We start from the raw sequence: 62,085 nt of genomic DNA, 5'->3' as shown, positions 1-62,085 counted from the left end.
GGCTCATTTTGGTTGATACTTCAAGAGTTGAATACAAAGGTGGGAATGGTGCTCAAATAGATGGGTCTAGGAGGATTGTTGGGCACTTCATAGAGGATTCTTCTTGTTCACCACCCGGATGGACTAATAATGATGATCAACCTCAAGAAGGGTGTGAAAACAAAGTGTGGGATCCCGGATTACAAGAAGATGATCAACTTTGGGAGCCCCAAGCTTGTGAAGAACTCCATCAACACTTGGCTCAACCCATAGGAAATCTTGGGGCACAATGGAGATTCAAGCATTGGTGAAAGTTCCAAGATGAGTACAAGCACAAGCCACCTTGAGAGGAGCTCCCCATAAGTCCAACTTAAGGACAATAAACAAAAGTGCTAGGTGGGAGACACCCCACCATGGTAAAATCCTTTCATTTTCTCTTTTGTACATATTGGTAGAATTAGTTTAATTTCTTGTTTTGATTGTTTTAATGAGTCTAATTGGTAGTTTAGTATGTTAAATAAGGTTTTAAGGTGTTTTGGTAGCTGTTTGGAGGTTTGGAATGCTTGGATTGGTGCAAAAACATAGCAAAAATTTTTGAAAAAACAGAGCACCATCCACGCGAGCGCGCCATGCACGCATACGCGTGGATTGAGAAGTTCCACCTTCCATACCTTGACCCGAGAGTTAGGCCTGCACTGTGCGGAAATTGGGCCTGAGGCACAAACCTATTTGCGCACTCGCGCACATGACGCGTACGTGCCACTCTCGAAATAAGCCATCGACGCACGCGCGTCATGCGTGCGTGCGCGTGGATGCCCTTTCTTCCATCCATTTCTTTTCTTCTCCTCTTTCCATTTCTTTTCCTTCTCTTTTCTTCTTCCCTCCTCCAATCCCTCATCCAACACTTCCAAACACCATGGATAACCATTTATTTTAGTTAGTTAATTAGTTAGTTAGTTAGTTTGTTAGATAGCTTTAGTTTAGTTTTCATTTTATTTTCTCTCTTTTCATCATAAGTGTTGGATTATTGACTTTGTTTACTACACATTGTTGCCTCTTATTGGCTAAATGCTATTTTAGCATGAATGTTTTTAGATAATCTTTGTTGGATTCTATGATTGAGGTTATATTTTGCTACTTGGTTTTTAGTTTTTCATGCTTACCTTTTAAGAATACCAAGTGATGAGAATTGCCTTCGAACTTGTAACTCTTTTTGAATTGCATGATTTGGCCACCATGTGATTTGAGCCTTATTTTGTAATTATGCATTTACCTTAATGCATTGTATTTCATGATCATACGCATCCATATGTGTTTGACTTGAATGCTTTCATGCTTCTTTAATGCTTGTTTTACATTACAAGTTCACTTAAAGCATCTCAAGCACACTAGGATAAGTAAAGTGCATGCTTCTTTTGTGACATAACTTTTAGGCTAATGTGTGTTCTAAACCGCGCAATTTAGAATTCACACACTTAATTGTCATTAATGTCACACTAATTCACTCGCTCATTTCTAGTGATTAGTACCTCATTCCAACAATGTATGCTTCCGTACTTTTATATCTTCTCCTCGTATGGTGTTATATTTTTGTTTTTTTATGATGAATGCACCACAAGCAAACATGGAAGCGGAAGGAAGAACATGCAGCAATCTGGAGATTCGCCGTACCCCCTTACTCATCTTTGAGTGCACCGAGGACGGTGCAAACTTTTAAGTGTGGGGAGGTCGTCCGACCGGTCGGCGATTTTGGGTGACAAGTTTCTAATTCCAACACTTTTGCATTTCATTCTAGGATTTTAGGATTTTTACTTGCATTTTCTTAGTTTTGCATATATATACAAAATAAGCTTAGTCAAAATAATGAAATTTTTCAAGATTTCTATCTATAGGACACACCAATTGATTTGAGTGAAAACTTTTCATAAAACTTGCTTGAACTATATATATTGTGGATCATATTTTTGAGCTAAGAACATAAGCAAGTGAGACTTGAGCCTAATGGTGTGGTTACATCTTATAACCACTTATTTTTCCTTCTTGTGTGCATTATTCTCTTTCTATAATTGTAATCTTTGATTTGTTTGATTCTTTATGTCCATTATTTTATGTATTCATGCATTTATATGATTGAGGCCATCATTTTATTAGCTCACTTATCCAAATAGCCAACCTTTTATCTTCCTTTGTTAGCCAAATTTAAGCCTACGATTAACCCATTTGTTCTTAATTTTAGCACATTATAAGCTTAAAGCGAAAAAAATAATAAATGTCCTTAATTTAGATCTTTGATTAGCTTAGGCTAGTGTGTGTGAGTACCATTCAAGCGTGGAAACTCTTGGGACATTGGGTGAATAAAATGGTAGCTTTGTATTATTATTGGAAATATTGGGAATTTGGTACATACTCATGTATTGATCAAATGTAAAACCTTATGCATTGAGGTTCTTGTATATAGAAAGAAAAAAAATGAGAAAAACAAAAGAAAAAGAAAAGAAAAAATAATATGGAAAAGAAAAAATAGAAAAAGAAAGAAAAAAAGAAGAAAAATAATAAAAAGGGGACAAAATGCCCCAAAACGAAGCTCAATAAGATCAATGCATAAGTGTTGTGAAATGAAAAAGAAAATGCATGAGTATGTGAAAAGGTGAAAAATGGGTAGTTAGGCTAGCTTTGAAATTGTATAGGATGTCATAGGTTAGGTGGGAAGTTTAAGCTTATCAAAGATTCAAATTTCAAGCTCACTTAACCATATATGCATCATACCTTGACCCTAGCCCCATTACAACCAAAGAAAAGACCTCATGATACTTGTATGCATGCATGAAATATATGTTGATTGTTAGAAGAAGAACAAATCTTGGAAAGCATGATTAGGGGAGAATTGAGAGAATCAACCCTAAACACTTGAGCGAATAGAGTGCAAATACATCCGGTGAGGGTTTGATGCTCAATTACATGTTTTCACCTACAATCATCACTCTTCATGCAAGTTTGTAAAAATATTTAATAGCTCAATTCAATTGTGGATTAGACTTGCTAGTCCTTATCCCTTGTGCATATATGCTTCTTAGGAATTGATTTATTTTGACCAAGCAATTGCATTCATGTAGATAGTTGCATATAGGTAGATTACATTTAGTTAGTTTTCATTGAATAAATGCCATACCCTTACTTCATTCTTGGTTTAAGCATGAGGACATGCTTGGTTTAAGTGTGGGGAGGTTGATAAACCTCATTTGTAGGGTTTATCTTGTGCTTGATTTAAGGGATTTTATGACTTTTTACCCACATTTATTCAATGAAATAGCATGGTTTTATAACTTCTCCCTTAATTGTGCTTAAGAGTAAAAACATGCTTTTTAGGACTTAAAATAGCTAAATCTAATTCTTCTTGATTCCATTAGATGCCTTGATATGTTTGTTAAGTGATTTAAGGTTTAGGAGGCAAAGATTGGATCAAGGGAATGAAGAAAGAAAGCATGAAAAGTTGGAGAACTCATGAAGAAATGAAAGAACCGGAAAGCTGTCAAGCCGACCTCTTCGCACTTAAACGACCATAACTTGAGCTACAAAGGTCCAAATGATGCGGTCTCAGTTGGGTTAGAAAGCTAACATCCGGGACTTCGAAACGATATAAGATTTGCCATAGTTGCTACACGTATGGTGGCGCGTACACGCATATTACGCGCACGCGCCGTTGCTGCCACCTGGTTCACTTAAAGCAAAACGTGGCCAGCGATTTTAGAAGTCTTGTGGACCCAATCCAACTCATTTCTGATGCTATTTAAGCCAAGGATTGAAGGGGGAATGAAGATACTCTCATACTTTAGAAGTTAGTTACCATTAGTCATAGTTTAATTCTAGAAGTAGTTTCTAGAGAGAGAAGCTCTCACTTCTCTCTAGGATTAGGATTAGGCTTAGTTCTTAGATCTAGATTTCAATTCACCTTCTTCTACTTCTATCTCTCAACTTTTTGTTGCTACATTCATCTTCTTAAATTCTTTTGTTGTAATTTCCTTTATGTTGTTCTTGTGTTTTTGTTGTAGATCTACTTTTGTTTCTTCTACTTTCTTCCAATTCAATTCAAGGTAATTCATAATAGATGTGTTTCTTTTGATTGTTGTTATTAATTCTTTTCAATAATTGTTGTTAGATTCTACTCTTGTTATCAATTTACTATGCTTTTCTTTTGTACCCTCCAAGTGTTTGATGAAATGCTTGGTTGGATTTTAGAGTAGAATTTTATACTCTTGGCTTGGAAAGGTAACTTAGGAACTCTTGAGTTACTAATGTCCAAGTAATTGATGATTGGGAGCCATTTACTCTAGTTCTCACTAATTGAATTAGTGGAGAGTTAGGACTTATGGACTAGGATTGATATAGCTCATTTGCCTTTCCTTTACTACTAGTTAGAGGATGATTTAATGAGATTAATCCTTGCCAATTCTCATATTGTGGTTAGTGATTAGGATAGAGATCCTTGACCACCAACCCTTGCCAAGACCTTTTTAGGCCTTAGTTTACTTTCTTGCTATTTATCTTTCATGCTTCTTATCCAAAACCCCAGAACACATCACAACCAATAACAAGACACTTCATTACAATTCCTAGGGAGAATGACCCGAGGTTTCAATACTTCGGTTTATAAAATTAGGGGTTTGTTACTTGTGACAAATAATCTTTTGTATGAAAGGATTTTTGATTGGTTTGGAAACTATACTTGCAACGAGAATTCATTTGTGAAATTCTATACCGTCAAAAATCCAATCATCATCTGGACAGCAAGGATGCAAGTGATTCAGAACAACTTTGGAAACTGTCTAAAGACCAACATCCTTCATTATGTTTACATAGGTCCTGGCTGGACAGTTTAACCCGGCTGAGGGGTTTGTTTTCAAGGTTGGAGATATCTTGGATTTTCACCTCCCCTCTCTGCTGCATACGATTAGTTGATTCTTAACCTCTTCTCCCTTTCGAGTCGTGTTCCTTATTTTCGTAGAAAAACCAGCAAGTTTGGAATAATGTTTATAGAACTTTCGAACTTCTTCTAGTGTCCTGAAAATCATCCCCACCTTTGGAAAAAAATTTTCATCCACAACACACCTGGTCTGCATAATGAACCGAAAATGTCATTATGGTAAAACAATTATATAATACTCAATGAACGAAACATAATCCATTATATAAAATCAAATTCAAACAGCTTTCTGCATAGTGAACCAAAACACGTACTCATGGTGAAACAATTCTATAGTATTGAGTGAACAAAACATAATTTATTATAAAAAATCAAATTTGAAACACCTCTGTCTACAATTTAGATATTATCAATTCAATTCAGATTCAAAAACACCTACGTCCATTGAATTCAATTTAAATAAAATAAACAATTGCATTCCATTTAATTCGATTCAAAATTGAATAATCCAAACCTCATCAGCATGATTCGTTTCAGAAGAATAATCCAAATCGTTCTCATTCAATTGAATTGAAGTTGAATCATCCATTGTTTTGATTCAGAAGTGATGATCGAAGAAGAAAATGAAAAAGAAGAAGAACGACAAAACTTATTACGTTAAAATCAATGCGGTTCAATAAGGAAGAACGCGACCAGAGAAGAAGATATTTTTTTTAGAACGTTGAAGTCGCTGAAAAAAAAATTTTTGGGTTAAATACCTCATTATCTTTCGAGATAATTGTTAAAAGCCATTTAATTTTTTTTTTAGAAATAATTGAGAGGATCTATTCTCCATCTTCCATATCTCGCAGTTGATAATTCCACTTCTCTCCCAAGTCCCAACAATCTATATGAAAAGTCAAAGTTGAATCATTTAATATTTTCTGCTGTTAATAATAATAATAATAATAATAATAATAATAATAATAATAATAATAAAAGCCACAGAAAAAGGCTTACGGCATGGTTATCAAATTTGGCTCGATCGGATCGGTTCGACTAGAAATCCGGTCATCTGGTCATCTAGCCGGATCGAGCCACTCATAGAACCATTTAAAAGTGAGTCCGATGAAAATCGGTTCGACTCAGTCGGTTCTATGAAAATCGATGATTCGGACTGGTTCATGTAATTAGAACCGGTTTTTTTTAAAGAAAAGTTGTTGTGCCTAACCGAGAATCAGAACCCATCTCACCTCTCACTTCCCTCGCCACTCTCCCCCTCAATCTCATCGCGGGCTCCTCAAATTTGTCGCTGCCTCAAGCTCACGTTGCCACCTCAAGCTCGCGTCGCCGCCTCAAGCTCGTCGCAAGCTATGTCTCGCTCTGTCATAGGTCGTAAGCTCGTCTTCCTGCTTCGACCATCAATCCTTCCTCCACCGTGAGTCGGGGTTTAGGGTTTCAGCTTCGGCCTAGGTCTTCCATCAACGCTTGCTTCGTCTCTCTACCCAGGTGAGTTTCATCTTCGGCCCTGTTATTCCTCTTCCAATTTTATTGCTGTAAATTATTAGTACATCTTGAATTTATTGTTGAAAGTTGAGTTTGTTGCTGAAATTTTGATTTAGATAATGTTGATTTGATGTAAATCATATTTGGAGAATTGAAATTTTTTTCGTTGCTGCCTAAAAGTTATCATAGCTTAAGTTTTTGTTGCTTCTTGAAAGTTATCATAGTTATCATAGCTGAATTTGTTGTTAGAACTCTAGAAGTAGAATTTTTTGTCAACTGTAAGTTGAATTTGATGCTGAACATATCATAAATGTGGTTATTGTTGGAAGTAGAATTTGTTGATGGATAATTGAGTTGAGTTGAATTTGTTACTAAACCTTGTTGTTGTATTGCTTAAAAAATACTAGGGGCTCGTCTGGATAGGTTTATAAGTTACTTTTTTTACTTTTAACTTATGAAAAGTATAGGATTAATGTCTAGTATAATTTTTAAAACCAAATTGTAGCTTTCTAAAAAGCTATTTTAGTGCTTATAGAGAAGTTAAAAAAAATTACTTCTCTCATAATAAAAAGATTTTTATCACTTTTCTCTTAAAATAAGCACTTTTAGAACTAAAAAACCAAACACAAAATAACTTATTTATAAGTTACTTTTAATATAAGCATTTATTATTTAAGCTATTTTTTTCAAAATGAGTTTAATTAAGCTGGTTATCCAAAATGAGCCTAAATCTTTTGTTGCTGTATCTTAAGGGATAAGAAATAAGAGAGTTGGTCAGTAAAAAAATCAGTTTGGTAAAGTTAGTTAGGGTTTGTTATTCTGATCTCTGATCTTTCTCTCTTTTCCAACTCTGTTATAAATAAAGCTCTTGCATCTCTCTATGAGGTGTGTAGAATTGATTCATTGATAGATGAATAAGATGAAGTTAATTCAGTTCACTAGTTTCTTGAAGTTCTCTCTTCAAACTCTTCTTTCTCTGTTTCTGATATTCTGTATAATGCAGTGTTTCTTATGGAAGATATAGATGCAAATCAAAATGAGAAAAATATTGATCAAACTCCAAATTTGTCCTATGAAGACGATTTTAAGATCACTTGGACTTGGTTTATTGATTGTGTTATCTTTTGCTTGCTCTTGTTTATTTAAATGGAAGAAGTATTTTGTACTAGAAATTAGTTTATTATCTCTTTTTGTATCATTAGTTATGTCTAAAAATTAATATTTGATTATTATTATTATATTTGTAAAGACTTGCATTTTAAGTTTTAATACATAATTTTAATTTCATTTATATAATTTTATATTTTTTAAATTATGACCGAGTCAATGAGTAAATCAATGACCCACCAGTTGAATTAGCAATCCAGTAACTTGGTCATAAGGCTGGATTAATTATTGGTTTGATTCTAATAACTAGAATCTAGAAAAAATTTAGAATTCAAATTTTAACATAATTTGTACATATATATTTAAAAAATAATTTTTTTATCCTTTAAATTAAATGGTTTATGTTAAGTAAATTTTTTAGAAAATTATTTTGTCTAAAGACTTTTTAAAACAAATTGGAAAATATATACTGAATTTTTTCTCCGATTTTTTTATAATACTCTCTAAGTAAATTTTGAAATATTTTAACTAAAAATTAGACTAAATAGTAAATACATAATAATTTACAACTAATAGAAATATGATATATCAACTTGAGTCAAAATATTATTTTTTTAAAAAACTATATTTTAAAAAAAATAATAAAAAAAATTTTACTTACACATAATTGAAAAGTATAGTTCTGAATATCGAATTGGACCAACAAGTTTAACCGAATTAATTAAAAATCAATCACTAGATCGGTTCGATTAGCTTCGTAAATCGCTTAGCAAAAAATCGATTAGCAAACTAGTCGAATTGGTAGTTAATTGGTAAATTGTTGGGATTAATCGGTTTTTTAAAGAGTTTTCGGTTCGAATACTCCTTCCAAACAATGCCGTTTTACAATTTACTAATGGCTTAACAGGCACCGTTTTTTTTATTGGATTTAAAATTGATTAATTTAATTATTTTTAAAATTTTAAATTTGAACAATATAAAAATAATAATATAGAGTAGCCAATGATAATATGAAAATGATAAAATTAAAATAAACATATATCACCTATGACCTATCTACAAACAATGACAATATAAAAAATATTTTAATTAAAATAAACATACATTACCTATCTACAAATAACATAATCCAAAATAGTTATCACAGTAGTATTTTATCTTTTTCTATCTAACTTAAAGTTAAAAAATTAAATATTAAAACACGATTGTTTATAAAAGATGAGCTATATTCAAAAGTCATGTATATTTATTTTTATTCAGAGACCTTTTTTTTAAGTGGTAAACCAAAGTACGGATCTATATTTGAAGAATCTTTCATGTGCCTATAAAAAGTGCAAAGGAAAAAAATAATTATGTCTTTTTTTAGGAGATTATAGATAAAACTATAAGTAAAAACGTAACATAAACCTAATGTAATTTCTAAATTTGTATTGAGTAAAAATCTTTTGTAATTTTTCATACATCTCCTTATTAATAAATTCTTGAGTCTTGAAGAACTACAAAATTTAGAAATAAATAATATGCTAATACAAATTTTATTATATTTGAATGACAATTTAACCAAAAAATAATAAAACCTGTAAAATTAAAATTTCTTATTTGGCATTGAATTTCTTATACATGCACAAGAAAGAAGTCATTAAACCCTCTGTAGAGCATTTAAATTTATTTTTATCCAATATTACCTCTATTTTGTGCGGTTTCTTAATCTAATGATAGGTGCCTGCACTTTGTTCTTTACTAATATGAGTTGGTTTCGCTCTTGTGAGTTTGTTGCTGAAAAAAGAAAAAAAAATTAATTTATTATCATTGGTATAAAATTATTTTTGCAACTTTATTAAACATGGAAAACATGCCAATGAAGTATAAGTCAAATGGCATAATCTCCTCGTATGCTTTCAAGAAGATAACCTATTCGTATTTTTTATTGTTATTTTCTTTAACTAACTACTGCGCCTCATTATTTTTTAGATTGTTTATATGATTCGAACCATGGAAAGAAGCAAAAAAATATATATCTTATGATTTATTAAACTATTATTTTTAGTATTATCATAAAAAATAAAAAAATAGGTAACATCCATTATCAACAAAATATTAAATACAATTATACAACTCAATAATATCACCCCAAAATAATACATAAGATCTAATGACATCAACAATATACTACATGAGGCACAATAATAGTAGTATCTATTATCATGTATGTTATATGCTATACATTAAAACTTCTTCTCCTTACTGAATACTTTCTTACTGATTCGCTTCATGTTGTATTTGCTTATGTCACTAGTGCGCACCTGCTCATACAACTCTTGTGGCTAAACCTTTTATATATGTCTTATAGTATCTATTACTTGCTCTTTAAGCATCCAAAATTCATTCTAAATTGTTGTCTAATATTCCATTATTTTTTCATTCATTCTTGCTAATCTCATTGTTTTTAATAACTATTATTGCTCTATACCAACCATTCTGATGTGCTGCGTCCTTTAAAGTCATTTTAGATTAATACGTATTAATATGTAAACAAAAATATTAATCGATTTTAATAAATATAGACTTTAATAATACGTATCAAATAATATAATAAAAAAAATATTGATAAATTTAAATAAATATAGAATATATTTATAGATAAATAAATAAATAATTTTTTATATATAACTTAGAATGACAAATATAATTTTTTTTATTCTTAAATAAATAAATATAACTTGTACAACTGCATAAAAAACATAAATATTTTTTATTCATTATCAATTATTATGTCATAAATTTTTTATAATATTAAAAATTTTCATATTAAACTGTTATTTTTAATTAAAAAATTTAAAATATAAAATAATTAATTTTATTATAAAGTTATTATTATTAGTCTTATAAATGTATTATTTATTTTAATTTTTTTATTTGTTAATTATTTATTTTAATTATTTATTATAAAATTCATAATCTTGTTTGTTGTTAGGGGTTTTTATATAATAGTGTCCAATAACATATCTTTAAATTTATTCATTACAAAAAATACTTTGAATAAATATTATATATTATATGATGAAGATAAAATATTAAAAAAACTATTGTTACCATTTTATTCATTAAATTTATTTTATGAAATAAATTATTTGAAGGCAAATGATTCAAAAGTTGAATATCAAATTATAGTATTGACTTCTATTTACAGTTATACCAAAAAATATAAACTTTAGATATAAAAATGGAATAAGATAAGAAGTACATTGTCTTTTGAATTTTTTTTAAAAATAAAAAATTAGCACTTAAAAATAAAATAAACTGTGTATACAAAATACTAATCACTCGTATTATTATAATGTCTGGTATTTGGACCAATTCTATTATGCGTGTTTCTATCTCTGTATTTTTTTAAAAGCAAAATATAGATACTGTTATTGACAATGGAGTTGGCATAGGAGTACTTATATTTGGCAATGGAATTGACATCATTATACACTAGATAGGCGTGGATTCATCTCCGAGCTGGAGACCTCCCTGCAACCCACGCCGGTTCCAGTCCAAGGTGGAGGATCTCCTCCACGGTGGCACCTCCTCCACCTGGCCCGTTTCTTTCGGTGATGCATGTGCTCCTCTAACAGTAGTTGTCAGCCATCCCTTTCACCTTCTCTCTCACGCAACATCTCATCCTTTTTACCGAATCACTGAGGCAACCTTCCTTCTTAATGAATCTGTTTGAATAGGTAATGATTTCTTTAAACCCTAGGAGCTTTGCTTTCTTCTCCAAATTTCGTTTTTCCTGCCGTATGAAACTCTGTCTACGACCTGTGTTCTCCTGGGAGTTTGTTCATCGCCGTTCATCCGGGTCACTGATTTCCCAATTTTTCGGTCAGATTCAAGATCTTAGATCAATCAATCAGGTGCATCCAAACCTATTTTCTTCTTCGTCCTTTTTCTTTTCCTTCATTCTGTCGATCCTTATGATGAATTTTGTCATTTGTTGCACGATTGATCCAGGTTTTATTGTCTATTGTCTATGGTTTGTGAAATCTCTAATTGTTCAAATTCTGATCATTTTTTGTATCTGTTCTATGGTTAATCGAGATTTTATTCTCTAGGGTTTGTGAAATTCATAATCTTGCAATTTGTGATCGTTTTGGGTATCTGTTCGATGTTTAATGCACATGTTATTGTCTAGGATTTTTGAAATTTCTAATTTGTAAATTGTGTGTTTGACTTGGTTTTTTCGTGGTTTCATGTTCTTGGTTACATTTTTTTGGGAGTTGCTGTTAACCTTTAGTTTGAACTCATTATCAGATCTCCTTTTGTTATCGGTTGAATTGTTTGTTGCATGTGTTTTGTGTTTTTCATGAATATATTTTTTTATTTTTTATTTTGTTTACATTCAACAAATCCCTTGAGTTTTTAAACTATTTTCTGTATTCAAAAACATGTTCTATTATCTATGTTTGATGTAATCTTCGCATGAAAATGTGGTCTGGATACATGATAAGGTTGTTCTGTATATTCTTCGTGGGGAATCTGAAATTTGGGCATCATTAACAAGGTATGAGGTTTGAATCTCATCCATTTCATGAATGTTGATGTCATTGAGAGATTTTTATTCATTTTTGTCTATACTTTTTTTTCCGACTCATCTGGTGTTTTGAATGTATCCTTACCTAACATATTTACCAACTCTCATTGTGATGAGTAGAATCATTGTTTTTGGTAGTTGATTACTGCCTTCCTTATGGTCTTATGACGTGTAGGTGCACTGTAGTAGGTATGGTCTCATATCTCAATTTCTGGTCCCTATTTCTTGATTTCTTGAAAGTTTCACTTGTTTTTCCTGTTTTTCTGTTGGTTCAGGTTTTGCTCATATGATTAGTTGTCTCTATGCCATTGAATGGAGATGAGAATGTGGGATTGCCTATCAAAGTATGGGCTTTTTATCTAACCTATTTGGTGATGATTGATGTGATTGATATGAATTGATTCATAGCATCTTCGTTATTGAATGAAAGATTTTTTTTTCTTTTTAACTCAATTGCATTCTTAATTTTTTTTATTATTTATGTAAATACTATTTTCTATTTCACCTCTTCAAAAGACATGGTAGTCTTTTACTGAATTTGAGATGTCATTCACAAAGGGAGTGGCTTTGTTAGAATAAGATGGCATCACTCCACTATTCCCAAAGTTTAACTAATTTTCACAATTTTTTCCATTCTTATTTTCTATTAATAATTAGAGAAAAAAATTATGGCATCATTCCACTATTTGTGTTTCTGGTTGCATGTGGGTTTTGTGGATGGTTATGAAGTTATCGGTTTTGTACGTAATCTATTTTATCAGTGGTGATGTGATTCACAAAAATTGATATATAGCCTGTTGTTTATTTATTTATTTTTTAAGTTCAACTGAATTGGATTACATTTTTCTGTTGATTGTGTTAAATTTGTTTTATATTTCAGCTGTTAGATAGACATACACCTCCTTGGCCCCAAGTTAAGAAGTTCATTGAGAAAAGAATGGTATTGTGCCAGTAAAATGGCTTCATAGTGTTCTTTCTCTAACTAGCACATGTCTTTAGCCAAAGAAAAAACTATCCAGCAGTTGGTCTTCCCATGAAAATGTGTTTTTCACACATAATAAGGTTGTGCTATATATTCTTTATTGAAAATTTAAAATTTTGGAATCATTATCAAGTTATGAGGTTTTAGTCTCATCCTTTTCATGAATGTTGATGTGATTGACAGCTTTTTATTTATGTTTGTGTATACTTTTGTTCCCATTTATCTCTTGTCTCCAATTTTTTCTACCTAACACATTTACTAACTCTCATTGCCAGTACTAGAATAACTGTTTGGGGTAGTTGGTGACTACCTTCCTTTTCGTCGAATGACATGTAGCTGCACTATAGTAGGTGTGGTGTGAAATCTCAATTTTTGGTCCCTATTTTTTTATTTCTCCAAAGGTTCACTTCTTTTTCCTGTTTTTGTGTTGGTTCAGCTTTTGCTGCTATCATTAGCTGTCTATGTGCCATTGGATGGAGATGAGAATGTGAGAATACGTATAAGGTATGAGTTTTGTATCTAACCTTTTTGGTGAGTGGTGATGTCATTGATATGAATTGATTCATAGCTTCTTCCTCATTAAATGAAAGATTTGGTTATTCAATTTTTTTGTGGGTTCATCTTCTTCCTTACAATTTTTTGGAGTTGCTGTTAACTTTCAGTGTGAACTCATTATCAGATCTCCATTTGTTATCTGCTGAATTGTTTGTTGCATGTGTTTTATTTTTTTTTCATGAATATATTTTTAATTTTTTAGTTTGTGTACATTTAACAAATCCCTTGAGTTTTTATACTATTTTCTATGTTCAGAAACATGTCCCCTTATCTATGTTTGATGTTATATTCACATGAAAATGTGGTCTCGATACATAATTTGGTTGTGCTCTATATTATTCATTGGAAATTCAAAATTTGGGAGTCATTATCAACATATGAGATTTCAATCTCATCTCTTCCATGAATGTTGATATCATGAGAGATTTTTACTCATGTTTGTCTATACTTTTTTTCCCCACTCATCTGCTGGTTTGAATGTATCCTTACCTAACCAATTTATACCAACTCTCATTGCCATGAGTAGAATCATTATTTGGGATAGTTGATTACTGCCTTCCCTATGTTCTTATGAGCTGTAGGTGCACTGTAGTAGGTATTGTCTCATATCTCAATTTCTGGTCCCTATTTCTTGATCTTTTGAAAGTTTCACTTGCTTTTCCTGTTTTTGTATTGCTTCAGGTTTTACTCCTATGATTAGTTGTCTCTATGCTATTGAATGGAGATGAGAATGTGGGAATGCGTATGAAGGTATGTGCTTTCTATCAAATCTATTTGGTGACTAGTGATGTGATTGATATGAATTGATTCATAGCTTTTTCCTCATTGAACGAAAGATTTGGTTATTCACAAAAATTGATGTGTAACCTGTTGTTTATTTGTTTATTTATTTTTCCTCATTGGGAAAGAGATTGTTTTCAAAGTTCAAGCAAAAAGGATTAACACTCGCAGTTATTGTGGTACCTTTAAAATCATCAATATCATTAGTGATGCATGTTTTTTCAACAAACTTCAGGCTGATCAGTGCATCAAAGTTAGTACTCTTTCTTTATGTTAGATATTAATGAATTGGAGGAATCATTTTTAGATATAGTTTGTTGATCCCCAGTTTCTAATTCTTTGGCTGTTGTTTTGAATGGTTTCCTTTACATGTCAATATGATTTTTACTGATACTTTACAAAGTTGGTTGTATTTTGTAATTCATGCTTTCCTTCCAAATTTTAAGGATGTTAGTTCTGACTCAGCCTTTAGTCCAATAGTTGAAGACTTCTCTCAGTGTGGACAGCTTAGAAGTTATGACAACCAAGTCATATCTGGTGTTCCAATACAATTGCATAGCATTAAAGAGATGCTTGCTGACATTCTTTGTGCTAAAATATATTCTTCTGCATCAAGAAATGTTAGTATTTATGTTTATGTTCTCAACCGTCTGAACTGTATTTTAGCATATGTACTATGATGAAACATGTATCGTAATATACCAATTACTATTTCTCTACAGGATCAGATTTATTTTTTGATCGGTGAGATTATTGATGTGCTGAAACATCAGAAGTGGTTGTACTATTGTTGTTTGTGTAATGCACCTATTTCTCATGTTGGAAATTTATTTTATTGTTATCTGTGTAGAGTTGAGTGTCTTGATGCCATAAGAAGGTATCTATTTTATCTGTCGAAATTGTTGGTACCAGTTTTCTTTTTGCTTTATTGCATCTTCTACACCTGTTTCTCAGTGTATATTTTGCTTTTGTTTATATTATTTAGGTATCGCATCAAAGTTATTGTTTCCCATTCAAATGGGAGCAATATTTTCATACTTGAGGATGATGAGGTGATGTAAATACTCAAAAAGAGTTGCTCAGAATTTTTGATACACGATGGAAGTTCCTCCCAAGTAATCGTTTTGGTTTTAATTTAATTTAATTGTCTTTGTTTTCAGTTTAGTGTTTATGGTTCAGGTATGTGAATTTTGCTAATGTACCTATTCTTTTTTTTTCTTAGTCAAACAATGATTACACTGTTTCGAATAGCATGATTTCTCAGTTGATGAACAAAAAAATTGTCTTCATAGTGGATCCTAGACCCATTGGATATGAATTGAATAAATTTCTTCATGTTGTTCGTGCAATATGTGATGATATTGATATTGTGAGGTTTTTGGAGGACTCCACCCATGATAATCAACAGCAGATAATAACATTATTATGTAAATCTGATATTGAGTTAGTCCACTTTGTTTTTTATCAATTAACCTCAATTGGCTATATTGTTTTGTGTTTTTTCATGGGTGATGTTTTAAGTGTTACTCATGTTATTCCTCTCTTGTTCCATTTAGAAATTTCATCTGGATCCCTTTGTTCCTCATTTTCCTTTCGAATTTAAGAATCCAATTGAGTTTCACTCCAATGCAAGCATTCAATGTTCGTCGAGCTCAGGTGCTCCAGTGCATCAGGCTTCATCGATTTCTGTTCTGAACTGGAATTGTTGGGTATTTCTTGATCTAATGGACTTTGATTCTTTATCTCTTCTCTTAGTAAACTATGTTTGCAGAAATATGTATATGCATACATGTATATCGCTTAACTTTTGTTTCTTTATTTGTTTAATATTTCTTTTATTATTTTCCAAATTTTTATCATACCTGATTTCTTTATAATCTCAAATTGTTTTTTTTTGTTTTTGCATTGCTTCGTTCTTATATTTTGCTGTGTTTTCTGTAGATTATTAACCATGATTTTCATGCAGGAATCTTGTCCTCACAAGGTTCCAATTTAGTTGGGAATCATCAGCCTCTCACTATTAGGGAGGAGCTTCGGAGGGCCTTTAGACAATGTGAAAATTCTGGCGACGTTGTTGAAAGGATAAATGAGTGTAGTGGCTAATCATTTGTTACATTACTATATATATATATATATATATATATATATATATATATATATATATATATATATATATATATATATATATATATAATATGATTCCAAGCCTCTAAAGAATTGTTAGAATTTTGCTTAGTTGTGTTAAGTAGTTGGGATATTGGTAAAGTATGTTGTCAACACATCTATTTTGGTATGTAATTATCAACTCAACCTCTGGAGCTGTGATCTTTATAAAACTTATTGTTTTCTTTCTTATACTTAAATTTGTATGTGTGGGTATGTTTCCCTGTGTTTTTGAATAAAGCATGGTTATTATATATAAACCTGGGTTTTGTTTGATATATATATATATATATATATATATATATATATATATATATATATATTTGTTTTGATAGAAGTTATTAAAATGTATGCAATAATTTAAATAATGAACCCAAAATTATTTAAAAAATGTATTTTTTTCAATCGTGTTATAATTTTATATTTAGATATCTCATATAAAAATATATTTTTAAGTAAAATTGGTTAAAGGTACTTTTTATTTATTTATCATGTGAAAATATATATTTCAAAAAAAATTAAAAATATAAATTTGAACTTCTAAAAAAATTATAATGAATAAAAAAAGTAATTTTATTTTTATTATTAGAAATTTATCAACTCCAGTAAAAAGTAAGTAAAAATATATTTTTCATCTATTTTTTCCGATTTAGTCATGCCTAATCAAATACTTAGTTGCTTTTATTAATTTATTGATGCATTTAACATAGTTATCTATCTTAATACTTTAATAGTGTAGAGATAGATATTTTTTCGTAAAAAAAGGTTAAAAATTTCTAGGATACTGGATGTATTAGATCAATAGATGTGGACCGCATGATGGAGTTAGAATGAATCTGATTGGGGAACAGGGGTGTTCCATTGGGAAGACATTATGTCTTCCTCATTACTTTCTTTTTCGTCAAGCCGATTTTGATTCAGAGCCTTCTCAGTCACATATCTCTTCTCACTCTCTCTGTAATTGCAGCGAAGATAGACTCCGATTGGAAGAGGAAGAAGTCTCCGGTGGTGCTGGCGGAGCAGAAGGAGAAGCATAAACTGGATTTGAACAAGACAAAGAAGATGTCGTACTTTGGCAATAGCCACGGTGGTGATGGAGCTGAGGTTAGGGCATCGCACATACTGGTGAAGCACGAAGGTTCCTCACTACTTTCCTTTTTGTGAAGCTGATTCTGATTCCGAGCCCTCTCAGTGACACATCTTTTCTCACTCTCTGTGGAATTCCAGAAAAGATAGATTCGGATCGGAAGAGGACGAAGTCTCCGGTGGTGCTGGTGGAGAAGAAGGAGAAGCATAAGCACCATTTGAACAGGACGAACAAGATGTCCTTCTGTGGCGGCAGTGACGGTCGTGATGGAGGTGAGGTTAGGTATCACAAAAATATCTATTTACTGAGTAGAGGAAGTGAAAAAGTGTTGTTAAGGTTTCCTATTATGTTTAGATCTTGCTTAAACAATTAGATATCATTATGAATTATCGTTGTTCACTCTGGAATTTCTTATTTGTTAGGAACTTATCACGATAAATAGTTCACTCCCAATTTGTTTTGCACAATACTTCAAATATTGCTAGAGGATAGGAACCATCTTGATAAATTTGGTTGGGTGTTTTCATTTCTACCGGTATGTGATCAATTGAGATTTGTGTTGGAACTATTCCAAAATTCCAAAGGTCATTGTGTTTGAATTTGAATGGCTTCATTTGTTAGTTTTTTACCTTTTGGATCGATGCTTTTTTGTTTTTTTAACTTCTGGTTGTGAGTTAATTGTGTGTATTGAGAATCAGTTTTATGCTTATTAATTATTGAGATGAAATAATGGTTTATGAATTCAGGGAGTCAACTAGAGGATATAGGAACTAAAGCTGCTGGATATAACAGAGTAGTAGAAGAGAATGGGAAATTATTTATCATGGTTCAAGATCTAAAAGGTTGAATTTTTAATTGTTTATTTAATTAATGGCCACTTTCTCTTTATATATTATTGAGCAAAGTTAATTTTGTGAAACTTTTCAGATCCAAATTATAGGTGATATTCGAGTTTACTGCAGAATCAGGCACACATCTCAGGCTGAATCCAAGAATATTATTGATTTCATTGGGGAGGATGGTTCTGTATTCAGTTCATATCCATCCAAAATATTGAAACATGGAAGGGAAGTTTTTCACTTCAGTCGGGTTTTTGGTGCAAAGGCTGGCTAAGGTAGAGTTCCACATGCTGATTACAGAAATTTTCCCTCCCCTTCTCTCTCTTTTACATCATCTTATTGAAATTTATTCTAACTTTATACACAAATGAGATTTTTAAGGACACAGACCCATTAATTAGATCCCTGATGGATGGATATAATATTGGTATTTTTGCATATGGTGAAACTAGATATGGGAAGACATATACCATGGTAAGATAAAAGAAGTATGATACACATTCCATTTGTTCTTCCATACATTAATTAACGTGGACACAGACCAATGAAATAAGAAGCAATGTCTGCTTACTATATATGCAAACTTAAACCAATTATATATTCATCTAATATTTTTTTCTTGTTTCTTCTGGCAGAGTGGTCCATTAGGTTGTACCTATAAGGATATGGGGATCAATTATGTTCCTCTTAACTATTTGTTCAGGTTTATTCTGTTTCATGATGCTCTCTATTTAATTTTCTGGCTAGATGAAGTTGCTTTCATATGGTTAGACAGCAAAAGAAGAAAATAAAATAAATGAGTTTGTAGCTCTATATGAATTTGCTTATGAATTTGGTTATGAATATAATAATTTCATATCAACCAATCATTACAAGAGAGGTTCAACCTTTTAATTAGTTGAATATATGGTATTATAAAGATCGACAGGGAAATGTACAAGGACCATTTGACCTAATTTCCCTAAAATGTTGGAGTGATGCTAATTACTTTCCTTCCGATTTCAAGGTTTGGAAGGAAGGTCAAAGTCCTAGTGATGGTAGACTATTGGTTAAAATTCTTCGGTCTTAACCACCTTTCCACATTTAATCCAGGTAAAAATTGTACATTATGATGAATTTTTAATACCGATCAATAAATTATGTTTTATTATTCATACTTGAATTTAAATGTTTAACACATAGACTGATAATAAAAGGCTGTTCAATTCAGTACGCTCACTGTGCATGTTCACGGAAAAGATACATCCGGTAACACTATTCGAAGTTGTCTGCATTTGATATAGCTTTCTGGAAGTGAATGAGTAGACAAATCTTAAGTCACAGGAGAAAGACTAAAAGAAGTGCAATTCATTAACAAGTCTCCTTCTTGTTTGGGAAATGTGATCACACCACTAGCTCAAAAGAATTCTCATATTCCATATACAAATAGCAAACTCAGACTTCTTTTGTAATTCTCCTTAGGTACACACTATTGAATTTTATCTTGAATTCTATTGCTACAAGATTCTGTCCTGAATTCTTTTACCTTATAGAGTCTCTGTCTCTCTCTCACTTTTCCTTTAGTAATAAAAGTTATCTTATATTTGGTATATTAGGATAAAAATTCACTTATGTTGATCTGTTTTGAGTAGGTTGGTAAAGTGATGAAGTAAGACTTTAATCACCTTGAAATAAGATACTAGGGCTCACAAATAATAAAACTTACAAATTTAAAGGTGATTAGAAATTTGCTTTTCCAGTTTTCCAAACCTCCACATTTTAGATGATCTTTTTTCCCTTTCATGACCAGAACTGTTTCACTTTTTTCGTTAACTGTTTTAGTTATAATTCTAATTTAGGATACAAAAAGATTGGAGCAACTTTACTCTAACCCATTCCTCGGGTTAGTTTAAGATTGCATTGTTATGGATGCTAAAATGGATATTGGCTGTCATTTCTGATATTAAAGGAATCATTCCGATTTTATGTTCAGATAATTTTAAAAGTTAGCCTTCTTTTAAACCAGCTTCTATTTGATGATTTTATATCACATGCTTCGATGGAGTTTTTTTTTTAATTCCTAATTCCTATACCATTATTATAACTATATATTTTCTTTAGACTAAATTATAATTTTACTTCTCACAAGATTCAATTTATTTATAAAATTATTTTTGAAAAAATGGATATTTTAAGTTTTCAAATGTCATCTTAATTTGATGCAAGTTTTAGATTTCATTTTGTACTTGAGGATAATTGATATATTTAATATTTAATTTTCTTCTTCTTTTTTTCTTGGTTTGTGGGTTAATTAGAAACATTATTCTACAGTACATATAAACAATTAATCATTATACACAAAGTTTACTTTTTTATGTTATAAAAGTTATTAATTCGGTCCATATAAGAAAAAAGAAAATATTAGTTTAAAAAATTATTAGGAAGATTTTATTACTAAAAAAAATTACTGATAAAATTATTAATAATAATTAACTTTTCTTTTAACAAGTTTTATATTTAAGAGGAAGAACCATATTTTTTTATAAAAAAATAAATACATTTTTACTTACTTTTTTACTTATATTTGTTAATTTGTATGTTAATATGTTCTATCGTTAAGTAATTATTTCTTTCATTTTTTTTCCTGTGATTTTCCATTATTTTTTTCTCTATTTATCAATAGAAAATAAAAATGAAAAAAATTGTAAAAATTAGTTAAACTTTAGGACACATAAAATTTATTGATATCAAAAATTCTGAAATGAATAGAAAAAATTATATTATGATATATTTTTCTCAATATTTAGTTATTTTTAACTATCATAAATATTAAAAAATCTTTTAATTAATAAATGTGAAATTAATTGTATTTTCTAATGATTCATTTCTCATAACCGTTCTTTTAGTGTCATTTATTTTTAATGAATTATCTATATTATTTTAATTATAATCTTATATATTCTATTAGTATTTTTACTTGTTTAACGTTACCAAAGAAAGACTAAAAGACCAAAGGTATCTCTCTCTTCTTCCACCCCTCCCTACCCAAACGCACACGCAATAAAAAAATAAAGTTCACACACAAGACACACACGCGATTAAAGAAAAAGGTCAAAAAGAAAACCTAACGTCGTTACCGTCCATGCTCTCCCTCTGGGGTCTTAGTTCACTCAACCCAGAAAGACACCGCCCTACTTTTTGCAGCGTTAGACCTGAAATAATGCTAGAAGATACAAACTTGTCATCATCTCCACTGGTCCCGGCGTCTCCATTTCTTTGAACAGGTAAACTTTCTGACAATCGAATAAGAGGTTAAGTTTTTGCCCTAACTGTTGCAGTCCCAACATAATTTTCTATTCACTTTTTTTCTTTTGGTTTTCTTTTCATTTTTCGTATCATTCCTTTCGGTGATTTCATCAACTAAATTTTTGTCTTCTGAAAATATCCAGTTAATACCTTTATGTGAATAGCCTTGGTTCAAGTATCATTTCTGATTATTTTTTTGATTGATACTGAAATTTTTATTGCTCTCCCATCTTGCTGAGTTTTAATTAGAACCAATGTAAGAGATTGTCATATATTTTGGCATGCATGTATAATTCAAGGAGACGTTCTTCCCCGATTTAAACAGAAAGAAAGAAATTTTTGATTTCCGAAATATTTTAAATAGTAAAAAAAGAAAATCGTATTTATAATTTTTTAATATTCATTCTGGTCTTTTATATTTTAATATTGATCTAATTTTTGTATATTTTCTTTTTTTCATATCGTTTGTAATGCATATTCTAATTAAGAAATTCATAATTCATGATTGTTTTATTAAATTATTATTAGTAATAGTGGTTAGCTTTCTGAAACTTCTCAAGATTATAATTAGCATTAGTAGAAATTTAATTTACTAGAATAAATAACAATATTTTCGTTCGTCTATTTCTTCTTTTGTTTATGAATGGTTGTTGTTGCTTCTTTATGTTTGTTCTTTATGTTTCTCGATTCAATTTTATCATCTGTTTTTCTTGAATTTGTTGAAATCTCCTATTAGGGTTTAATTTATTATAGTGCTCTCTTTTGCAGTAAGAGACGAGATATTTTCTTTCTTCTTGAATCCTTATACTAAGTATCTCTATTTGATAAGTCTGAATGGCCATGGATGCCAATAGAGAAGATCCAAACAGGTATGGTGCTGAGCATTAGAGAAGATGTTTTCTTTTTTGCATTTTCAATTCCATTGAAGTCTCATTTACTTTTCCATTCAATATATTTCAGATTAACTTTTGAAAATTTTAATGTCAATTAAATATCGATGTTATGACATCTATAGGTTTTTTTAAATTCTCTCTAAGATATTTTTCATGTTGTAATTTAATTTTATTGGCTTCTCATTTATATGTAGGCCAGATTTCAAAAGTTGTTGTAAAATATGTTGTGTAGTAGTTTTTCAACGTGGTCTCTTGGGTATTTTTCATTAATGTACTTTTAGTTTGTTACTATTTTTTTGTATACTTAGTTAGTTGGTTTCTTGGTTAAAAGTCTCTGTCTTGAATTCTAATTGTACCATTATGTGCTAATATGAGATTTTTAGCAACCCAGCAATACTGGTCCAACGAAAAAGAATTGATTTTTAGATTTCGCCTTTTCAGTAAGCAGGTAATGAAATATATTATGGAATATTATATCATGCATGTTAACCTATTAAAGAGTTGTGTTAAATCTTTAACTTTGAATGGTTTTTTTTTTAATTTATATTCAGTTAGTGGTGTTTTTTACTTTCCTCCTCTTGATAGTTTCTTTTTCCTGTTAGATGAGTTTGATTAGCTAATTTTGAGTTCCTAATCTTTCTAATCTTAAATGGGTGTAGAATACAACAACTCTAAAAAGATTAGTTTTGATAAATTATCAATGAGCATTCAAAATAAATAATATAATGTTTACTAATCATACGTATATTGATACTCACTTTAAAGATTTAATATTTATTAATAGATAAAAAGATGATTCGAAGTTCATGTACATGATTTGGTTTTAGAATCCATCAAAATAACAGAAATTTGTTTTTCATTGTTGAAATCTCTCAGTTTTCTGTTTGATTCTTAATAAGCTTAATGGCCAATGTGCAGTTTTAGTCAGTAGTATCAATCTCAATTAATTAGATTCCTGATTTGACTTTATGTTCTTTAATTTGTTATTTTCTACTATTTTCTGCATGTCTGAGAGTGATTGCTTTGCCCCTTTGTCCCTTTTCTATGGATATTTTGTTTAAATTCATTTAGCTGTTTACTCAACTAGAATCTTCTCAATTATTTATGCTAAAGCTTTCTTCTCATTATAATGTTAGTTCATTTAAGTGATTATTGTTCTCTTGTGTTGCTCAGTTGGTAATAATGGTAGATTTAAAATATCTCTATTTGTTAAATCATTATGTAAAATTATGTGAAGGTTTTTTAGCATGTTTTGTTACACATGAATTAACTTTGGGAAGAAATTTGAATATAGGGTGATAGAGCTCTTCCTCCAACTTTTGTTTCAACTCATGGGGAACGATTAGGTCCAATGTTCTATGTTATTGACGAGGTAGATAATTGTTTAGTCCTGGAGGTGATAAGAAAGAATGATCAGTTGCTTATAACTGACTACTCATTTGAACAGATTAGAACTTCCTTACTTATTGATAGAGATGCATCTGTTCAATTTAGGTATGTCGGTTTTGGAATTTTTATTTTATTTTATTGTGGGATAAGGACAACCAACCCATCCAAGTTCACATTGATCCTAATGCATATGTGCCTGAGCTAATGGACCCAGAGACACTTGATAATGTATCAAGAGTGTTTCACATCAAGTATACCAGGATTGATGAGGAGTCATCAGCTGATGTGATGGTTCTATCTGGGTCTGAACCATCTGATGATCAGTTTTCATCAGATGGTGATGAAAACAATGATCAAGATGGGACACTGGTAGGGGATAATCCGCATAATCCGATAGATTTGTCTAGTGGAAATAGTTTATCATTGGAGGTCAACAAACAAAGTAACGCGGCAAACGAATTGGCTAATCCTAGGTAATGCTAGATATAACTTTTTTTCTTGTATTTTGGATTTTAATTTCATGGGATAGCTTGCTATTTTTTAGTGTGGTGACTAACATATTCATATTATCCTGAATTAGATATGCTCCGGAGGTTTCTTCGGATGTCGGACAATCTAAATTGGTAACTTGATCTCAAAAGAGTGTTTTCTTTTGTTTTTTTTCTTGCAAGCTTATTGGATGTTGTTCCTAAATCTGTTATTCGTTGTGCATGAAAATATTATGTTTGTGTTAACTATGAATTATTCGTTGCAGTATTTGGCTTCAAAATTTGCTGTGTATCTTAAGCTATCTGGAGATGGTTTGATTTGGACGATCACCGGTCCAAATTCCAATGTAGAGAAGAATGTGTTCTTTTTTCACTTACTGAAAAATGGAGGAAGAGGTCGAGAATGGAAATTTGGGGTCGGGTGGAGTGAGTGTTGTAGAATATACAACTTAAAGGAGGGTGATATCATTACTTTGAAACTCGGCTCGATAGCTAACCGCCAGGTAGAGTTATTGATTCAGCGACGTTAGGCCTCCTATGTATAACTCTATTTGATGGATATTTTGAATTATGTGTTAAGTTGTCTTGGACATATTTTATTTTTTGTTTGGTGAACAAATTTATATATGTTGTATATATTTTGTTTTACTATCAGTAAGTATCTTGACGTTATGTATTTTTAACATAATACGTAATAGTAAACTACATCTCTGTTAGACTTCTTTTTTCTGTTTTTTTAGTGTCTAACAATTGTTTAAATATTTTATTATCTTATCTTAAAAAATAAGTTATGCCATTTATTTACATATTGAATAATTATTGTATTTTATTTTTTTATTTTAATATAGTAATAATTTTATAATTATTCAAAATTAATACAACATATCTATTTTTATAGAATACATTTTAATTATATTCTTAATATTTTTCTTTTAAAATAGTTTAAATTTCATAAATTTCGTGCATTGCACGGGTTATCACGCTAGTAAGAATTATATTAGTTCCCTTGTTCAATCATCTCCCAATCATTTGTCTCTCGATCATTTGCACATCAAGGTGACGTTACATTTGTTCTTTCGATGACAATATTATTATTAATTTGTTAAATTCTCTATTTTTTAATAAATGATATAAAGGCGCATAAAAAAATGACAACAGTAATAATATTTTTAAGTAGAACAATTATTTAATTCTTTCACTATTGCAATAATTATTTAACTGTTTCGTAGATTAATGATTTTCTTTAATAAAAAAACAAAATTGTATTATTATTATTTTGTCCATATATTTGGTTCATACAACTCGAGAACAAATAATGTCTACAAAATTTAGACACCAAACTCTAGTATTGGATTTATAATACATTGGTATAGATAAAAAAAAAAGAAAAAACCCTGAATGGCTACCCCAAGACTCGCAAGGCCGCAACCCACTCCCACTCCCGCTCCTCACCCCTCTCTCGGCCTCTCCTTTTAGAAAGTTTGAAATTGAAAGAACAAAGAACCCTAGCCACCTACAGCCACCCCGCCCGTAACCACCACATCCCCGCATTGTTTTCATCGCCGAACTCTTCTCCACTGGGTACAAGCATCGCGTGTGGAAGGAGTTGGGTACAAGGTCCGTCGGCGTCGCAGGAAGCTCCGTCGCCGTCGCAGGAAGCTCCGTCGCCGTCGTAGGAAGCTGAGTCGCCGTCGTAGGAAGCTCCCTCGCCATCGTGTGAAAGCTCTGTGGCCATCGTTGTCTCCTCTGTTCGAGCGCTCTCTCTCTCTCTCTGGGTGTTCGAGCTCTCTCTGTGTGTTCGCCGGTGTCGCCGTATCCTCTGTCGTCGCCTCACTCCCCTTCCTTCTCGCCGCCGGTAAGTAATGTGACTTGGAATTATTTTGCTGGTTTTACTTTTGTTTGAAATTGAGTTGCTGATTAGCTGGGTTGAGTTGTGAGTTACTGAATGTCTGAGTTTAGTGGTTTTACTGGTGTTTGGAATTATTTTTGCTGGTGTTTGAAATTGAGTTGCTGATTAGCTGAGCTGAGTTGCTTATTTTTGTTGGTTTTACCGTTGTTTGTTAATAATACTGGGTTTAGTGGTTTACTGAATGTCTGAGTTGAGTTGCTGAATGTCTGAGTTGAGTTGCTGAATGATTCTGTCAAATTTGTTTGGTGAGTTAATTTTGTTCGTGATTTTGTTGGTTGTATGTTAAAGATGGAACAATCACAAACTAAGCATTTATCCATCTGAGCATAATTCAAGACCCTACTAAACATTTGTCACTATTCTCCAAGTTTTTGGGAGACATCATAAACAAAAGCATCAAGTGATATATAGGACTAATTTATTTACTATGATTATTGATTAATCACTTTCACTGCGACGGAGATTGAAGTTAAGAAAATTTAAGTTAGTTATACATCAGAGGATGGCTTTCTTTAGGAATTTTCTAAATGATAATGTCTCCTATAGCGTCATTGAAGATAAAGACCAAGAACAGAATGTTGATAGAGTACTTAGATCAGTAGGTAATGAGTGTGTGGATGCAACGTCTGGTGAGAAGGAATTTGATATGAACATGGAGGCACAATACTAGAGTGATGGTGAGCCAGATGAGGCAAATTAAAGTTTGTTATAGTAGAACATTATGGTCACTATGTGTATTTTGGTTGTTTTTAGTTATGAACTTTCATGTTTGAAGTTGTTTGTGAATTTCTAATATTAAATTATGGATAATTTATTATGTGAAATTGTGAAATACTAAATTTTATTAAGTTAGAAATGATCAAATTTATATATTTGAAATTATATATAGATTTTTTTAATAATTTTATTTAATATTTAATTAAATTGGTCGAATTCCGGTCGAACCAGTAAACAGTGACCTTACTGGTTCATTGACCGGTCCGATTCTCGCAACCTTGCTGAAAAGTGACATCTTGTGTGCCAGTCCAAGACCTCCCCAGAAGAGACGAGAAAACAGTGACAAAAGAAGATACTCGGCTCGCAGGCCCTTCTCCCTCTCCCACTGTTGGTCGTGGCGGCACTCTCTTCCTCCTCCGTTGCCATCTATGACGACTCGAATAGCGCCTGGTGTTGGCGCCAACTTGCTTGGCCAACACTCTGCCGAGAGGAATCAGGACGCCACCGCCTATGTTGGCAATCTCGACCCCCAAGTTCCCGAGGAGTTGCTCTGGGAGCTTTTCGTTCAGGCTGGCCCTGTCGGTTCGTCTCTCTCTCTCTCTCTCTCTCTCTCTCTCTCTCTCTCTCTCTCTCTCTCTCTCTCTCTCCAAATCTGCTGTTGTTTTCATTAGGGTTTGATATCATTCTTGCGCCTCTTCAGTTAATGTCTATGTTCCCAAGGACAGAGTCACTAACCAACACCAGGGATATGGATTTGTTGAATTCCGTAGTGAAGAAGATGCTGACTATGTAAGTCACTACTACTACTATTATTATTGTTATTCAGTTGAGTGTGATGCTTTGTTCTATTTCTCTATAGGTCATAGTTGTATCAGCTGCTCATTTAATTTCTTTTCCATCGCAGGCCATCAAGGTGCTTAATATGATTAAACTTTACGGCAAGCCAATTCGTGTAAATAAGGTCTGCGGTTTTTATTATTATGACTCTCTTTGTGCTTTGGTTTTTAAGTATGAAACCTTGAGTGTATGTAGAATGTTAAGGTCAAGCATTACAAATGCCAAGAAAAGAAGCAAAATAGCTGTGAGAAAGTATAGGGAACAACTTGTACTTAGCCAACATTAGCTACCCTTTCTTCTTTAATTCTAAAAATTCTCATTCTGTGGAGGATTTGAGGTTTAGGTTTTACAATATAGGGTTAAGGATTTAAAAACAGTTGGCAGATGTTGGCCAAAAAAAGTTTACTCCCAGTCCCTAGAATTACTCAATAGCTGTAGGGAAATTTACAATGTTAAGTTGGATGAATGAATAGATGAAAACAGATACGGTCAGGACAAAGCTAGAGTTGTGCCTGTTGAGGAGATAATGATTATTAACTGTCGAAGGTGGTTTAGTTATGGGAGGAAATGACCAAGTAGATTCTCTAGTGTGAGAAACATGAACCTATTAGATGCTGATGTGGTTTATAAGGGTAGAGGAAGGTTAAATATAGAGGAAACCATTAGAAGTATCTTTCGTTCAATGATTTTGCTAAAATATATTCTTTGTGATGGCATTGTTTTATCCATACACCCAACCCACCTTAACTTGTGCTAGTGGTATGAGATCTGATTGTTTTCCTCTTTAGACTTTAGAGGTGCCATTCCATGTGTTGGTTCATGAAACCATCACATTTGTCTGGCAGAGGTGAGTAGCAAATTTGTTTAGTTAGTGGATTGCCGTGATTCTTACAAAACTTTAAATGTTTACTTTTGGAATTAAGTAATTTGAACGTTAAACAGTAGAGTATGGCAGCAATAAAGGAAAAAATTGTTGATCTAAAATTCAAGCCTACACTTCATTGAGACACAAGAATACTTGCTAGTGCATACAGTAGCACCCTAGCACCTTAAAAGCGCTCTGCCATTCACAAGAACTATACACTTAAAGTTCATTTTTTTATCACACACTTTTCACTTCACTTTGCACATGCCAGCTTGACATGATACACACTTACCTCACAACTGCTCACTTCACAGTTCACTCCTTATTTTTACATACCAGTTCTATGCAAAATATTAACCTAAATCATTATCCCAACTCATCTCTCATTGCAAGATGTTAGTATGTCACTTTTTTCCTCCGCATGGAATAAGTCTTTCATATTTACATTAGTTCATATGAACATTCGTGTTTTCTGTATATGCCCTGCTGTGTTTCTACTATCTCATGTCAATGTCCTCACCATATGATTAAAGAGTATTGATTATTTTATTTTATTTATTTAAATTTTTAAGGCAACCCAAGATAAAAAGAGCTTGGATGTGGGGGCAAACCTTTTCATTGGCAACCTTGATCCTGTAAGTTACCAAGTTCTGCAAGTGCTCAACAAGTTCATGTATGTTGAACATTGAAATCTAACATAATTGTTCCTGATGTTACTACAGGATGTAGATGAGAAGCTCTTGTATGATACTTTCAGTGCATTTGGAGTTATTGTTACTAATCCAAAGGTTATTTTCTTCTAATATCTTTCATTACTTCTAGAAGCATCATGATTGTATAGCTTAGTTAACAGCTTCCTGCAAGTAGCAGCTGCTAAATAGTTTTCATTTTCCCCTTTTCTGCATTTTCCCCTTATTGTTTTATCCTCTGATCTCTGGTCCATTCATTTTTGAGCACTTAGCACTTAGCACTTAGCTGTATACTCCTAAAATGTTTGTGGTCTTACGAAATGAATTTGATACTGTTCCAATGTATCCTCCAAGAGAAAAGTTTTCTAATTAGTTTTCCCTTAAACGGGTTGGGTGGATCCATAAAGTGGAATTTTGGCTTAGCACTTTATTTTATTGGTTGAGTGTTTGATGCCGGTTGAAACTATTGACAATTTTGATTATTTGATAATTGTCTTAGTCTCCTGTAGTTAAATATATGCTGTCAAGTAAACAATAATTCTAAATCTTCCCAAGTTACCCTTCTAATAATGCTTCAAATTACTAAATAAAAAAATTTCTTGAATGCTTATGTTCCCAAGGTATTGATTGCTTATACATTTTTTCATGTAATATTTTCCTTTTAAGTACTTAGATGATTATTAGGAGGATATAGCAAAACCTAAATCAAATTATACTTCCTTGCCCATCTCAACTCTGCATCGTACAGGGATTGATTTCCCCTAAAATTATGCACATGATCTGATGTTCAGGCCCCTTTTCTTTATACAGATTATGAGAGATCCTGATACCGGAAATTCCCGTGGTTTTGGTTTCATTAGCTATGATTCATTTGAGGCATCTGATTCAGCTATTGAGGTATGCTAGTATAGTTGAAATTTCAGATCATTTTTAGGAATGTAGGTGACGACTTTTCATCCATTACACTTGCAATTTCAGCCTTGTTTTTTTTGTTTTGGCTAGCAACAGCAGCAAATATGTCCAAAGAATACTTATACTTGTTTGTTCCCCTTTTAAAATAAAATATGTTTCGATTTTGTTGTCATTTCTGAATCAACATCATTCTTAATTATAAAATATGATCTGGAGGAAGCATTCCTATATCACTAACAATGACATTATTTTACCCTCCATAGGCAATGAATGGGCAATATCTTTGCAATCGCCAAATTACAGTGTCATATGCTTACAAAAAAGACACTAAAGGGGAACGGCACGGCACGCCAGCAGGTCAGCCCCTTTTTGTTTTTGGCAACTATCTATTTTTCTGTGATTAAGTTACGTCTTTTGTCACAATACCATATGCTTATGTTTTATGTTTGATGCAGAAAGAGTTTTGGCTGCAAGCAATCCTACTGCGCAGAAGAGTAGGCCTCATACGAGATTCGCCAGTGCACCTCCAACACTCGCCAATGTTGCTCAGGCTAATGGTACTGTTGCTGTTCCGGTACCTCCTCACCCCTTTGCTAATGGAGTTGCTCCACCTCCCATTCCTGCCCTCCGACCACCACCACCACCCCCTCAAGCAGCAGCATTTCAGCCTATGCCAGGAGCTGGGCAACCAACATGGCATCAACAACAGCCCGGACTCCCGCCTGGAATGCCCCCACCTCAGGTCCAGCAGTTCCGGCCACCTCCATCTGGTATGCCAATGCCGCCACCTCCACAAGCTGTTTCGGCTCCTCCAAGGCCTCTTCCGCCACCAGCAGGAATGGTAAGCCAACCACCTGTTTGGCGACCACAACCACCCCCACCGCAGCAACAGGGTGGACGACCTATGGCATATCCTCAACCCTCAATGCCTCCACCTTCCTATAGCCAGATGCCACCACCTCAATGAAGGAATTCAAACCCTTTTGGAAGGATCCAGGGTCCTATTATATTGAATTTCGCCACTGATTTTTAGCGTTATGTTTCTTAATTAATGTGGTATTAGATACAGTTGTTATCGGCATCCTTGACACTAGGACAGTTAACAATATAATTAAGAGTCCAAAGGAGAGATGCTCAACTCTTTAGCCTTGGGTTTGATATTGTTTTTAAGTAACTAATTTTCCAGAGTTCTTTCAAGCAATGGTGAATTGTAAAGGTGAATGAAAAATAGGAAGGAAATATCTGGCCTGTTTTATTTCTGCGATGGACTAAGCCTCCCCTAACAAAAGAACAAGTGACAATGAGGCCTTGATCTTTGCATTGTGAGATGCATTAGGTCTTCTGAGTCTGATTGTGAAGTCCGTTAAGAGCAAGCAGAGTGAGTTTTTGTCACGTGAACCCTGTGAGGTTCGTGTGATGTGCGAATTTATAATTGTCAAAACTGAACTGGTAATTGAGTTGGTCATGAAAGGGTCCTTAATGATTCTCTTTTTAATGCCTTTGATGTTCCTCTCTAGCTAATATTAAAAGGGATTTGCATCCATTGTTACATAATATACCGATTTAGGTCTTAGCTAACTCTTTCATATTTATTTGTGGATTTCGTATCCTCAGCTTTACGCTATCTGCACCTTAATGAAGATTATTTTTCTAATATAAAAAGTATTTATTTAATTTTTCACAATCTCAGCGAAATATTACATTCATAAGAGTTGAAGGATGAATCCAACTGGCTATTGTTTTTGTCTTTTTTTTTTGTTGATGATGTCAGAAACAGGGATACGTTATTTTGCTTTGATGCTTTAGCCAAACAAAAATTTCTTTGATAAACTGTGGACTAAAATTACCCATGGGTGTGTATAACATCTTCTGGCAGTGTTGTTTTCACCTTAATGTGTTGGTCTTTCTTAATTTCTTTCTCTCCAATTTTATGTTTTGCCATTAATAGTTTGATGGAGATTATCAAATTCTGACGTGATGGTTATAAATTTAGGTACCAATAATGGCTATTGAAAGAGTATACATTGCGAACAATACATCACTTATACAAGATGAAGTTCTATCCCATAGATTAGGCCTCATACCAATTAGTGCTGACCCCAGGCTATTTGAATATTCAGGTCTGATTTTTATGTTGTCACCTAATTTGTTTCTGATTACGTAAATATCTTTTTTGCGTGATAGATAAAATTCTATATAGGTTGTTTTGCCGCTTGTGTAGATCTCATAATATGACAAACTTGAATTTGTCTCCTTCTTTTTGGTTGTGAATAGATAATGCTGGGGATGATAGGAATGAAAAGAACACCATTGTCTCCAAAGTTCAAACTACATGTTGGTTACCATAAAGGTCAGCCACGTATGACTGGTAAATGAGTCTGGCTCTTATTTGATATTCAAATGTTGCATTTAATTTTATTTGGCTATTTTAACTTTAATCATCTTAGCAATTTTATTTGGTCTCATACCGGTAATGACGTATGCCCTTTGAAGTGCTGTTCACTGAAGCTGTGAAGATTCTGGAAGACAAGCGTAAACGAGTAATTACTGAGCTTTCTTGATTTTTTGTGTGGTATCTTGCAACAAAAGTAATGGTGAAAATGTAGTAGTGCATCATTACACATGGTTTGTATTGTTATGATCTTTATCTAATCCTCTAATAATATATATTTTTTCTTTTGATATAAAAGCTCTCTCTTTTCTTGTAGTGAATTCCAACCCTTTTTAGCAAATAGAAAATTTGATTGGAGATTTTATACAAAAAATATTTCTCGTTCAATAGTTTATATACCATCTAATTAAAGGCTGAAATTGTTCCCAAGATGGAAGACTTGATTTAATTTATAACTCTGAAGCCAAACAAAAAGATGATTACAAAATGGGAAAAGAACTTTTCCGCTTCTCGAAATTAATTTATCCCCTATGAACCCAAACCAAAATAAGCTTAATATATAATAAATGATTACTATACAACAATTGAGCAACGCATTTTAAGTCAGTTAGTTACCCACAATCGAAAGGTTTAGGGAACCAGAAAGGCAGAAAGCCAAGTAGCACTACAAGCAGTAACATGAAACCATGTCGGTCTTTATATCCCACGTGGTATTGTCCTCCCATAATTGTAGATTTAGATAAATTATTTTAGTATTGACACATGGTTGTATAGGTTTAAGAAAATTACTTCAAAAGGACTAGAGTTTAAAAATGAGATTCCGTTACATTATCTTTGTTTCTTTGGAACACAACTACACTCAATTAAACTCAAAAACTAACATGAATGATGCAGAGAATCACAAATATTAGTGCCCTAAAGTATACAAAATTGAGTTATGTCTCAATATCCTGTTTGATTTAAAATAGAAACTGAAATTATTCAAATTACCTTAATACCCCTATTATATTTTAGTTAAAAAAAATCTAGCCCTTGTAATTGAAAGTAGCATTCACCCGCTTCGTCAAAACACTTCAGCTCCGCCGCCGGTAGCAAAAGACAAATCCCGTGGAGCAAAGCCCGCACGTGTTTTCTTGTGTGCATTGCTTCTCAATCGTGGTGCCATGAACCATCTCGCAAAATCGTGATTTCGGCGCCTCTTCTTCCCATAACGTTAGAGCACGCCACCGCGAAGGGATAGTAATTTCGTCGCGCACTTCTGGATATCACGTCGCTAGTCACTTCTGTGAGGTTAGTGGGTGTTTGTCGTTGAATCCTTCTCTATCTCTTTTTTTGATTTACTGTTTGAGAAACTGAACCACGATGGAAATTGAGAAAAAAGAGAATATTTTACCCTAAAAATTTCATTACACAAGGGTAATGTTAAAATATTATAAATATAATGGGAGTGCTTTGGACAGAAAGATTTATGTAAATTTTAATCTCAATTTTTCAAAAATTCAGTTTTCTGTGTTTTTATTTTTTGAAAGTATTAAAAAAACTGAAATTTTGGAGATAGAGATTAAAATTTTAGTATTAGTATCTTGCTTCTAAATACGATATTAAATCCTAATCTTCTAATGTCAGTCTCAGTCTCTAGAACTAAATACTGTTTTAATAGTCAATAAATTTTAGTTCACATGACATATCTTTTTCTTTTCACCTCAAAGGTCTAAGATTTAAATTTTAGAGAATATAAATAAAAAAATTAATAAATATATGAAGAATGTGTGAGTGTATCTAAAATTAGTCTTTGTCTAATCTATCGAAAAAAAAAAAAATATAGCCTTAGTGTCATTAGAACTATTTCTAAGTATGGGATAAAATTACAAAGCAAACGACAAAAATCAATTATAGCAAAACATTACTCTATATGATCTACCACGTTATGAAGGTAACAAAAAATTGCTTACAAAAAATAATGATCTATGGTAAAGAGGTATAGAGAATCTTGTGTTTTAGGTGTGGTAGCGACACGTGTATGTGTTGTGTCTTTAAAGGGAATAGGCTCGTTCGGAGTCGTAATTGACTAATTGGTAGCCGAGCATCCGAGCCAATTTCTCCGTGCAAGGGATTGAATTAAAGTTGGTTCCGTTCTGTTTAGGTTATTGGACTGGACCTTCTCGCTGTTTGGACATGTGCTTGTCTAATTTATTGCTACTTGTACTCAATAGTTATATTTCAGTTATCAATAACAATTAATATGTCACCTAAAACTAATATTTAACTCATGAAATTCACTATAACTACATATATGTATAGTGTTACACATGGCTTTTGCTTTTCTTTTTTTGTGTGTGTAATATATTAATCACATTCATCATTATTTTTAACCCATTTTTTATGAATATAACTAATTTTTTTATTTGATGAGTATTTTTATCAATATTTATAAAATTCATCAGTATTAATGATGATTATATATATATATATACTAAGATTTGAAATTCACTATAACTACATATATGTATAGTGTTACACATGTTTTTTGCTTTTTCTTTTGTGTAATGTATTAATCACATGCACTATTATTTTTGTGTCCTCTAATATAAGATTAGGTACGTTTCAGGTGTTTATCGTTAAAAATTAATGACAACTTAAAATAGAAAATTATATTATGAAAAGAACCAAGTTAAATTTCAGATTTACTTATATATTTTTTAAAATTATTTACATTTTATAATTTATTAATCATATCACTGGCACCATACACCTATATATATTGCAAATGAGTTATTGATAAAGCATGTTAAAATTCATATTTTGTGTTTACATGCCAACCAAATTAGGACGAATATCTAAAAAAAAAATTCAAATACAGTTTAGATCGATTTAAAAAGTAAAATGGATATAATTTATTATATGTAATATTTAAGAGTTCCACTAGTTGAATAAATATATAAGAATAATTCTTTTCATCAATTCTTCTTAGGTTAAAAGTGTTCACGCGACTTAAACCGCAACCTAATAAAAATATTTAAAATTAAATTAATTTGATTTTTATGTTCTTTAATGTTATCTAAATAAATAATATAAAATTAAAAAAACTTTTATGAAAATATCTTTACAATTGTGTTGCCAGTTATGGAAAAGAATTAATATAATTCGTTTTACCAAAAATTGAAAAACTTAAACCCATAATTTTTTAAATGAGTACGAGAAGACTATACAATTTAAGCGGTAACTTATTGGTAAAAATTAATATAATTTAATGAGTTCATTTAAAATTATACTCATTAATTAGACCTAATTTAGGGTTTATAGATAAACACATATTATATTTTAACATTAAAAAAATAATATTTCTTCAGGTGATAACAATCATCCATGTAAAACAATTATCAATGCTTAATTACTACTCTAAAAAATGTACTCCACAAAAATGACCCTCCATTAAACTAATAAAATTTCTTTGGGTGATAATGCTAGCATACAATCAACCCAACAAAAAAACTTAAGAAATACATGGTCCAGGCCCATGCTAAAAGTGGTGTAGTGACCCAGAAAAGTGTATCCTCCGTTACACCACTTACCTTAGAAAGCTAAACTAATCCTATGTGAGGTTCTGTCGACAAGCCCTGCAACGAACACTGATGGCTCTGACACCAATGTTTTACGGCTCAACCAGCTTGTGAGTAAGTATACATTTTTTATTGCATATGAAATATTTGTAATTCTGTATAGATTTAACTCTATACAGGATAATTCACCTTAATAGAATGTTTAATTGAAAATTGTACAATTTGTAGGAACTATTTTAAGGAAGTTTTTTTATTCATATAAAATAAAATAAATACATACTTATTAGATTGTCTTAATCACATTTTGGATATTCTCATTAGTTATTATTTTTTACATCATTATTTTTTAGCTGAAAATAGATCCTTTTAATTTTTTTAATAATTGAGGGAGTAAAGTGTAATCTTTTACTATTAATTTTATAAGTGAGACTAAGAAAAAACATGAAAGAGAAAGCATTGAAGAGTTAAAAATCACATTTTACTCCCTCAATTATTTAAAAAAAAGAGTAAATGCCTAACTTAGTCCCTGATAATTTCTTCGAAGGACTACGAGGTCCCCAAACAAAAATAATACTCTTTCCGATCCTTGATATTTAACTTCACGAGACTGGTTAGTGCCTCTGTCAATGATCTTTCTTTCAAAACATACTTATGTGACACGTTAATTACTAATATGTGCTCCATTTAATTTTTATAAGTAAAAATAATTTAAACATCATTAATATTTCTTAGTTTTATACAGTAAATTTAGCTAGTATATTTTAAAAAAGTAATAAAAAAATAAAAATAAAAACTAAATAGTCTTGATAATTATCCTTAAATGACAATGAGACTCCTAGCAAAAAAGAATTTGTTAATTCTAGTTGGTTTTTAATAGATAAATCAACAGTTTAACATACTATGTAGGCTTATTCTATTAATACAGAGAGAAAATATTGATAGAGGGACTAATTAGTCTCATAAAAATAAAAATCAGAAACTAAAAAAAATATTTTTTTTGTTAAAAACCTCATTGTCTTTCGAGATAATTGATAAAGGCCATTTAAAATTTTTTTCTCTAGAAAAAATTGAGAGAACCCATTTTTCATCTTCCATATCTCGTAGTTGACAATTCCACTTCTCTTTCAAGTCCCAACAATCTATATGAAAAGTCAAGGTTGAATAATTTATTTTTTGCATTAATAATAATAATAATAATAATAATAATAATAATAATAATAATAATAATAATAATAATAATAATAAAAGCCACAAAAAATGCTTACGGCATAATTATTAAATCCGGCTCGATCTGATTAGTTCGACCAAAAATTCGGTCACTTGGTCATCTAGTCGGATCAAACCACTCATCGAATCGTTTAGATAGTGAATCCGATAAAAATCGGTTCGACCCGATCGGTTATATGAAAACCAGTGATCCGAACCAGTTCATGTAATCCGAACCGGGTTATGTTTTTTTTTTTAAACAGAAAAGGTGTCGTTCTCTCCCTTACTTACACCCTTCGGCTGGTGCCTTAACCTAGAACCAGAACTCATCTCACCTTTCTCTTCCTTTGCCACTCTCTTCCTCAAGCTCGTCACTGCCTCAAGCTCGCGCTGCCGCCTTAAGCTCGTCGCCGCTTCTAGCTCGTCGCAAGCTCTGTCGCGCTCTATCATAATTTGTAAGCTCGTCCTCCTGCTTCGGCCATCAATGCTTCCTCTGCGATGAGTCGGGGTTTAGGGTTTCAGCTTCGACCCAGGTCTTCCATCAACGCTTGCTTCGTCTTTCTGCTCAGGTGCATTTCAACTTCGGCCCTGTTGTTCCTCTTTCAATTTCATTGCTATAAATTATTAGTATATCTTAAATTTGTTATTGAAAGTTGAGTTTGTTGTTGAAATGATGATTTAGCTAATGTTAATTTGTTGTAAATGATATTTGAAGAATTGGAGTTTTTTTTGTTACTGCCTGAAAGTTATCATAATTTAAGTTCTTGTTGCTGCCTGAAAGTTATCATTGTTATCATAACTGAATTTATTGCTAGAACTCTAGAAGTAGAATTTGTTGTCAGTTGTAAGTTGAATTTGATGCTGAACATATCATAAATGTGGTTGTTGTTGGAAGTAGAATCTGTTGCTGGATAACTAAGTTGAGTTAAATTTGTTACTGAACCTTGTTGTGTTGCTTAAAAAATGTTAAATCTTTTGTTGCTGTATCTTAAGGGATAAGAGATAAGAGAGTTGGTCAGTAACAAATCAGTTTGGTACAATTAGTTAGGGTTTGTTATTCTGATCTCTGACCTTTCTCTCTTTTCCAACTCTGTTATAAATAAAGCTTTTGCATCCCTCTAAGAGGTGTGTAGAATTGATTCATTGATGGAAGAATAAGATAAAGTTAATTCAGTTCACTAATTTCTTGAAACTCTCTCTTCAAACTCTCCTTTCTCTATTTCTGATGTTCTGCATAATGCAGTATTTCTTATGGAAGATATAGATGCAAATCAAAATGAGAAAAATGTTGATCAAGCTCCAAATTTATCCTATGAAGATATAGATGTCGATTTTAAGATCACTTGAACTTGATTTATCGATTGTGTTATCTTTTGCTTGCTCTTATTTATTTAAATGGAGAAAGTAATTTGTACTAGAAACTAGTTTATTATCTCTTTTTGAATCATTAGTTATGTCTAAAAATTAATATTTGATTATTATTATTATGTTTGTAAAGACTTGCATTTTAAGTTTTAATACATAATTTTAATTTTATTTATATAATTATATATTTTTTTTAAATTATGACCAGGTCAATTGGGTGAATCACTGACCCACCGGTTGAACCAGTGACCCGGTGACCCGATCATATGTCCGGGTTGATTGTCGGTTCTGTTCGAATAACTAGGGTACCACTGCCCCCATTTGAGAGAGAGGCTCAATGGTGAAGAGAGAAGGGAGTGGAGAAATGAAACCCTAACTTCCATCAGCTTCAAACTTTTATAACTTTTGCTCCGGAGCTCCAATTAACGAGCCATTTATGATCACACATTCGACTCGGAGTTCTCTTTACACTACAAGAAATGCCATTAAAATCGACGGCCAAATTGACGGCTTAGTCGTCGATAATAATGAAATTCGACAGAAAAATAGACGGCACAGTTGGTTGCTATAAAGCTTGTCGATTTTTCAAAATGCTAATAAAATCGAAGGCTTGCTTGGCCGTCGATAATAATTTAATAAAATAGACATTTGTTCCATCTGTAATATGGGTATGAGAATTTTACATCCTTACTAAAATCGACAACATTTCCATCGATATTATTATTTAAAATCAACGCCTTCTCTATCGATAATTGATTCAATAAAATCGATGGCCTATGTGTCGATATTTAACTCAATAAAATCAACAACACTACTGTCTATAATATGCTTAATAAAATCGACGACGATGCCGTCGATATGAGATTGAATAAAATCGACACAGCTGCCGTCGATTTAATTATTTAGATTTGTCTATTTCAACTTTTAAAAGCGACAACTTTGCCGTCGATTTTAATAGTTATATGTTCTTTTTCTATTTGAAAAATAGTAAACCGTTAATACAAATAAACTTTTAAATATAAAAATAAAATTTATAAATAAAATTTATACTAAATATTAGATAATGAGTTTACAAACTTATCAAAATAATAAATAACCCTCTAACATAAAGACTCAAGACAAGATAAATAACTATTATTGTTATCTAGTTGAATAATTATTATTAATATTGTGTATAAGTATTAAGCCAAGATTTTTTATAGAGCTTGTTCATTCTTGAGCTTCTTTGTGATGGATGCAAGGTACTTTCCTTGGTTGAATGCTTGGTCCAACTCAAGCTGAGATGGCTGCCTTGAGCCATCACCGGCATAAGTTTCGGCCCCGTATGGGCTTCCACTTTTCACGTTCTCCATCTCAAATATGCCGGCACCAAATGTGTATCCGATCGGAACGAATATCATTCCGTGATGCACAAGCTGAGTGATAGCAGTAAGTCTGAAATGTACTGAAAAAATGTCTTAACATTTACCATTTCATGTGAATAAGAAAGTAAAGAGAGATAAGAGGGTGTTACGCTGTTGTCTCTTGTCCGCCGCCCTGGGAACCGGTGCTATAGAAGATTTCGGCATGCTTGCCTGCAAGCTGTTGTGTCCTCCATAGACCTTCGGTGGAATCTAGGAAAGCCTTAAATTGAGCAGGCATAATCCCGAATCTTCTAGGGAAGCCAAAGACAAAACCATCAACGCCTTCTACCGAAGCAGCGCCTTTCTTGATTTCTTGTGCTAGTTTCTCAACATGTCCATACATGGAGTAGTACCTGCCAAACCACACAACAACTAATATTCAATTCAAGCTTCCAGAATCATGTTCACCAATCCACTTTACTCATAGTGTGCTTATTAGCTGGAAACATAAACCTTTATGTTCTTAGTAGAATTAGTAGTAAACAATGTGTCTGTTAATAACTGAAGCAGGATTTTTTACAGCATATACTAACCCTGCACTGCCAGCTCATTAAAGCAGCAGCAGCAAAAGGAGTATTGGCTATTGAAAAAAATAAAATAACTGAAGCAGCAGCAGCAAGAGGAGTATTAGCTATTGAAATTTTCCATTTAAATCCTTTTTTGAGTTTTAATTAAGGCTATTTTTCATACATAAGGAGTATTAGCTATTGAAATTTGTTCCTCCTGTACATAAACACTCGTCCCTTTGGACCAAAATCAAAGTGTAAATGGCAATAGGAAAGTAGTATGAAATCAAGTTACAGAAAAATCAACATAAAGAGAAGAATTTACCAACTCCTACTTGATTCTATTCTTCTATGAAGCAGCAACACATATACAAAATATAATTTATTTAAAAGTAAATTAACAAATTTGCAAACTAAGAATTTACAACTAAAACCTCAATCCGAGAATTCTGAACTTCCATCATCATCAATGTAAGCATCATCGTCATCATAGTTCTCAATGTCATCGTCCTCCTCATTATTTACATTAGGAACCTGGAGGTCAGCTACTTGAAGTTGTATCATATCAACATCTCCTGATGTAGATGCTAATGATGGTGGAAACTCAATTTCTGAAATGATCCTAGCATGTGGAGGCTCATCATTCTGATACACCTCGGTTTCAGATTCATTTTGTGCCTCCTTCATTATTTTTCGTGGTTTACATGTAATCACAACCTTCCAATTAGACTTACAACCTTGTGGATATGGCATGTAATACACTTGTCTAACTTTTTGCGCAAGGATGAATTTCTTTGAAGAGCTCCCTTCTTTCCTTTTCTAAAAACAATACATAATTACTTGAATTCTTCAAGACTTTCTTTATGAATAACCGGAACTCATTATAAGGTGTCAATTGGGAAAGAGATAATGTACGAATATAATATGTATCATGGATTATAATCAAGGTTAAATACAAACTATGAAGGAGTAATATTCTGAAATACAGAGCAACAACAAGGTATATGTATTCGGTGGGTGGATATGATGCAACGATAGCTGGATAATGCACACTAACACATAGGACCATTTTTCTAGCAAGCTGTATCATATAAATTAAATATATGGTTATGGTTATTGGATATATATTAAAACTTATGCGTATACGCCAAATGAACTAGTCTTATCATCGCGCACTCTCTTGGTTGGTTCTCACTTTTAGTTGGCATGCCCCTATTGCTTAGAATGCCCCTATTGCTTACAACATTTGTGTGGCTAAAATGTGAAAGAAATGCAGAAGACTGGAGGACACAACATATTGACAAGAAGTGAAACACACTTTGGAGTTAGCCAACAATATGTATCACAATCAGGAACGGATTTACTCAGCACTCAGTGGGGGCAGTTGCCCCCAGTGAATTTGGAAAAATTAATTAGTAGTTCTTAGTGAATTGTCTAATTTGTCCCCACCATCTAATTCATTTTGACCCCACTGCCCACCCTCCAAATCCCTAATCAGCTAACCCTTCTCCTTCCCTTTTTCAATTTTGTTCTTCTGCTCCAACCTCCAACCTCCGCTTGACCGCTTCCAGACTCCAGCCCTAAGTTACTGTCGTGTCGTCTGCCGCCACTCGCCCACTCCGTTCAGTCTTTCTCCTGCGTCAGCTCCGTTGGTTTCTAGTTGCATCGCAGCGTGCCCGCGTCTGGTTCTGGCATTGCGTTCCTTCAGTGTCTGGTGTATGGTGAGGTCTTCTTCTTCTTCTTCTTCTTCTTCTTCCTTGTTCTTCACAGCTGCAAGCCTTAAATCCTCGTCTGGTTCTGTCTTCCCGTTCCTTCGGCGTGTAGATCTGGTTCTGTCTTCAGCAGTTCAGGGTGTGCGGGGTGTCGCTGGTTCTGTTGCTGGGTGCCGCCGTGCCGCTGGTTCTGCCGCTGATTCTGTCGCTGGGTGTCTGGTTCCTGGGTGCCGCTGGTTCTGCCGTTGGGTACCCTGCTTCATTCAGTTTTTATTCTCATTTGCTGCATTGTTATTAAGTTGATATAGTTCATTAATTCATTCAATTTGATATAGTTGATTAATTTGTTTTGATGTGATTGAGTTTATTCTGATGTAAATCATGTAATTGTGTTCTGATAGACTGATAGAGTTCTAATATAATTGTTGGTTACTTTGTTAATTAACAATTGTGTTCTGATGGAATTTTAATGGAGTTATGATGTAATTGTGTTCTGATGGAAGAATTGTTCTGATGTAATTGTGTTCTGATGTAATTGGCTTGACATTTTCCTATAGTAGAAGAATTATTTTGAAAATAAAAAAACACAGATCTAGGGATTTATGATATGAATAAGAATGAGAGGGGAATCAGGGGATTATGATATGAATGTTAGAAGGGATGATGATTTAGTAGCTTACAGTACATAGCTTTCAGTTTCTATAGCAAGCATTTTAAAGTACTTTCTGATCATTCATTCCTAGCTTCCAAAGCATGAACTCTATACATCAAAGCTCTGCCATCTACAATTGGCTACTGGCAAAGAAACCAGAATTTGTACTTTCAAATCTCTATTAGGATAATTAATGCAAATTATGGACTTGCATTTTAATTTCCTTTAACTTGTGATATATGTAATATCCCATTTGAATATCTTTCTTCATTGTACTTTTGTGGTATTCAATTATGATGAATTGATGATGTATTTATAATATGCTGAGGAAAAGGGCTAGCTTCAAATGTTTCTAATAAATTAAAGCTATATAATCTTATATTCTTATTTTAATGGATCTTTTATATGAATATATTAAGCAATTCATCATGTAAGAATATATTATCAGTATAAACTCTCAATATATTTATAATTTTATACTAAACTTCTCAATTTATATAGAATTGTGAATTAATTTAGGTTTATAATTTTATTCTATTAGTAATGGAGAAATATTTCAAAAGAACTTCATCATTGGAGATTGGATCCCAAAACAATTCATCGACTTCTTCTAACAAGAGGAGATTTTTAGAATTCGAAGCAGAGAGTCTCATAGCAGATCCAGGACAACGACCAAAGATTTCAAGTTATCATCCGAATGACAGAGACAAAGTTAGATGTGCATATTTGCAAAAAGGTCCTTGTCAACCAAGGAATCATGATTTTTCGCAAACTGCTTGTGGTTCTTCTTTTCGAAGATTTAATTCTAATTGGTTTGATGATTATGGCAATTGGTTAGAGTATAGTATATCAAAAGATGCTGTTTTTTGTCTTTGTTGTTATCTTATGAAACCTGAGATTGAAGGTGGCGATGCTTTTGTAACCATTGGCTTTTCAAATTGGAAAAAAAGGAGAAATTACAAACTCATGTTGGGATTCATGATAGTGCTCATAATCAAGCTTGGAGAAAATGTGAAGCACTTATGAAACCAAAACAACACATTAGTGCTGCTATTGAAAAACAATCTGAGCAAGCTAAAAAGAATTATCAAATTCATTTGACAGCCCAATTGATTGTATTAGATTTCTTTTGCGACAAAGATTGGCCTTTCATGGTAATGATGAGACAGATGATTCTGTTAATCAAGGAAATTTTTTGGAACTTCTAAACTTTCTTGCGCAACATAATGAAGAGATTGGTCGTGCTTTCAAAAATGCTCGTGGGAATCTTAAACTAAGAGCTCCCTTAATTCAAAAAGACATTGTAAGAGCTGCTGCAAGTGAAACGACAAAAGTTATTGTTAATGATCTTGGGGATGAATTGTTTGCTGTTTTGGTTGATGAAGCCCGCGACATTTCTATTAAGGAGCAAATGTCAGTTTGTTTAAGGTATGTGAATAAAGAAGGGCAAGTTAGGGAGCATTTTCTTGGTCTTGTTCATGTTTCTAATACTAATGCTTTATCTCTAAAATTAGTATTGGAGTCATTATTAGAAACATATAATTTAAGTTTATCAAGAGTACGTGGCCAAGGATATGATGGTGCAAGTAATATGCAAGGAGAATTTAATGGTTTAAAAACTTTGATATTGAAAGAAAATTCTTATGCTTTCTATGTACATTGCTTTGCTCACCAACTTCAGTTAGCTCTTGTAACGGTTGCAAAAAAACAAGTTGAAATTGCTTTGCTTTTCAATTTGTTAACCAATTTGTGCAATGTTGTTGGAGCTTCATATAAACGAAGAGATATGCTTCGTGATAGTCAAATGACTAAGACAATTGAAGCATTACAAAGTGGAGAAATTGCTAGTGGACGTGGTTTGAATCAAGAAATAACTTTGAAAAGAGCTAGAGATACTAGATTTCTTTGTTTCCTTCCGTGGTCAATGTTCTTGAATATGTTGAGGAAGATGGAAATAATTCAGAACAAAGAGCTGAAGCATGTCATTTATTGAATGTCATTCAATCCTTTGAATTCATTTTCAACTTGCACTTGATGAAAAATATCTTGGAAGTTACTAATGAATTATCTCAAGCGTTACAAAGGAATGATCAAGACATTGTAAATGCTATGACATTGGTTAAAGTGTCTAAGCAACGGTTGTAAACTATAAGAGATGATGGTTGGTCTCTTTTAATTGACGAAGTCTCATTGTTTTGTGAAAAATATAATATTACTGTTCCAAAAATGGATGATATATTTGTGTCACAAGGAAGATCAAGATGCAAAGCTCAAAAGATCTCAAATTTGCATCATTTTCAAGTTGAGATATTCTATCAAGTAGTTGATAGACAACTTCAAGAACTCAACAACCGTTTTACAGAGGTGAATACTGAATTACTTCTTTGTATAGCTTGTCTGAATCCAAGACACTCATTTATTGCGTTTGATAAGGAGAGGTTAATCCAGTTAGCTCAATTCTATCCATTAGAATTTTTTTCTACTCAACTTTTGGCACTTGATAGTCAACTTGAGAACTTCATACTAGATGTGCGTTTTGATGATCAATTCTCAAACTTAAATGGGATTGGTACTCTTTCTCAAAAATTGGTTGAGACTCGAAAAAATATTGTTTATCCATTAGTGTTTCTTCTTTTGAAGTTAGCTTTAGTTTTGCCTGTAGCAACTGCATCAGTTGAAAGAACCTTTTCTGCTATGAACATCATAAAGAGTCGGCTTCGCAATCGTATGGGAGATGAATTTTTAAATGATTGTTTAGTGACATACATAGAAAGAGAGACATTTGATTGTATTGACAATGAAAAGATTATTCAATTTTTTCAAAATATGAAACTCAGAAGAATGGAATTTTAAATTATTTATTATTTAAATTATTATTTTATTATTTTAATTTGTTAGTTTAATAATTTGAGGAATACTTATATTTTATAATACTATAGTATAATTATATAAATTATTATTATACTATATATATTTTGCCCCACGGATAAAATTTTTTGAATCTGTCACTGATCACAATTAAAAGTTGCACATCACTTCACATCACCGCAGAATCAAATTAAGCTATGTATTATAATTATATAATTATGTAACTAAAACAAAACATACGTACCTAATTTCATGGCATTGGAATTGAACTACAGTCCAAGGAATCCCAAAAAATTCCCAATACATATATATAATAAGTCTTTAATCATAGTCACAGATCTAACCATGAAATTTAACTGCACACTTCTTACAATGTCCTAGTATGTTGGACATAGAATGTTGGCAAAGGAATCCCCAATACATTGGAAAAAATTAAAATATAAATTAAAATAAAATAAAAAATACAACCCTTGTAGTACTAAATAAAAGAGACTCCACTGTAATCAATATAACAAATAAGAAGAAAACACAAAGTGAGTTATGGCTAAAGTTAGGCAAGCAGGGATGATGATTTTATTGGCTATTTTGTTTATTGCTTAGCTTTGGGGGATTTTACAAAATAAGAAAAAGAAAATAAATAAAATTTTGACAAGTTACAATCATGCCAAGGAAAAAAGGGCTGATAGAGATAAATTATATAAGATCAGCATTTATAGTTCTAATTAATAAAAATAGCACTTGAAGCTATCCATTGGTTTAATCTAATAGTCTTTTGATATCATGCTGATGTGTATTAATTTTTCTTTTTCTATTTTAGTAAGTAAAACCACTCAGATGGATAATAAATAACACTACAGTTCAGTGATTTAAAATTTCATCTTCCAATTTTCTAACAATCAAGGAAAGTAATGCAGCAAGTTCATGAGTAGTCCAACTATAGGATACCATGTAACTTTCATATATAAACTTTATAGGAAAAAATCAAAAAAATAAATGAACTTTTTATAAGATGTGTGATATTTAATGTGTGGGACGTTTTATTGATATATAATCAATCATCAAAATGGAAGAAGTTGTTTATGCTTGCAATGAAAATATTATAATCACAACAAAACAAAGTATTCACCAATAATAATTATTTATTTATTTATTTTGACATGAACAATAATGGCTTTAACTTTATTAGTCTTTTACCATAGCCAATTTTCTAAAAAGATGCAAGTTAATTTGGTATATAGAAAGGGCTAACCTTCAATAACTAATCCATAATAAATCAGGAAAAGCAAATTATTCAAAAGAGAAGATGTCAACTGTTCAATCAAAACCTGAAAAGCCAAAAATAATTGAAAAAGGATAAGCAACTTATTACCTACGGATAGCTCAAGTTTACAATGAAAAAATAAATTAAAGAAACACATTATATAATTGATCAAGGTAAATAGATTAACTTATATATAAATGCATAAAGTATGTTATCTTGATTCAAATAAAATTAAATCTAGAGATGGATATGAAGAGGTGGATAGGGTGAATCTAATGTGAGAAGAGGTAATATAAGTAAAATTGTGTCAAGGTCCCTGTCAAATAATCTCTCTTACCTTGTGAATGCATGGTGTTGGCCTATATGGGCACACAATAGAAAGCATGTCAGAAATAAAATAAAGGGAAAGCAATTAGAAAAGAAAGGAAGGGTAAAACAAATGAAGTGTAAAGAATAGAAGCAGAACCAAAAAGGAAGGCCTGAGACTGAGACAAGTACTATTTTTTTTTTAAAATATGGCAATGGCAATAGCAATGGGCATGTACTGAAATATTTAATTTTATTATTATAAAAAAATGAATACTATTTTTGTTTAGAAAAAAAGAAAAGAGAGAATCAGAAATCACATAAGTATGTTGCTAGCTATCCTATTAGCCGTCCTATTAGTAGTGAATATAAGTAGTGAAATCTCTTTTTGTCATTACTTCATTATTGCTAGCTATCCTATTAGCTACCACACTCACTACTACTTAACAAATAAATAGTAATGCTGTGACGTTGAGTAATGCTGATCTAGTCACGAGGAAGTTGTGAAGTTAGCATTAATAGTATTACTTTTCGTTTTTACAAAGCAGCAGGCATTTCTCCGAACATGTGGTGTGCAGAGTTCAAAACAGTAAATTTCAGTTCAATCTAAGCAACATTCAACCCAGTAATTTTAGAAAGATATAGTCAACAACAATTTCAGTCCAGAAACACAAGTTTTAACAAACCTAAGCCTAACCAAAATTTCTAAAAATAGAATTAAAAAGCAGTGAAAATAAAGAAAAAAAAGACAGGGAACAGGGGAAGGGAACCTGCATTGATGACAGGAGGAAGAGGAATGGAGAGGCAGTGGGGTGGTGGTGATGTCGCGGTGGCACAGAAGTCGCCGTCGCTGGTGGTTGCTTGTCGGTGCTTGAAGACGCGTACAGAGGGTGACTCCACGAACAGGGGTGTCGCACGCAGGAACGAAGAAATAGAGAAATGGGGAAGAAATAGAAGAAGGAAGAGAGAGAGAGAGAGAGAGAGGGGGTAGGCGATGGTGGTCGCCGGTGGTGGTGTCGGACGAAGGCGGTGGTGAAGAGAAAGGAAGTCAACCAAAGAATACCTAGCTTGAATTTGGGAAAGTTTGCATTTCTGAATTTGGAAGCGGGAGTGAACGCGAGAACATATGTTTTTAGTGATAAAAATCGACGACATATTTGTCGATTTTAATTTAAAAAAAATAACATACATAGCGTCTATTTTATAGATTAAATTTACACCGTCCACTCCATTTTAGAAAGCAATTAAGACCGTTCAAATTTATCGACGGCAAAGGTGTCGATATTTTAAATAATAAAATAGACGCTATATTCGTCGATTTTAATATTAAAAAAAAAACACAAATAGCGTCTATTATATAGATTAAATTTAGACCGCCCATTTCATTTTAGAGAGTAATCTAGACCGTTCAAATTTATCGACGGCAAGGTTGTCGATATTTAAAATAATAAAATAGACGCCATATTCGTCGATTTTATTTTCGACTTCTGGTTCTCCTTTACCATGACGATAATAGGGAAATAAATTAATGCATTATAAAAATATCGATGAATAGGCCGTCGATTTTAATATTATTATTTTTAATTACTTTTTTTTAGTAATATCGACATCAAGCCGTCGAAAATTATCGACGGCAGAAATAGCCGTCGATTTTTGCCGTCGAAAAATACGCTTTTTCTTGTAGTGTTAATTCTGTCTAAATAGTTTAGTAAGTAACTCATTTTCAGCTCCAGTTTTTCATTGAAAGATAATTTTGTGTTTGAGTTTGGGTATTGACGGTTTTTGGTGATTTTGATGTTATAGGAGCTCTCTAGCTTATGTTCTCCGTAGTTTTCATCACCAATTTTAGTGGATAAAGGTGAAAATTCTTTTTTCCTCTTAGTTCATCAATTTATGTAAATCCTAATTTTTTATATTGTGCCAAATTGTATGATTTGGTGTTAGATTGAGCATTTAGGAGCTTATCTTGGTGAAATTTCGGAACTTGAACCTGGGAATTGGTGTGAGGAAATTTAGGCTTGGTGGAATTTTGGAATGGAAAGCTTGGAATCTTGGAATTGCAACATTAAGATACGAGTTGTAGTTTCGAGTAGGTATTATGTAAGGTTATGTGAACCTAGGTTACTTGCCCCTAAAATAGGTTGAATGGAATTTGATTGTCGATATGCTTGAATAATGGTTAGTATGAGTGTTGTTTGGTTGATTTATTTTGGTATGAAACTGATAATGGTAATAATGAATTTTGGGATGAATTGAGAAGTGTTATGTGTTGTTATTGCAATTTGACATTGTAATATATGTTGATACGATTGAAATTGTGTTGAAATGAAATATGGTTTGATTTTTATAATGGTGATGGATGTGAAATTGGGCCAGAGGCCATAATAGGGTGAGGAATCTCCTATGTGATAAGTTGAAGTAAGTAGTGTGAAATATTGTATGAGAATGAGATATTTGATGATGATTAAATGTGGATTTTGTTTGTATGAGTGTATATGTTGAGGTAGTCTTGAGAATTAATTAAACGGGTGTTGAATGATTAGAAAGGGTAAAGAATTGATAAATGTATGTTGAGGGAGCTTAGAAGTGGTATTGGAATGGTTTTGAACTGAATTGGAATTTGTGAAAATTATTATGCAGAAATTTTTGGGTAAAAAAAGATTTTTGACGAAATTTGACGGGCCATAGCTTGGCCCTGGGACCTCTAAATTATGTGGAGCTTGTTTTAAATGAAAATTGGGTTTGGCTATTTTATGATGTTCAAAGAACGGATGGAAAATGATTTTTAACAAGAAAGTTATGAATGTTTGAAAATCTGGTTTCAAAATTGAATTTTGCAGAATTGTAGAATTTTGAGATCATGTGTACGCATGACCCATGCATACGCATGATGAGCATTCCATAATTCAAAAAATTTCATGTGAGTACCGTGTGTACACACAAAAGTGGACTCATTAGCCAGTGAACTCATTGGCCACTGAGGGACCGTCCAGGGTTCACTACCGGACATGTCGGGTTTGGCTGTATAACTGATAGATGAGCGCATTGGCCGTAGGTCAGACATGCATTATTTGCATTTATATGTATTGATTGGGTGTGCATCTTGTATTTGGTTTACCTTATTGATTAATTGTATCTACCTGCTATTTGATCTAATTGCTTTATCTGTTCTCTCTATTTGTGTATTATTTGTATTGTCTTGTATGTGTTTGCACAACTGAGAGATTCCTTATGCTGGCGGTGGTGTCACTGAGGGTTGTTCCTAATGAGATGTGGTGATTGGAGGTTTGTGTGAAATTGAGATAAAGAGATAGATTAGAATCCCTTAGGCAAGTTGTCATATTCTGGTTAGTATGAACTCTAAGCTTAAACCTTGTGCGATTGGATATTCGGATTGCCTAACGGGTTTATGTAGTTTTACATAGTTTCTATTTGGAATTATTGCCCTATTGAGAACCCTGTAAAGGATGATGTTCTCACTCGTTGTGGAAATTATTACTCTTCAGAAGCAGATCTCGGCGCTCCTCAGTGAGCGGAAGATTTATCTGAAAGACAGTGAAGAAGACCTTTTATTCTGTTTTGATCTTAGACTCTCTCCTTCTTTTGGAAAAACTGATATGATGTACTTATTTTTAAAGACTTGCCTTTAGAGGCTAATGATGTATTTTTGGAGAGATAGGTTACGTATATCAAACTGTTTTACTGTTGTAACTCTAACCGGCTTAATCTTTGCGGGTCGAGACTAGTATATGTGTGTGTGTGTGTGTCTTTACTCTTATTCTTTCTTCAATTTTTTAATTTATCTACACGCTTATATATATTATCGAGTGTGAACGATCAGTGAATTGTCTTTTATCCGAGGTTTAAATTCTCTTATAGGCTTCTAGTTTTATATTTCTTTCCATACGTAAATATTTATATCTAAGTCGTGTGTCGTAGCACCAAACTATAATTGAATTATGACTTAAGCATAAGGCAATGAATGGTAGGATGTTACAGCTGATTTGAAGACGATGGATGAAGAGGAAAGCACATCGCATTCGGTGAGGCATAGGATAAAAGACTAAAGACCTTTCGATGAATCTAAGGACGAGATCACTGATTCGAAGGGTGGAATAGGCTAAGAAAGCTAAACAGAACTATAAACCATAACTTGGGATTAGAGTTGATGTGTGTGTATTTACTGTTAATATGATTTCAGAATTTTATAGATGTTATCATGAAATACTTATGGATGTTATTGGATTTAAACAAAAAAAGGATGCACCATTTTGATAAGTTAGCTATACTTGATAGCAAGCTAAATATAACTACAAACAATAAGTTGGGATTAGAGTTGATGTGTGTGCATTTACTGTTGATATGGTTGCATGGTTTTTTGTATATTATCATGAAATACTTGAGGATGTTATTAGATTTAAACAAAAAAAAAATCATGAATATACCTTTTTGACAGCTACATTTTTAAATAATAAATCAAATATCTTATTGTATACGGGCTATTTTTTTACTTGAACTTTAAACTTCATGTAATGCACTAATTTATCATCATGATTAAGTTATCAATTGAACATTTTTTATTTTTACTATTAATAAAAAATAATAAAGGTAGAAAAAATTAAAAAAAATAAAAAGGTTGTATATTAGTAGCCCAAATCTAAAATTATATTTTATTTAATAATGGTATATAAAGTCGTAACAAGGGAATATATAAAAGTATATAAAACTAACCCACTAAACCACCAAATTATGATAACGTAAAATAAAGTTGAAGAATGACTAAAGTTCAAAGTAGTTGTTAAAATCTAAAGTTTCTATATGTAGTGTTGTTAAACTTTGAATCCTCCAAAAATGCTTCCTGTGGGAAAAAATAAAAGAAAACAAAGAGGAAAAATAAATAAAAAAACATGACATTAACGCTATAAAAAAATCACAAGGTACACATACACGATTGTTCGGCATTACGGAATGAATTCAATAGTGATGCCAAAGAACCAGAGTGCACAACTATATTGTTTGTCATTTCTGAACAAGGTGGCAGTGTATCTTTGCTGGAAGATGCCACATTGGTGGGAGATGGTTGTTGAGTACATTAGGTCCCTTAACACACAAATCATATTGAAAATACCATCCTAAATTATCATCCGATCAACACACTAAAACAAACAAATCACGTGAAAAAAGGATAGATCTCATATTTATCTTGTTGTGATTGTGAGTGTTCTTGCATTTGTGAGCCTTCTTTTTAATAGATTTGTCTAAATAAAATCCAATCTGGTGGTCGCCGGACGACCTTGCATAGGAACACGAGGTGGTCCCTGTAGCTCATCCATGTTAACGGGGGCACTTATCATGTGTATGCGAGTTAATTGCACTTGGTACAGGTGCAGCTTGACGCTCGGATTCCTTATGTTCTTTGAGCTTGTGCCGAGTACTGTCCATGGCATCACGCAATATAGCAGCAACTCTGAAATAGCCACAAAATCTTGAGTGATACTGTAAAAATGAGAACACAATTTCCTAAAAATGATCATGCTGTCATCAAAATGGTCCATGTCAAGGCTACTCCTGATGTGTGTGTATTACCGACTGACATTCTTACTCCACCGGGATAGAATGTAATGTGAGGACACCACTGTTACATGAAAATGTAAAAGAACAGCAAGAATGTGGCAACAATTCAAATGGAACATGTATCAATCACATTAAACTTCTGATGAGTGCGAGTAATAGATGACTTGGTATCTGCTATATACTAACATGTCGGACACCATCTTTTGTTGGTTAACTTCACACACTGTACTTGGATTCTCCCTTATGACTTTGCCTCTCACAACGCAAAATTATACTCACTCTTAAGATCGGTGAAGATCTCACTCAAGTTGAAGAATAAGCTTCACTTCATCGACGTATTGTTGCCTAGACCTGAGATGAACGATCCAACATTCGAAGCTTGGACTTGATGCAACACTTCCTCCTCTCATGGTTGCATGGATCCCTGAGCTTTAAGATTCTGCACAGCGTACTTTGGTGCGATAATGCTTGTGAGTTATGAAGAGACCTGAAGCACAGGTTCTACGAAGGCAATATTTTTAGAATTGCGGAGCTTCAAGAAAGTTGTTTTTGACAAAACAAGGTGAATTGTCTATCACCTCTTATTACGCTAAACTGAAAGGAATTTAGGAAGAGCTCGAGGAATTTAAGCCTATTCCAACTTGTAAATGTATGCGTAATTGTACTTGCGAGTTAGGAATAGTTAGAGAGTATAGATGCCAAACCAATGTGATCTATTTCTTGAGGGGCTCAATGAACAATATGTTGGAGTCCTCTCTCAATTAATGCTAGTAAAATCCCTGTCAGACATCTCTGCTGCCTTTTCGATGCTCATGCAAGAGAGACACGGGTCTCATGTGGCGGACATAGAACCAAGAGCGATAGTCAGTTATGTGAATACCAACGCGTTCGGGACCTATCAAGGTAGCAACAATGGAATTGGTCGATCCAACATGGGAGCTAGTAATAGAGGTAGGAGGAGGGGACGTAGGTGAAGAGATAGAGGGTAAAGTGCACCAAAACTCTATTCGAACTATGGCAAATCAGGCCACTTGATGGAAATATGCTATCATAAGCATAGTTTCCCTCCACATATGCAAGGCAACCATCACAAGTACAGAAAAGAGAGACCAAAAAATTTCATAAACAATGTGGTGACTGCATGCAATGAAGAAAACAGCACCCCTTCTAATCACGATGAAGAAGTAGTTAAACCTGGTGGTTTGTTTTCTGAGAAGCAAAGAGACGAAATTATAGCTCTAACCCATCAGCATCATGCATGATCCTCATCATATTGGAAACTTAGTTATAGTACTTGCACCTTTTGCAAGTATTTTTCATCTCCTTTCAATTTCTAATCTTGCTTTGGATGCACATGATTGGATTCTAGATACTAGAGTCACTACTCATGTATCATTTACAATTGAACACTTTCATTCAGTGAGACACATAAAGCCAATAAAAATCAAAATTCCAAAATAGGTTGTAGGTTAGGATAACACTTTGTGGCACAATCTTCTTTTCAACACATTTTTACTTGAATGATGTGCTATATGTTCCTTCTTTCAAGATTAATCTTATTTTAACATCTCAGGCAACTAATGCTTAGTCTTGTTGGTTTCTATCCAATGCACATAACTGTGAGATACAGGAGCAATTTATCTCAAGATGATTGAAATTACTGATAAATGGGTTGTATAAATTGAAAGCAAGACCAATTCCAGCCAAAACTGTAGATATCTTAAGCTGCATTACACTTAGAAAATGCATAGCTATTAATACAATACACTCAATAAACCACACATTAGGCAATATATCTCATAATCATATATTAGATAAGCATAGCATGCATTCCCTTTTAGCTAACAGTGATGTATGGCATTGTAGATTGGGACAGTTGTTTCTCACACTTATAAATAAAATACAACAATGTTTTCCATTTATCATTTCTCCAAAACCTAATGTGCCATGTGAATTTTGTAATTATGCAAAACAAAGAGAACTTTCCTTTTCCTGATAGTGATACCATTTCAAAAGAAACTTTTGATCTCATTAATGTTGACATATGGGGCCAATTGCAAGTCCTTCTATAGGAGGCCACAAATAATTTTTTACTATAGAAGAAGATAAAAGCATATTCAAATAGGTGTTTTTATGAAAAACATATCCAGAACTCGTGATCTACTGTAACAGTTTATTTTTATGATTGAAACTCAAATGAACAAACTAATTAAATGTGTAAGATCAGATAATGGACTAGAATTCTTCATAGCTTCTTTCTATCTATCTAATGGGATTGTACAACAAAAAGTTGTGTAAAAACTCTATGAAAATAGAGTTGTAGAAAGAAAACATCAAGAAATTCGTAACATGGCTAGAGCACTTATTTTTCTTCCAATATACCACATTGTTTTTGGCACTATGCTATAGCATATGTTGTACTACATACACATCTTAAATAGAGTGCTAGCTTCACAATAAAGAAAATAGCCCATTTGAAGTTTTGTACCATGAATTTTTCAGTATTGATCACAACTTAGAGTCTTTGGGTGTGAGCTTTTGCATCTACCTTAGCTTCACATAGAAAAAAATTGGATAGCCAAGCAAGAAAGCGTGTCTTTCTTGGATTTAAAAGTGACACCAAAGGATATGTTTTGATGGATATCACTACCAGAGAATTTTTATCTCTAGACATTTACACTTTTACAAAAATTGTTTTCCCTTTTCCACAAATAAAGCTTCTAAACCTCATCAAAATTCCAAACCTCTATTTCACTCTTGTGCTGATATATCTATTTCAATCTCTTGCCATACCTTAACACTTATCAAATGACTTTCAACAACATCAAATGAACTTCAAAACTCATTAAATAATTTTCAAAACCATGTTTCATCTCATCATTGCATCCATACATCAAATAATTTTTAAAACCATTCTACATTTAATCATGACATCTTTTCACTTGATGTACCATTAGCAAATGATACATTTCTCTTCCAACCACCACAGATGCATTAAGAAGGTCATGTAGGCAACGAAATCTCCCAAAATATCTCAAAGATGTTCAATGTATACAACTCACTCATCATGATCAGCAGCATCCAACTAAATGCACAACATCTCCCATTATGTGTCATATGAAAAATTATCTCCAGCAAGCAGAGCATTAGCATTGTCAATAGCCACAAATCCATAACCTACAAATTAAAAGGAAGCAATCAAGTATGATTATTGGAAGCAAGCTATAATTGCCGAATTGAAGGCTCTTAAAGATAACAAAACATGAATTTTAATGCCTCTTCCTTGTGGGAAGAAGGAAATTGGACGCAAGTAGATTTTCAATACAAAATTTAAACCAAATGGTGATATTGAGCGGCATAAAGCACATTTACTCGTGAAGGGATTCACACAAACAGCTGGGTTTGACTATTTTGACACTTTTAGTCCTATGATCAAGCTCACTACTATGTATTCTCTTGACATTGGCTTCCACTTATAGGTGGTATGTTTACTAGCTTGACGTGAACACAACGTTCATCCACAATGATCTGCTAGAGGAAGTCTATATAGAGCTGCCTTTTGGTCTTTCTATGCCTCCACACCCTTCAATCACCAATCATCCTCCTATATAAATGACCCCCACTCCATACCTCTCTATATTCAAACATCCGTCCATTCCATCTCTTGTTCTTCTTTCTTTCAAAACTTTACACCTTCACAACACCAATCCCCACTCATGGCATTATCGAGCTCTAAAAGAAGAAAAGGGAAGGAGCCTATGGAGCAATCCTCTTTTGATGAGAAGAAATTTAGAATTTTTTACCATGCATTATAATTTGGGTGGATGGCTGAGAAAGAAATCATATATGAGTTAGGCCTCCAAGTCACAAAAACTGAGTGCCCTAAAATCACAGAGAAGGTGGTAAAGAGAAGATGGGAGCTCTTCACTGATCCGGTCACAAGAGTAAACGCAACTCTTGTAAGAGAGTTCTATGCAAACACGGTCAGATATGATAAGGCAGATGAATCCTATATCAGCTTCGTAAGAGGGATGACAGTGGATTTTAGTCCCATGAGCATCATGAGGGTGTTAAAACTATGAATCATACCATTTGAAGAAGAAAGCTATCAATCCAGAATAGATAGCGATCCCGACTATGACCAGATTGTAAAAGATATCTGCATACCAGGAGCAGATTGGGTAAGAGATAAGAAACCAAAATTCATTAAGAGAGGGGATCTCACCCTTGAAGCAAAAGGGTGGTTCGAAATTATAAGGAGATCCATCCTCCCAGCCGCAAATAATTCTGAGGTCAACATTGCTCGAGCTACCATGGTACATTGCTTAATAAAGGGTGGAGGCATCAATGTGCACGAAATTATAGCTGAGGGAATCCAAGATTCAGCTGAGAAGAATGATTCGGGTGCTCGACTTTGGTACCCCAGCACCATCCTTAGACTATGTATGAAAGCCAAGGTGGTTTTCAAAGACAACAATCCAAAATGGGTAAATTCCAGGAGGTTAGTTACGCTCCAGCGTATAACCTATGTGGCACCCGCTCAACAACAAAGAAGGCCTCAAATAAGGAATAGAACATCACAAGAAGAACCTCACCAAGAAGAACCTCATCAAGAAGAATACCAATAAGAAGAGTACTACGATCCAACTAACATAAACTTGAATCACATTCAGGGAGCCATTGAGGATCTAGCAAGGAGTTATATGGAGGGACAAGAACAATAAATACACGTTCAATCCCAAAGGCTGGATCGTCAAGAAGAACTGCTCTCTAATTGGATGAATCAACAAAGGGAGTGGCAGAAACAACAAATAGAGCAGCAACGTGAGCATTATTCCCAGCTCATCCAAGCCATCAATCAAGTAACTAAAAGGCAAGAGCATCAGGACAAGCGCTTTCAAGAACTCAACCAACGTCAGTTGTCTCAGATGAAAGTATTCAACGAGTTCAGTGTGCTCAATGAAGGACGGAAGCTACATCGGGAAGAGTTTAGCATAAACACTCAGGCTAAGTTGACTTATGTAGCTGGGCATATGCATAATTTGCACCCTGCCATCCCTAGATATGATGCAGTTCACAAGGACCTAACAGAACAAGAGGAGGGGAATGTAAAACAACAGAAGGAAGCATTGAAGAAGAAGATGGAGGATGCTGGTTTCTGGAAAAAGCTGATCGAAAAGCGCAAGAAAAATGGGGATTCAAGCAATCAAGAAGGATCCCAAGACAAAGGAAACAAGGAAGAGGGCATGAGCATTCCAATAAGTAAAAGGTGGTGGAGTTCCCTCTTTGTTTATCTTTTTCAAGTCTTAAATAAGGAAAATCATGTATGAAATAGAACATGCTTCCATGGTAGCTTAGGAACCTTCAATTCTGCCTTTAAGATTTCAGTGTTTAAGTATAAAGTGTTTGGTCTAAATCCATAGCTTTCATCTTCATCTTGCTTATATGTATGCTTGTCCTTTTAAGTCAATTAAAAAGAAAATGTTATGAAAAAAAAGAGGGAGTTTATCTTGTGAAGTGAGTTCTTAAGTTTGTGGTATGGTAATTTAATAGCTAAATTGGTTCACCAACAAGGTAATTAGGCAATTATTTGCTCTAAATCACATGCTTGGAACACATCCTTTTGAGACTAACCAAATAACATGATCTTAATAAGAAAAGAAAAAGAAGAACAAGAGTTTGAAAAGGAAGGGAAAACAACAAGAAATAAGGCAAGTCAACAAGGGTTTGATATTGAGGCATATGTCTGTGGTGTTCCTATGCAAGGGATTTGCTTGGATGAAAAAGCTTTCAGGGGTGCCTTATCACTTGGTAACTTGGGTTAACTAACCCGAGATTATCAGCTGAAAGTCCAATATCAAGAGAAACCTTTGCTACAGAGAACTTAGTAATCCAAAGAGGAGCTGGACACCAAGGTCTCAAGAAAGAAAAAAATAACAAACCATGTGCCTGTGGTGTGCATGTATGGGGAAAAGAGACTTGAGGGAGTAAGTCCTTAGGAGTGTCTCAACACCTAGCACCTTGAACTAACTGGTTCGGGAGTGTTGGTTGAAAGCTTATCTTAAAGAGTTGCCCTCTCACAGAGCACTTAGCCTAAAAAGAATGCAATAAACACTAGAAAAGAGGGGAGGATCAATAAATAAGAAGTCTCAAAGGATGCAATCAAGCAAGTATTCAAGGGCATTATAAGGACCTGAAGACCAGTGAAGGAATGAACCCAAGTTGCTATGCATGAAACCCCATAAACCAAGAACTTGACTTCTGTAACAATGGATTGTTCATCTTGTTCTTTCATTCATTTTTTCTATGTTTTAGTACTTGCTTAGGGACAAGCAAGCTTTAAGTTTGGTGTTGTGATGCCAGGGCATCTTGGCCAGTTTTACTAACCTTTTCTTTACTGTTTTAGGGTAGTTTCATGCATTTTCTTAGTAAATAAGCAAGTTTTGGATGAAAATACACTTACACCTTGATTCAAGCAAACATTGTGAACTTTACATGATTTCATGAGAATTAGGCAAGAATTGAATGATATAATTGATGATGCCTAATCTCATAACTTGGTACAGAGCTTTGATGTACTTTAATTGCTTGATTTCAGGACAAAGGAAGCAAGAAGGAACCACGTTAGTTGTCACGTTAAGCTAATTAATGTGACCACTAACGTGGAATGGGGACAAACTTGTAGCGTTAATGGAAAAAGCGATCGCCAATAACGCCTTCGACGCCATCATAGCCCACGTTAGTTGCCACGTTAAGTACATTAACGTGGTAGCTAACGTGGAGGAAAAGAGAAGCTCCAACGTTAGTGGTAAAAGTGAATGCCACTAACGTTCCATAAGGCACATTGATGAGCGGATAATTTGTACGCTTTTTGGCATTGTTTTTAGTATGTTTTTGGTATGATATAGTTAGTTTTTAGTATATTTTTATTAGTTTTTAGTTAAAATTCACTTTTCTGGACTTTACTATGAGTTTGTGTGTTTTTCTGTGATTTCAGGTATTTTCTGGCTGAAATTGAGGGACCTGAGCAAAAATCTGATTCAGAGACTAAAAAGGACTGCGGATGCTGTTGGATTCTGACCTCCCTGCACTCGAAGTGGATTTTCTGGAGCTACAGAAGCCCAATTGGCGCGCTCTCAACGGCGTTGGAAAGTAGACATCCTGGGCTTTCCAGCAATATATGATAGTCCATACTTTGCCCAAGATTTGATGGCCCAAACCGGCGTTCAAAGTCACCCTCAGAAATCCCAGCGTTAAACGCTGGAACTGGCACCCAAATAGGAGTTAAACGCCCAAACTGGCACTAAAGCTGGCGTTTAACTCCAAGAAGAGTCTCTACACGAAAATGCTTCATTGCTCAGCCCAAGCACACACCAAGTGGGCCCGGAAGTGGATTTTTATGTCATTTACTCATTTCTGTAAACCTTAGGCTACTAGTTCTTTATAAGTAGGACCTTTTACTATTGTATTTGTAGACTTTGGTAGCTATCTTCATTTTTATGCTATCTTAGATCACTGGGAGGCTGGCCTCACGGCCATGCCTAGACCTTGTTCTTATGTATTTTCAACGGTGGAGTTTCTACACACCATAGATTAAGGTGTGGAGCTCTGCTGTACCTCGAGTATTAATGCAATTACTATTGTTCTTCCATTCAATTCCGCTTGTTCTTGTTCTAAGATATCACTTGTTCTTCAACTTGATGAATGTGATGATCCGTGACACTCATCATCATTCTCACCTATGAACGTGTGACTGACAACCACCTCCGTTCTACATTCGATTGAGTGAATATCTCTTGGATTCCTGATTGCACGATGCATGGTTGATCGCCTGACAACCGAGTGCTCGCCTGACAACCGAGCCAACCATTCCGTGAGATCAGAGTCTTCGTGGTATAGGCTAGAACTGATGGTGGCATTCAAGAGAATCCGGAAGGTCTAACCTTGTCTGTGGTATTCTGAGTAGGATTCAATGATTGAATGACTGTGACGTGCTTCAAACTCCTAGCAGGCGGGGCGTTAGTGACAGACGCAAAAGAATCGCTGGATTCTATTCCGGCCTGACCGAGAACCGACAGATGATTAGCCATGCTGTGACAGAGCATAGGAACGTTTTCACTGAGAGGATGGGAGGTAGCCACTGACAACGGTGAAACCCTACATAAGCTTGCCATGGAAAGGAGTAAGAAGGACTGGATGAAGACAGTAGGAAAGCAGAGAGACGGAAGGGAAGGCATCTTCATGCGCTTATCTGAAGTTCCTACCAATGAATTACATAAGTATCTCTATCTTTATCTTTTATGTTTTTATGCGTTCATCACCATATCCATTTGAGTTTGCCTGACTAAGATTTACAAGATGACCATAGCTTGCTTCATACTAACAATCTCCGTGGGATCGACCCTTACTCGCGTAAGGTTTATTACTTGGACGACCCAGTGCACTTGCTGGTTAGTTGTGCGAAGTTGTGTTAATGCCATGGTATTGAGCACCAAGTTTTTGGGGTTCATGACCGGGGATTATGAGAGTTGTGAAAAGTATTGTTCACAATTTCGCGCTACCAAGTTTTTGGTGCCGTTGCCGGGGATTGTTCAGTTTGGACAACTGACGGTTCATCTTGTTGCTTAGATTAGGTATTTTTTTTTCGAAATTCTTGAAGAGGAATTCTAGAGTTTCATGATGATTTGTTGAAGTCTGGCTGGCTGAGAAGCCATGTCTAATCTCATTGGACCGAGGTTTCAACTTATCATCACAAGAGCTTGTTGATTTCTATCAATCTTGCTTTTGGAGAAGTGATCTGCTAAGGCTTGGCTGGCCTTTGG

General features: G+C 33.3%; 3 protein-coding genes across 4 annotated transcripts; 2 read left to right on the top strand and 1 right to left on the bottom strand.

Annotated features, from left to right (window-relative positions):
- Positions 1–25,846: 25,846 nt before the first annotated feature.
- On the top strand, positions 25,847–31,722 carry LOC112801051 (uncharacterized). Of its 2 annotated transcripts, none has more exons than XM_025843576.3 (9): positions 25,847–26,384; positions 27,463–27,737; positions 27,856–27,944; positions 28,060–28,116; positions 29,430–29,492; positions 29,580–29,645; positions 30,357–30,443; positions 30,722–30,815; positions 30,914–31,722. In XM_025843576.3, exons 2-9 carry the CDS (start codon positions 27,584–27,586, stop codon positions 31,423–31,425), a joined length of 1,122 nt encoding a protein of 373 aa, XP_025699361.1. In that variant the 5' UTR covers positions 25,847–26,384; positions 27,463–27,583; the 3' UTR covers positions 31,426–31,722. The 2 variants fall into 2 exon arrangements, with proteins under 2 accessions (XP_025699361.1, XP_072093081.1); XM_072236980.1 differs by having other exon boundaries at positions 25,917–26,384; positions 27,387–27,737.
- Positions 31,723–40,177: 8,455 nt separating this feature from the next.
- Positions 40,178–44,503, bottom strand: LOC112803363 (probable NAD(P)H dehydrogenase (quinone) FQR1-like 1). Its single transcript, XM_025846862.1, has 3 exons — positions 44,478–44,503; positions 40,495–40,737; positions 40,178–40,415 (listed from the first exon to the last, which is right to left on the bottom strand). Coding segments are annotated over exons 1-3 (483 nt in total). The 5' UTR covers positions 44,480–44,503.
- Positions 44,504–45,480: 977 nt separating this feature from the next.
- On the top strand, positions 45,481–46,107 carry LOC140184865 (uncharacterized). Its single transcript, XM_072238056.1, has one exon. The coding sequence runs from the start codon at positions 45,481–45,483 to the stop codon at positions 46,105–46,107; it is 627 nt and encodes a 208-aa protein (XP_072094157.1).
- The last annotated feature ends 15,978 nt before the right edge of the window (positions 46,108–62,085 follow it).

Source organism: Arachis hypogaea, chromosome 5 (genome assembly GCF_003086295.3).
Source record: "Arachis hypogaea cultivar Tifrunner chromosome 5, arahy.Tifrunner.gnm2.J5K5, whole genome shotgun sequence".
Taxonomy (NCBI): domain Eukaryota; kingdom Viridiplantae; phylum Streptophyta; class Magnoliopsida; order Fabales; family Fabaceae; genus Arachis; species Arachis hypogaea.
Note: the sequence above shows the minus strand (reverse complement) of the source record. Positions and strands in the feature narration are given on the sequence as shown.

What these genes read in the sequence shown, in the direction of transcription:
- LOC140184865 (XM_072238056.1), top strand. Translation starts at nt 45,481, where the DNA reads ATGGATGATATATTTGTGTCACAAGGAAGATCAAGATGCAAAGCTCAA.
- LOC112803363 (XM_025846862.1), bottom strand. An exon ending in GGCGGACAAGAGACAACAGC is followed by an intron (nt 40,416 to 40,494) that starts GTAACACCCTCT and finishes AGTACATTTCAG; the next exon opens with ACTTACTGCTATCACTCAGC.
- LOC112801051 (XM_025843576.3), top strand. Translation starts at nt 27,584, where the DNA reads ATGACGACTCGAATAGCGCCTGGTGTTGGCGCCAACTTGCTTGGCCAA. An exon ending in GTGAAGAAGATGCTGACTAT is followed by an intron (nt 27,945 to 28,059) that starts GTAAGTCACTAC and finishes TTTCCATCGCAG; the next exon opens with GCCATCAAGGTGCTTAATAT. An exon ending in CATCTGATTCAGCTATTGAG is followed by an intron (nt 30,444 to 30,721) that starts GTATGCTAGTAT and finishes TACCCTCCATAG; the next exon opens with GCAATGAATGGGCAATATCT.